Source organism: Glycine soja, chromosome 17 (genome assembly GCF_004193775.1).
Source record: "Glycine soja cultivar W05 chromosome 17, ASM419377v2, whole genome shotgun sequence".
Lineage (NCBI taxonomy): Eukaryota > Viridiplantae > Streptophyta > Magnoliopsida > Fabales > Fabaceae > Glycine > Glycine soja.
This window is the reverse complement of record NC_041018.1, coordinates 13,700,352-13,772,440: the sequence shown is the minus strand read 5'-3', so window position 1 is coordinate 13,772,440 and position 72,089 is coordinate 13,700,352. Positions and strand designations below refer to the sequence as shown.

The following is a 72,089-nucleotide window of genomic DNA, read 5'->3' as shown; positions in this document are numbered from 1 at the left end:
TAAGTGGAATTAGAATATAGAATCTATGTATTTCTATTACACATGTCATCTTTATGGATATTTTTTTTTGTCTAATATTTAATATTTTCTAACATTTAAAAAATGATACCAAATATAAATAAATATTATTAATATATTTTTATTACATTTTATCATATATTATCTATAACACATGTTGTTAAAATCTTTAGTGGCATGTATTATATACCATATCTATAACACATGTTTTTAAAATTTTTAGTGGCATGTATTATATACCATATATGATAAAATATCGTAAAAACATTTTAATAACAATTATTTGTATTTGGAGATAATTTTTATGTTGTTAAAAGTTTTTAATAATATTTTTATTGAGTATTAGATGGAAAATTATTAGTAAAAGTTAGGTGTGTAATAGTATTTTCTTGTTTAATATGATTTAAGTTTTTTATATATCAAATTATGAGGTCATTATTAATTTTTTATACTTTATTAGGTATAAAAAAGTTAAGGAGAAAAAATGGTTCTTAGTTTGAAGTATAGTATCCGACAAAAAAAATAAAATTGTACAACACTTTAAATTTATGAATTATTAAATATAATGTGAAACTATATCACACTTTGAAATTGCTGATTATTAAACAATCTATTTTATTCCTATATTTGTAAGCAATTTATTTTATGTAATATGCACTTGTATGTACTCAGACATATGTCTTATACTTCGACATGACGACATGGCACGATTTCCACGAAAGGGTACTTGTAAACTGATGAGGAATAGGTATAAAGCTGTAACCTTCTCTGACGCTTCATATATATATATATATATATATAAACACTTCAATCTAAGTAAATTGAACATCAAAGTTCCTTTCATAGGCATCTATCACACATTAAAATAAGGAGATTGGAAATCATACCAATACTAAACAAAGAGAACAAATAGCCTACTTGACTAATAGATTTGGTAAGAACAAAACCTATAGGAGCATAATTGTGAAAAACGAAATTACCAACTTACCATATATTTCTTTAAATAAAACAAAAAAAAAGTTTGTGTAATTATTACTGAAACTTATAAGCTTCTCACATTATATATAACTTAATTGATATATAAAGTGGCTCTTATATGAACAAAACTCTCCCAATAAGGATTAATATGGTACTTAAATGAGATAGAGTACAATTCTTAATCTTACTTAAAAATTAAAATCCAAATTCTCCTTTCCACTTTATTCATTCTTTATATCTCTAGTACATCACTCGTCTGCTATCCATTTTATTCGCATTCTTAAGTTATTTATTAATAATAATATCTCCATTTTCCTTTTAAAATAAATTATTTTTAAAATTAATTAGTTTTAAATTTTTATGTATTTTTTTTCAATTCAAATATTTACTACTTATATTCTTAAATCTATCCTTTACAATTTTCAAATTTACTATTTTTGTTTAAAGAAAGACATGGGACTTTTGGGAACAGCGTTTCTCATTCAAAAAATCATGGAATGCTTCTTGCGCATAGGAGCAGCTTGTTAATCAAATCTGCTGTTTAATTTGAAGGTCTCTCTTTTATAAGCTTTTTAAAATGGATAGGAAAATTTGAATTTGAATTTTTTATTTATTTTCTATCTGAATTATTGTTTCGTTTTTTTATATAGTTTTTATATTTATTTTGAATTCTATATACAAAATTTTACTTTATTAAAAATATTTGTGTGTTATGTGACATATTTATTATTTTTTTTGTTAATTATGAGATTTTGTTTAACCATGTGAAATATACTGATTTTAATTTTATTGGTAACTAATTTTCGTCAAAAAAATTAATTGATCAATCATATTTTTCAGAATCTTCATTTTTAATATGGTTTCTTTCTTTTACAATACTCAAATATAAAATCTTAACAAAGGGATTAATTATTTAACTTGGTTTTTTTCAAGAGGTAATAGAAGGTTCCACAACTAGAAAAATGGCTTTTTACGACGGTTAATAAGTGCTTTTAACGACGGTTGTAAACCGTCGTTGTATATAACGTCGTTGAAACGCAATTGCTTTTTATGACGGTTATTATAACAACCGTCTTTGAAAGTGAAAAATTTTCAAAGACGGTTATTACATAATAACCGCCTTTGAATGTTACATCTCCTCGAGATTCAAAGACGGTTATTATGTAATAACCGCCTTTGAATGTTACATCTAGTCGACATTCAAAGACGGTTATTACATAATAACCGTCTTTGAATGTTACGTCTGGTCGACATTCAAAGACTGTTATTACATAATAACCGTCTTTGAATGTTACGTCTGGTCGACATTCAAAGACTGTTATTACATAATAACCGCCTTTGAATGTTACGTCTGGTCGACATTCAAAGACGGTTATTATGTAATAACCGCCTTTGAATGTTACGTCTGGTCGACATTCAAAGACGGTTATTATGTAATAACCGCCTTTGAATGTTACATCTCCTCGAGATTCAAAGACAGTTATTATGTAATAACCGCCTTTGAATGTTACATATTCAAAGACGGTTATTATGTAATAACCGTCTTTGAATCTCGAGGAGATGTAACATTCAAAGGCGGTTATTACATAATAACCGTCTTTGAATGTCGACCAGATGTAACATTCAAAGACGGTTATTATGTAATAACCGCCTTTGAATGCAGTGTCTGATTTGACATTTGAATTCAAGGTATTTATTCCCTGGCAGAGGCTATGACTGAGAGTCTGAGACAACAAATTATAGAATTCCAGGAAACAGTTACTAGTAAGTAATAGCATGGAGTCTATCTTAATTTTAGCATTTGTAAAAACACACCATCACCAGACAAAATTAGGAAGCTCTGAAATAATGGAATATCCTATCAAACCAAACTACCAAAGGTATCCCAACATGAAAATTAGCAAATATGGCATCCATTTGAAGACAGACACAAACAAATAGATTGAAACACAAGTAAACCTGTTTTGAATTCACTTCTTGGTCCTCTTTGGGCTTGTCACTCATCACTTTCAACTGCAACTGCAACAAAGCCCTTTGCCTGTCTTCCTGCAATATATTCCAAAGAATAAATATAATAATAAAAATTATGACAAGAAATTAATTTATCATATCAGGGTATTCCATACTTTGGATTTTTGAAGATGCAACTCCTCTTCCAGCTTCTGACACTCATCTTCAAGTTCACACCTCAATGCTTTGATCTCTAGACCACATAGTCATAGAGAATTTCGTACCATGTCATTAACAAACTATCCAAAAAGCTCAAGCTGCTAGGTAACGATACATGAATGACTTTATATTGCATCTCTAACAAATACTAATCAGATAGTAACTTTATTTAAAAAAATGGTTTTTTCAATTAATTAGAACATTAAGTAATTAAAAATATAACTAAAGACAAATCAGAACACTTATGATCCCATGTAATAGAATGCAATGATAGAATATTTCTAAGCAGCCAATAATTTCAAATTCAAGACTTTTTCTATGCTTACGAGCAACGTGTGTTCATCTTCAATGCGCATCAACTGCTGCCTTTGTTCTTCTTTGCATTCTTCAATTTTTTGGCCACACTTTGCCTCAATTTCTGCAATGGCTTTGTCAGCCTATAAAGGTTCAAATTAATTAGAAACATGTTGATGGAAATTACATTCTACAAATACCAGGAAATCATATCGAACCTTTTCTTTTTCCTTGTTCACAATTTCCATATTCTCCAACTCATACTTCCTCTTAATATGATTAATAGCCTGTTTAGAATCAATTGCCAACGGCCCATTCTCTATCAAATAAAAAATACCAATAAAGAAATTTCTTACTGATATACAATTTTTTAATAGAAATGATCAATTTCCTTACCTGTAAATTCTGGTCTTGTATATCGATCAATTTCCTTAGTTGATCTGTGAACTACTTTAATACCAAAATGAATTAAACTATTAAAAACTGAATTATTTTATAAAAAACTAAACCTAAACTGTTTTAAGTTTTATTAATCAAACTGCTATTAAACATAGTTCAGTGCACTAGAACTAAACTGTTAATAATAGAAGCTTAGCTTTCAATTAAGCAGTGCCTGTTACCAACAACACTATATAATTTATGGTGGCTCTTAATAAGATCTGTGAATCTTTCATAAATTTCATCATAGAAGCTCTTGGCAATTTATTACTTAGACTTAAACATTAAATAACCGAAATTGATACTTGAATAATAATTTATGGTGGGGTTTGATGCAAATAATTTAAAGCCAAGATGGGAGATGACAAAATAACAGAAAATAGTTGCAGAACCCAAATTGGAATGTGTTGCAGGAACCTTCAGCAATGCCGTCAACAGAAAATTTGCAGCAGAGATCAGTTTAGCAAAAAAAATAAAAAATTCTTAAACATGTATCAGTTCTGTTCAGTTTTTTTAATAAAGAACCAATTCACTGAACTTGCAATAGTTCAGTTCTGTTCAGAATGAAAAATAAATGGTTCACTTTGGTTCTTAATAACCATGTTTTAATTCAGTTGAGTTGAGTTCAGTTTTAACTCTTGAACCAAACTATTAACCATCCTCTCTATTCTGTTTCCTTCTCTCTTCCCCTCTTTCTTTCTGTCTTTCTCTTTCCCACCTAAATTCTATATCATAATGCTTATAACTGTATAATTTTTGTAAGGAGCGTAAATATGCAAACCTGTGGATCCAGACGTGTTGTTTCCTACTAACACCTCCTCCCACTTTGAGTAAAGTGTGCTTTCAGGTACTATGAATTGGACCTAATACACCTTGCTACCAGTGGTCACCCCTGAAACAGTGTAGAAGAAGAGAGAAAAGAAGAATGAGGGGAAAGAAGGTCACCAACATGAGACTTTTTATGAAAATCTTCTCTTCTCTCACGGTTTGACAAGAGTCATCACTGCTATGGGAGCAATATTCAGAAAAAGCAAAAGAATAAATGTTTGTTTGTGATTTTCCTAACGAAAAGTATTTTTTTTCTGAAATCATTTGATTTTCTCAAATGAGCAATATCAAAATGGGAAAGCGGGTGTTAACATGGATTGATTATTGTAAAAACTCAGCAAATATACATCCAATTAGTTTCGCTCAATTAATTTCATACCAACAAAAATCTAGCAACATAGCTATGATGTAGACCTCACCCAATATTTTTAACCCAATCGCAATCAACATCAACAAAGGAAGAGGTAAAAAAATGTGAGTAAAGGTAAAAAAAAAAAACTTAGCCAAAGCACAGGCTTCAAATTCCTGAAATGAGAAATTTAGAGTACTTACCTCGTAAGTTATGGTGGGTAGCGACGAAAGCCCTCCAACGACGTCCAAAGTTGCGGGTTTTGATTCGTAAGAGTAAGGAAAACCAAAAAAGGGGTAGAGAAGAGATGAAGAGAGAGGGAGAAGGTGAGAAATGGAAAGGAGAAAAGGAAGTGAGAAATCTGAGGGAAAGGGAGGGAGAGGGGCTAGGGTTCAGTAACGAAGAGGGGAAGGCCTTAGAATGCCACCGCGTCATTACCTAGGTTTTAACGGGCTTTGTTTTTTTTTTTAACCCAACTACGACGGTTTTACACTAAAACCCGGCGTAAATTTTATATAATATAACATTCTAAGGCGGTTTTTAATAACCGCCTTAGAATGTATGTCGTAAAATGTAATTTTTTTCAAAATAATTGCAAAAATGCCACCGCGTCACTATTTAAATCGGTTATCTAAATAACCGTCGTAGCACAGGTGATGTAAAAGGCAATATTTGTAGTAGTGTTCGTAAAATAAACGCCGTGTAGTTAGTGGTTCAAGCAATTTTAGTTATAAATGTTAATTATGGAGCAAGGAAAGTCGGTCAAAGACATGATTGGCTAGCATGAATGTTGAATGGCCCATGTGAGCACGTTGATAACTTTGTTTATGCAATTGGGGACGAAAAATATCCACCATACATTATGTGGGAATTGCCAGTGATTATCGACCGTCCTGGAACAGCAAACAAAAATATCAATCGTTTTTATAGACTAAATGTTATTTTTAAATTTAATGTATCAAAACAGCATCTTATGATCCATGAAAAAAAAATGATCTTAAATCCTTACGGTTTATATATCTATTTTAACTCCTCACCACTGGACTAATCTAGTGAAAATTAATCATTTATTAACATGTAACGCTATATATTGTATAAGAGAATTCATTAAATAAAAGAATAACATATTTATTACTTTTTCCCAAAAAAACATATTTATTACTTAATAATATAAAAAAGTTTTAATATCACTTTTAACTTTTAGTTCATTAAATTTTAATTTAATTACATTTTGATACATTAAAATTAAAAATTTCATTTTAATTCTTAATGTTTTTAAAAGTTTTATTTTAATAATTTTCAGTTTTTCGCTTAAAATGATTAACTCTATTAATGTTTGGAATTTTAAAATAATTAATTTAACATAAGAGGTTATGTTGTTTTATAATTTTTAAAATAAAATAAATATAAGAACAATTTTTAATTGTTATTATGTTAAATTAATTATTTTTAAAATTTAAAACACTAATAAAATTAAATTCTTTAAATAGAAAATAAAAAAATATAATAAAAAGAAACTTCAAAAATAAAAATAATCAAAATAAAACATTTAAACATAATGTTCCAAAATAAAATTAAAATAAAACTCAAAAGACGAAAAGTTACATTAAATTAACCTATAAAATAATAATTTGTTAACTAATGAATAAAAGAATTAACATAGCATATTATACAGAGATTTAAAATTATTCTTTATAAACATAGGGAATGATGCAAATAATTAATAATGCATGCGAATAAAGCCATGGCGGTCCATTCCCGCTGCCACTAGTTCTAGTAGACAATAACTTGCAAGTCCCCTCTGAATACGACAGGACACACAACAGAGGCGGCTATTCTTGCTTCCTTTGTTTATTTTTTAAAAGTAATATGACTCAACTCATATTGAATTGAATCTCAACCTGAGTCACTTTGAGTAGAGCACGACTTAAGCCCACATATATAACTATAATTGCTGTGACAGCTTCAATAAAGACAAATTTGGAGCGATTTTCATAACCTATAAAACACTATAATTTATTGCTAATTCATCCAACTCATTATTCTTTTGACCACAAAATAATACTACTATAATTTATTGGCTCGCTCATGTCACTACTTACCGACATTTGTTATATGCATAAATTTTATTTATCCGCCGACGGTCACGACAAAATCCACGTTTGAATTTCTTCTATCAAGATTCAATTCATTCCCCGGCTGCCTCATCTTCAAGTCGTTGGTCTTATTTGAAATTCAACCCAACACGCTTTAATCGTTGCCCACATACTCCTCATTGTCATAAAAATCTATAAATACAACACACGATCGAGTAAGTTTATACTAACTACTAGCTACTCTCTTGGTCATATCACATATTTATATAACCATCTTCATACTCATTACCACCTTGTGATCACAATATTTTATTTATGTTCACTACACTCTTATCATCATAACTAGAAAATTAAACAGAAAAGCAGAAGCACTTTTTTCATCATGGAAGCCTATTCTGGTTCTTATTCCTCATCATCCAACTCTTCATACTTGACCCAAAACAACCGTGAGGACTCAAAAGGGTATCACATGAAACAACAAATTTACCCTCTTCAAAATCACAGTTCTTCGTGGCTCCGTTCCGTGAGAAAGACACCAGCAAAGCCGTGGAAGAAGCACCATGTGGCACCGATGCCACCAACACCAGTGAAAGTGTACAAAGTGGATGCTATAAACTTTCGTGAAGTTGTTCAGCAACTCACAGGTGCACCCAAGCACAAGCCTCAGCAGCTTCTCCAAATCAACATCGCACGTGCTGAATCTTCTGATGCTCCCCTTGATGTGCCACCAAAGCAAAACCAATCAAGTGGAGACACGTGCAATAAATGGTACCAGGAGTTTCTCTTGGGAATGAATTCTCCGGGGACTAATAATAATAATAATGATGGAGCAATGACACCGGGTTTTCTAGGAATGAATTTGCTCTCACCAAATTCTTATAGTAATTATTTCTGTTTCTTTCCTCCTTTGAGCCCAAGTGGTGTCACAAGTTTGGAACCGGGGAAGGTTCTCTAGGTCTAGGCCTTTTACAAGATTCTAGCTATATGCTATATTGATATGTATTTCTGTTCTATTATCTACTTTCTTTCTTTTTCGTTTGTTACTGTTATTACAGTTGAATTATCCATCTAGCTAGCTTAAACCTTCAACTTTTTTGGGGTAGTCAAATGGCAACAAAAACAAGTTGTTAACTAACTGTTGCTACAAAATTCTATTGTCCCTTTAATGTAAACTTGTCCAACCACGCACAAGTGACCGATCTAGGATCAAGTTAGGAGGATAATTTATTTAAAAATAAAAAATAATTAATATTATGGAAAGAGTAAAACATTAGGAACAAAAAAGTCAAATATATAAAATTAGGGGAAAAATTTACACACTCAACATATCTATACGTATCTATCTTGATTATCTATATTTCTCTTATGTTTCATGCTAAATGTTTTGTCTTATTTGCCGTTGCAATCGCTAGCTGTACGTACCTTCGAATTTCACAGCAAAGTTAAGACGTCGTTATCTTGTTCTGATTTTGCTTGTACTAGTGTTTACGGTGCGGCTAAAAATTATCATGAACGATTTTGACTTCCAAACTTATCTTAATTAAAAGTGAATTTATAATAACGTGATTTACGTTGGACTTCCACACACATTTTCCAGTACTTATATTGATATTGTAGATTTAGAACAACACTCTACTATCCACCTCTTCCATTTCAATGAGAATCCTATCTTTTGCTTAATGCAATCTAGATGTTCTCTCTCCACAAAATAATAATTTTTTCAAAATCTACCTTACACATCACAACTTCCTTACTTTTCTATTATATCTCATTCAACAATTCATTTGTTACACTTTTTAGAATCAGCAGTGGATCTATAATCCTAAATTAAGGATGCAATATATATTGCATTCAATAGGAAAGAAGATAATTATAGATAAAATATGAATAAAATACATTTTCAATTGATCTATCCACTCAATAATATAGTATTAATATGGATAAAATATATTTTCAATTGTGCGTGTACTTTCGATAAAAATTTGTTTTTAATTCTTAAACTTTAATTTTGATCAATTTAATCTCTGAACATTACAAAAGTAATAATATTCATTCAGGGGCAGACCCACGTAGGAAGGAAGGGCACCCTATTTTTTAAAATTTTAAAAAATAATAGATTAGTATTATATCTAATTTGAAATCGAATATTATATTTTTTTAAAAAAAATTATTTTGTAATTAGTTTTTGTCTCTGAACATTATTTTTTAAATTATAAAATCAATAATATTTTTTTTTAAGAAATCTTATCTCAATATATCTTATCAATTTAGTTATTATATAATCAATTTTTATCTCTTAACTTTTTTAAATTACAAAATTAATGGTAATGTTATTTTTTCTAAGAAACTTGATCTAATATTATATTTCATTAAATTTTATTTATTATATGATTAATATTTAATTGTTAATCTATTTTCTAGCAACATAAGGAGTTATTGTTTTTCAAATCTTACATAAACAAGAATTGATGATAAAAAAAAATCTGATATAAACAAGTATGATTAGATTGATCGAAGATTGTTATAATTTCTAAAATATGAAAATGCACAATCAATCCTTGTTGTAGTCAATACTGTGAATATCAATTGACAAAGACCGAAAGCCACTGCACCACACTAAAGGAATATATTTTTAATTTTTCATATTTTATATTTAATGTTTTAGTAATAAGACTACACTTCATAATAAGATAGAAGATAAATTATTTTATCAAATGTTTGTTAGTATACATTGAAAAGAAAATCTTTGAAAAATTAGTAATTATTAATTATTTTTGTAACATAAAGGAAAAGATGTTATGTATTTTATTGTGATAAGACGTTAAGTGGTTTGATAAATTATTAATGTGATTTAACACATTGGAACATCAAATTATAAATATTTTATATAAAAATTAATCAAATATAATTATTGGATAGATTTTATTTATTTATTTACCCCTAGCTTTGAATTAAAAACAAAAATATATATTTGTTCTGACCAATGGATTTCACTAGGTATAAACATCAATATTATTATCGTTAAAAGGATTGATAAATGATAAATATTTGAATAAACAGTGGCTATAGTATACTTAAATAAATATTCTCAATAGTGATATAATATCTTTCAATTATTATTTTTACTTTAGAATTAAAGTGCTAAATAATTTTTTTGTTTTTAAAATATTAAATATATATTCATTTAAAAAAATATATAATGAAAAGATATAGCGTATCTCTATTCAAAATTAGATTTACTATCTTAATTAATTAATTAATAATAAATAATTTGATGCCAATGGATAATTAGTGATCATATCTATGACGTCCTATGTTATCTCTCTCTTTCTAAACAAGAGTGTGTGACCAACACAACCAAGCCAAAACAAGATTTCAATAATGAGAAAGATGAGTCACTCTTCCATCAATGAAGACTTCAAAGGCTTAGACGTTCACCAAGAATCTCAATATGCAAAGATTTATCGCCAGGCGACAGAAGATGCAACTTTTCTTAAGAAATTTATGTGTGAAACAAGACAATGATGTTATTGTTCCTTCTCAATCTGCGTCGGTGCGTCATCAAGAATATGCATTGTACAGGTTAAAATACCTTGTAATGTATAGTCCTTCAGAGAGAAGAATGAAGACAAGAAGTTCATAGGGAAGAAAATAAACAAGTTGTTCATCGGAATGAACTTAAAGAAGAACACAAAATCTACTGAACCCACATCCAACAAGGACAAGGCATCATTAGCTCCTGGTTTTCTTGAGAGTATGTGTTCTTAGGATCCTTCGGTTTCTTCGCAAGTTAGGGAAATTTCTTTGATCTATCTAATTTCTTGAATGTCATGTCTAAGATTTTTCGTTACTTGATTGGTTTTTCATTAATTTTAAATTTTCATATTTTTATTACTTCAGTTCCTTCAGTATTCTTTTTTATTATTATTATTATTTTATGGGTTAGGGTATTCTTTTCACAGGTTTGGCTACCTGATTTTTTTTTACAGACAATGAATTCTTATAGTTGATATCTTCTAGGCCATTCAATTCATACCAAGAAGAATATTTTCTTTTCGAGGAACAATGGCGTAGCCGTTGATTATATCCACGGAGTATAATGAACTGTTATATAATTCATTTCTCAAGATTCACGAAGTTTGTTTCATATCATGATATGGTAGTTTATCTTTTATTACTGTTGGAGGAAGAGGAAAATATAAAAAAGAAAATTTCTGTTAATTTTACACACTGACTTCTACACTATAAATTATACTCATTTTGAGAGGAATTACTTTGTACTAATACCAAAAAATATCTTGTGTAGGGCTTTGACAGAAAAAATTGTCCTATTCTGATTGTTATTTTGCAATATTAATATAGTACGATTAAAAATTTTCTTGGTATATCCTTAATCATTTATTATGTATACGAGAAAAAAAATAGAAATACACGAGAAAATGTAAGTAATATGAAAGCTGAAATATATATTAAAAAATTACATAACAATATAAAATATTAATTATATTTCATTCATACTCTAGTAACTTAAGATCGAGCTTGGTAGTTAGGATATGATATGTTTAGATTATATATATATATATATATATATATGAAAATAAGATAAAAATATGAAAGAATCAAACGAAGATAAACTAAAAATCTATTTAATATATGTATTTCAAATAACCTATGAAAATAAGATAATATTGTCATATTTTTTACATATTTATTCATGTGTCAAATTATATTTTGTTTTTTTTATTAAATTGTTATCGATTTACATATTTAAGAATTAAAAAAATCATTTAAATATATTTATATATATACACACGTGTTAATTAAATTTTTAGTTCCTCAATTATTTTATATCCTAATTTTTACTTCCTTAAAATTTATTTGACAATTTTTAGTCTTTCATTAATTTTTTTTATTAATATTTTTAGTCTTTCAATTTTTTTTCTTCCCGTCCTTTATTTATTTATATTACTTAAAGTTCAAAATATATAAAAATAGACAAAAATAACAAATAATTTTGAGTAATAAAGATAGATGAGGGACTAAAAATGAAAAAAAATTACTAATAGAAAATTATTGAAGAACAAAAAATTATCAAAAAAAAAATTTGAAAGACAAAAATTGAAATCTAAAAAAGTTGACGCGCTAAACACTTATATTATATATATATATATATACGAATATCATCTCACACATCAAGTGGTATGTGATTTTAAGGCGAGAATAATTAAAGCTTATGAGATCTAATGGGACGAAAATTATTGGAAAGGCACTCAAGCTGAGACCATAGCATGGTTCCGATAGATGATAACCTTGGCCTAACCTTTGTGCTAATCTTGGTTTCATGCATGATTTTAATGGTTGATAAATGATAAATATTTGAACAAACAGTGTCTATTGTATAGTTAAGATAAAATCTCAACGGTCATATAATATCTTTCTGTTGAGTTTTTATACTTTAGAATTAAAGTGCTAAATATTTTATTTTTTAATATATTAATTATATATTCATTATGAAAGTAAAAAAAGAAAATATTATGATAAGATATAACGTTACTCTATTCAAAATTAGAGTTACTATCCTAATTAATCAATAATGAATGATTTGATGTCAATGGATAATTATTGATCTTATCTATTCCTGACTCTTTATCTATAATCTCTCTATATATAAGAGTGTGGTGTGTGACCAACACAACAAAGCCAAAACAAGATTTAAATATTCAGAAACATGATCGACTCTTGCATTGATGAAGACTTCAAAGGCTTAGATGTTAACCAAGAATCTCAATATGCACAGCTTCATCGACAGGCGACAGAAGATGCAGCTTTCTTGAGAAACCTATGCATGAAACAAGACAATGCTGTTAATGTTCCTTCTCCATCTTCATTGATGCATCATCAAGAATATGCATTCTACAGGCAAAAATATCTCATAATGTATAACCCCTTCAGAGGAAAAAAGGAAGACAAGAAGTTTACCAGGGAGAAAATAAAAAAGTTGTTCATTGTGAACTTAAAGAAGAAGAACGCAAAAACTACTCAACCTAATTAGATCCAACAAGGATAAGACATCATTAGCTGTTGGTTTTCTTGAGTACGTGTTCTTAAGATCCTTCCTTTTATTTATGTCAGGAAAATCTCTTTGATCTATCTAATTTCTTGACTATCATGTCTCAAGATTTTTCATTACTTTTGATTTCTTCTTAACTTGTCATTTTGTTTTTTACTTCAATTCCTTGGGTATTCTTTTTTCTTTTGGTTTCTTTAAGATGGGTTAGGGTTTCTCGAAAAGAAAATATACCAAGATGTATTTTCTTTTCAAGAAATTAACAATGAAATTAACGTCAACACGATGGCCGTAATTCTTTTCTCAGGTCCACGGAGTATAATTAATTGTTAATTATATAATTCATTCAAGATTCACGAAGTTTTTTTTCGTCTTATGTATCGTAGTTTATTCTTTTATTAATGGTGGAGGAAGAGGAAAATATAAAAAGAAAATTTCTATCAATTTTAAACCCCGACTTCTCGACACTATAAATTATAATGCATATTCAATTCAAAGTAGGACACTATGTTTCTGGTAAGACGTCCAACTTGTTTGACGTGACTTTTTAACCCAAAAAAACATATTTATCCAAATAATATTTATTCAAATAATACAAGTGAAAAAATATTTATATAAATAATATAAATTACTATTCATGTTGAGAAATCAATTTCTAAAGAACTAATTATTTTTTATGTCTTTGTTTAGAAATTGGTTCAGTGTTTTTCTAAGAACCCATTCCATAACATTTTTTTAAAAAAAATAACTGGTTTTTTTATTTGTTTTAATTTGCATTAATTTTTTTATTTTACTAATTTATATATATATATATATATATATATATTAATTTGTAAAAAATATAATTTATCTAGAATAGTATTTTTAAAAAATAATTAATCTTTGAATAAAATCAAATTTATCTCATAGAATATTTTATAGTTTTTATGTTAGCAATGAGACCTTACACACTATTCATGGAGTGATTGGAGTCATAGTCATTCAATCAATTATTACACCAAAAGAACTTTTAAATTAAGAAATAGAAATAAATAATATTTTTTTAAAATAGATATATAGTCACAATACATGAAATGTATGTTAAGGTGAGCTGTTGTTCAATCTTTTTATTTTAAAAATATAAAAGTAATGGAATAATAGATATTGGTATTTTCAACTAAATAATTTTTAAATCAACTTTATTTCATTTTAGTAAAATATTTTAAAATAAATATATTTCGTAAGTGTTTCTAATGCTTATAAAAAAATTGTTATGATTTATCATCTCATTATGTCATGTTAAATATTTTATTTCATTTCATTCATGTCTTTCTTTATCTTCTAAACATATGATTATAAATCTATAGGAGATTTCCATTTTCTTGTTGTTATCACAAATTCAACAAGTTCTCAAATTATGAAGTATTTTCACTTTTAAAAAATATTTCAATAATACAAAAATAAAATTATTTTCAGTTTAAACAATTTAAAGATAATTAAAAAGGAAAAGAAATAAATATTAAAAAATTAGAAAAAAAAAACATAAAAAAAACATAAAAAAATAATTATGAAATTGGTTCTTGGAAAACTAATCTCATAACATTGTTTTGTTAAAAAAAAAAACATGTTATGAATTTGATTCCTTGATAATCGATTATATATTGTGTGTAAAGAAATAATTACTATTATCGTGAAAAATCGATTTTTGAGATTTTTCACCCTAATTAGTAAATTATATCATTTATGTAAATATTTTTTCACTTGTATTATTTTAATAAATTTTTATTTTATTCATATTATTTACGTAAAAAAAGTCTGTTTGACGTCTTAAGAGAAAAATATTATTCTATTTTGATTGTTATTTTGTAATATAATGGAGTATTATTAAATTATATCCTTAATCATTTATTATGAAGTGAGAAAATGTAATCAGTATAAAAGATGAAAGATATATTAAAATATTGAGTTTTAATAACTATTATCACGAATCTTTTGGTTAAGAAATTAAAAGAGAAAATGTTTTGTTAAAAATCTTACAAAAATCTATTTTAAAATTATAGGAAAATACATTTTTCGAAATTCAATAAAAAAAAATTCATTTCGTTTTCTTAACCCGTGTATAGAATTTATCTAAAAATTTACATAGTAATTTTTCATGAAATATAAATTATTAATTGTATTTCTTTCGTATAGAACCTTAAAATCGAATTTTTTTTAGTAGTTAAGATATGATATGATAATATAATATATGAGAACAAGATAAAAACCTGTGAGGATTAGAACAAGATAACTAATTTAATATTTGATATGTATTTCAAATAACAGACTGGATAATGATGAGATAAATGTATAGAACGATTCAGCTAGGTGTAGAAACGTAAAATACCTCTCTGCAAGAACTTCGTGTAATACTGTTATTAATATTGCACCATCATCATGTAATATCAATGGTATCTTATAACTTACATTAGTATCATCTCACATTAAGTGGTACGGATTTTAGGCGATCAAGACTATTATCTCCTTTTCCTATTTTTTTCCTAAAATAATTGATATGTTAAAATTTTTGTTTGAATATAATTCAATTTTTTAATTCATATATCTAAAACTGTTTAAAAAAAATTATATTATCTTATCTTTAAGATTTGTTATATTTTAAATATATTATTTATAAATTAGGGATTTATTTTGTGAGAGAAAACTTGTAAATTTATTCAAATTGTCTCAAAACTTGTTATAAGGTTGTCGACCTAAGAATATAAATATGAGGATTTGAACCACGTTAACAAATTGTGTGGATTAAATTTATGTCTTTTATTTATTTTATTTGTAGTGTTGCCTCCTTAAATTGTATGGTGTGTTTTTCATCATTGAACAATAAAGAAACATGTATGTTTTTCTCCAAGATCATCCAAATACTCAAGAAGAGCAAATATGGAGGCATACCAAAGTCTAATTAATGCATTTTTTAAATATATTCTTATTTAATATCCGCTAATAATAATATAAAAAATATCCACTATTGGTGTAAGTGTCAAAGATTAAGATATTAAATAAAGATATTTTATTCTAAATATGTACAGTCCTTATTTCTCGAGGAACTGTGGATTAAAGCATATGAGACCTAATGGGACGGAAATTATTGGAAAGGCACTTAATCTGAGACCATAGCATGCTTCCAGTAGAAAACCTTGGTCTAACGTCTCTGCTACTCTTGGTTTCCTGCATGGTTTTACTGGTTGATAAGGATTTAGGGACCCTGTAGGGCGAATTGTTATTTGCAACTACAGACCCACCAATTTGTCTTCTCACCAACTCTGCTATATTTGGGTTCACTTCTTGACCTGAAGAATTTGCAACATGGAATGATCCTACGGCCATCTCATCACCCTCTACTCCTATCTGAACCTTGGTTATGGATAGTCCATTCTCACGAATCACACGTGTCACCTTTGATAGTAGTCCCGTTGTGTTTTCAGCGCGAATGTCTACCTTCAATCCCTGCTCCAATGCATGCAAGATTATTATACTTTACTACTTTCATTACGGTTATGTTTTGTCAAGAAAAATAGTGATCATATATGATCATGAACCAATCTTATGCAAAATAAGTAAACAAATAAACGAAATTAAACCTTGGTAGGGAGGCTCATGGGACATACATGTGAGACTCTGCGTTCTATGGCTGCGATTAAACATAGGCTGAGTTTTTCCTTCTCGTTTTCATTGTCCAAATTTGAACTGCCTTTGGGTCTTAGGAAGTACTCCTGCGTCAAACGTCCACTAAAATTAATATCACCTCCAAGACAGTGAAATTCTATACATATTCTTTCTCTACCGTATGAATAATTAATGCGTAGCACAAAATTACATTATAATTCCTCTCTTTAGAGATAAGATGAATCATTGGGTGAGTGTGTTAAAACTTTAAAAAAAACTTAGAAATAAGTATTTTTTAAGTAAATAGAATTTGCTTCTTAAAAAAACTTTAAAACTATTTATTTTATATAAAAATAGTTTAGACAAATACATCAAAAAATTAAAAAATGCTTATTTTATTTATAAAAAAAACACTTAATCAAACTAGCCCATTGCACTATATAAAAAAATGTTAACCATAGAGGCTTGAGCAGTGATAAATACTCAACAATACCTATTATATATATATAAAAAAAAATCTTTCCATTACATCATATTACTTATCATACTTATAGTTATACTCCTTGAAGTTTTTGAAATTACATACTATTCCTTTGCCCTTTTGAATATAGTGTGGTAACAAACAATTAAAGATATTATTATAATATATAATGATTTAAAGTTAAAATATGTCTTTTATCTTTATAAATATCAAAATGTTTAAAGTCTGTCTCTCAAATTTTGAGTATGTTTAGTCAAAATTTTGCAACAACATATTAATGTAAAGATAGAAAAAAAGATCTTAATCAAGCTGTTATTTCCCGCCAAATTCATTTTGAACTCTAATAGATTTGTAACTGCTTTTGTGTTAGTTTCTGGATCTATTCTCAATCTGTATATAAGTTCCTTTTGCTCAATGAATAAGACAGAAGCTTGTTTTGATCTCTTGCTCAATTTCTTTGCTTTCTTGTTCATAAGTTTTTCCTCTTTTCTTCTCTAGCAATAGCCTCTGCTTTTCTTTATCTCGATAGCTACTGCACCTAATGTGCAGATCTGTGCGTGGTGATTTTCTAGTTCAAGCTTGATTTGCGACATGGTATCAGAGCTCTTCAAAGAGCTCTACTGCGCAATCAAGAGAAGTTTCCAAAGCAATTTATCCTTTCTTCACCTCTGTTTTGAGTTTCATCTGGCTTTGATCTTCGATTATGACAATGAGTGAAAGAGATACACACATCCCAGCCATAGACAGCTTCCTTTACTTGCATCCAAGCGAGAATCCCGCGGTTTTGCTTGTATCTCCAGTTCTTTATTCCACAAATTATCACTCATGGATAAGATCAATGATGACTGCTTTGAGTGCCAAAAATAAACTTACGTTTGTTGATGGAAGAGCAGCTTTTCCTATCTCCAGTTCTTTATTCCACAAATTATCTCTCAGTTACAAAATATTTTACAAAACTACGCATAACATGGGATGAGTTAGAGAATTTTAGGCCTGATCCTACATGTACATGTAGTTCACGATGCACTTGTATAGCACTTAAAACTGTAGCACAGAGAAAACAAGAGGATCGGGCAATTCAGTTTCTTAGAGGTTTGAATGAGCAATTTGGAAATGTAAGATCACATGTACTTCTCATGGATCCACTTCCAGAGATTTCTAGAATTTTTTCCTATGTTGCACAGCAGGAGAGGCAGCTTGGAAATAGTTTGATAAATGTTAACAGCATAGAAATGAAACCCAGCCTGTTCAGCAAAACTGGTTTGCAATTATTGTGGAAGGACTGGACATACTGAAAGTGTATGTTATAAAAAACATGGCATGCCTTCGGGTAGTAATGAGAGGAACAAGATGAATAGCTTTAGAAATAATAAGATATGCACTTACTGTGGGAAAACAGGCCATACAGTTGAGGTTTACTATAAGAAACATGGATTTCCACCAGGTTTTAAGTTTTCTAATTCAAGGAGCAGTGCAAATAGCTTGGTGACAAGAGATGAAGCAATCACCAATGATCAAACACAACAAATTAAGCCCAAAGAAATTCGATTTTCACCTGAGCAATACAAAGCTCTACTTGCCTTAATCCAGCAACCAAGTGAAGGGAATTCAGACAGTATGTCTAGCAGTTCAAAACAGATTGCCTCTTGTTCAGTTGATACAACACCAGTCCATGGTAAGCACCCATTCTTTGTGAATAACACATGCACACACTGCACTTGGGTCTTAGATTCAGGTGCAACAGACCATGTGTCGGCATCTCTTAGTTCTTTTAAATCATATACAAAATTGAATCCTCCAATCCTAGTTAAGTTTCCCAATGGTCACCATGTGTCAGCTACACATTCGGGTGATGTATGCATTTCTGACTCAATAGTTTTGTTTTCAGTTCTATATGTTCCAGCTTTTTCTTTTAACTTGATCTCAATATCTAAGTTGGTTTCTACAAACCATTGCAAGCTTATTTTCTCCTCTGATTCATGTTTAATGCATGTTTAATGCAGGATGCACTCACTCAAGCCAAGATTGGTATAGTTGAAATGAGAAATGGATTATACTATCTCACTCCAACCAGACCAGCCACTTGTAGTATTGAAACAGAAATTGTTCATCCAAATTGTACCATCATACCAATAGATCTATGGCATTCTAGATTAGGACACCTGTCTTTTGAAAGATTACAGAAAATGCAAGGCACTTATCCCTTTCTAAAATTCAATAAAGATTTAGTTTGCAATGCATGTCATTATGCTAAGCATAAAAGGCTTCCTTTTTTAAATAGCAGTACATATGCATCATGTAGTTTTGAAGTTTTACACATAGATATTTGGGGACCATGTGCAAAAACATCAATGCTAGGACATAGGTATTTTCTAACAGTGGTTGATGATCACACACGATTCACTTGGACATTTTTTATGCATACCAAAGTTGAGGCTAGAAAACATATTCAGGATTTCATTATTTTAGTTCATAATCAATTTGATAGTAAAGTTAAAGTTATAAGAACTGATAATGGGGATGAATTTCTTATAATTGATTTTTATAGCTCAAAAGGTATTGTGCATCAAACCACATGTGTTGAAACACCTGAGCAAAACGGAATTGTAGAAAGAAAGCACCAATATTTATTGAATGTAACAAGGGCCCTTCTATTTCAAGCAGATTTGCCTCATAGTTTCTGGTCATTTGCTTTGACTCATGCAACTCATTTAATTAATTGCATACCTACTCCCTTTTTGAAAGATGCATCTCCATATGAAATACTTTTTGGAAAACCATGTGATATATCAAATCTTAAAGTTTTTGGATGCCTATGTTACATTTCCACACTGTCAGCCAATAGGAAGAAGCTGGACCCAAAAGGCCATCCATGTGTGTTTCTAGGCTTTCAACCAAATACAAAAGGATTTTTAGTTTACAATATGCACACAAATGATTTAACAACATCCAGAAATGTGGTTTTCTATGAAAATCATTTTCCTTTGCATCATACAACCCAAGAAATTGAAACACAGCCAATACCACCCATAATTTCTCCTATGCCATTCCAGTCTGAACAATATTCATTTGATACACCTGCTTTTAACCCCTCAAATACCTCTATGTCATCTGAACCAGTACTACGGAGGTCAACAAGAGATAGGAAAACCCCCACATTCCTTACTGATTACCACACATTTCTCAATTCAACTAATACACTCAATCTAATATCAGCTTCAGTGATGCATCCAGGCAAGAGTTCTGTAACTCATCCTCTTGATTCAGTTTTGTCCTATTCTAGATTGTCTCCATCCCACAAACATTTTGCCTTATCCATCTCCACAACTGTTGAACCAAAGACATACACTGAAGCATCTCAGCATGATTGCTGGCTTAAGGCAATGAAAGCTGAGTTAGAAGCTCTCCAATAGAATAATACATGGACTCTGACAGAATTACCACATAACAAGAAAGCAATAGGCTGCAGGTGGGTTTACAAGGTTAAATATCATGCAGATGGATCCATTGAGAGGTACAAGGCCCGATTAGTAGCTAAAGGATATACACAAATGGAGGGGCTAGATTTCTTGGACACATTTTCTCCAGTTGCCAAACTTACTACTGTCAGGTTGGTTTTGGCCTTAGCTGCCATAAATGGCTGGCATCTTAGGCAATTAGATGTAAATAATGTCTTTCTTCATGGGGAATTGAATGAGGATGTTTATATGCAATTGCCACCAGGAATGGTAGTCCCTCATTCCAATCAAGTATGTCGATTAAACAGATCACTTTATGGCCTTAAGCAAGCTAGTAGACAGTGGTTTCATATATTGTCTACCCTTCTTCTGAATAATGGGTTTACTCAAGCATCATCAGACCATTCCTTGTTCTTTTCCTTCAATAATGAGAGTTTTACAGCAATCCTAGTCTATGTAGATGACATAGTTCTAACTGGGAATGACATTAAAAGAATCAATCAGATCACTTCATTACTAGATGTTGTTTTCAAGATTAAAGATCTAGGTAATTTGAAGTTCTTCCTTGGAATTGAAGTGGCTCGATCTCCTCAAGGCATCCACTTATGCCAGAGAAAGTATACTCTAGATATTCTTTCTTATTCTGGTATGTTAGCTTGTCGTCCAGCTGCTACACCAATGGATTGTACTACTCATCTTCAAAGCCAAGGTGACCCCCTGCCAGCTACAGCTGCTTCTTCCTATCGAAGATTAATTGGCAGACTTATATACTTAACTAATACCAGGCCAGACATTTCCTATGTTGTCCAGCAACTTAGTCAATTCATGAATGTCCCAACCATAGATCACCAGAAGGCTGCCTCGTGGGTTTTGCGATATCTGAAAGGATCAGCAGGACAGGGCCTATTCTACCCAGCTTCAGGATCCATTCATATTCAAGCCTTTAGCGACTCTGATTGGGCTGGATGTCGTGATACCAGGCGCTCCATTACTGGTTACTCAATTTTTCTTGGAAATTCTCTCATTTCATGGAAATCTAATAAACAATCGACTGTTTCCCGTAGCTCATCTGAGGCAGAGTATCGAGCACTAGCAGCAACTACTTGTGAGATCCAATGGCTCACTTATCTGCTCCTGGAGTTTCGCATTTCATTTAATCAACCAGCAAACCTCTTCTGTGATAATAATTCAGCAATCCAAATTGCTTCCAACCAAGTATTCCATGAGAGAACTAAGCACATGGAATTGGATTGTCACATTGTTAGGGAGAAATGTTTGAGTGGTCTTCTAAAATTGTTACCAGTCCGGTCCTCTATGCAGCTAGCCGATGCATTTACCAAAGCCTTGCAGCCAGCTTCATTCAAATTCATGATTTCCAAGCTGGGAATGATGAACATCTATTCCCAGCTTGAGGGGGGCTCTTAATCAAGCTATCATTTCCAGCCAAATTCATTTTGAACTCTAACATATTTGTAACAAACTTTGTAATTGCTTTTGTGTTAGTTTCTGGATCTATTCTCAATCTGTATATAAGTTCTTTTTGCTCAATGAATAAGACAAAAACTTGTTTTGATCATCTTGCTCAATTTATTTGCTTTCTTGTTCATAAGCTTTTCCTCTTTTCTTCTCGAGCAATAGCCTCTGCTTTTCTTTATCTCGATAACTACTGCACCTAATGTGCAGATCTGTGTGTGGTGATTTTCTAGTTCAACCTTGATTTGTGACAAAAGAAAGAAGAAAAATATCATATACAATGAGAGGTAAAGGTGACAAAATAAATTGGGTTAGTAGGATTAATCCAAACTTGACTGATGAAATATAAGACTTGAATTGAAATTTTTTAACCCAAATTAGATGTGAAATTTTTATTTCGATCCAATAATAATTCAATGTTTGTTAAGCTCACAAAAATCAATCTTTTATAAGACTTAGTTTCATTTTATATAGGCCCGAATTAAATCTGATTACTTTTGTTCAACTCGTTATAACCTGCAACCGCGTTGGACTGGATAGTACATTTTGCCAACTATATATTAAGAGGTGTCGGTATAACTCTAAACTCAAACCAATATTTGAGACTATGTAAAAAATCCAAGTACCTGGTCAGCCATGGAGCCATTGGAGCTAATAGCCGCATGAAACACCTCGTACTGCATGTCGGTGAGCACGCACACAGTATCAAAGAAAAGTTTAGGGCGATCCCTGCTCCTCACGTTCACCACCCAGTACCCCTTCACTTCGTATCTTCCCACGGACACGTTTGTCCCCTCACACCCCTTCTCTCCGTGGCACGCACGCAACCTCTCGTAGTCCCCGTCGGCGTACATCATCTGGTGGAGCCGCCGCTCGGTCTGGTTGCGCCCGCCGCCGAAGCTCCTCAGCCTCAACCTCACTCTATCGTCTTCCCCGTTCTTCCCATCACGGGCCTTCACTACGTTCTGGAGCTGGGCCTGGACCTGGGCCAGACGTTCTGCGTTAATGGGCCCGAGTTTGTTTGCGTCCTCGAGGTGGATTATGCAGGCCACCCTGTCATTGTGGGTCCAGGCCGTGGCAGAGGTGACGTTGAAGCCCAGGCCCAATAGAACCGCTGATATCTCCGAGAACATGCCATGCTTGTCCGTTGTGGTCAACTCTATTGCTAAGTTCACCACTCGTGGTGGTTCGTTGCAGCTTGTTAGCTCTATGTCACTTGAAATTTCTTTGTTGCTGCTTCTAGACTCGCACAGTGCCTACAAAATTTCCAGAGCTATAAAATTGAATTGATGATTAAAGGGAGAAGGAGGAAGAGAAAAGCCTGAGTTTGAATCTCTCCTGTTAATATTCTAAAACTATTCGCAACTTAACATTTTTCAATAAAAAAAAAGATATAAAACTAATAATTAATATTTTTCGATTAAATTTTTTTAATAAAAAATAAATAAAATCTCATACTTTTAGGTTTTAGGTTTTAAGTTTAAGTTTTGAGATCGGTGTGAGGAATATAGAAAAGACAGAGAGACTACCTGTTGAATGTAATGAACGAGCCCTACGTCCGTAAGCTTGTTTCCATCCTGGTCCGTCACGTGGAACACTGCAACGTGGAGTCAACAGTGACCCATCGAGAAGCTAGTTACTTGCAAATTCACTTAATCTTATAGATTATTGTTAACTGTTGAGAAATAATTAGTTCGGGTTGTTTCGTTAATCTTTTCCAAGTGTTTATAATAACATTAAATTAAAATATCAATTTAATCTTTCAATTAAACACTAGTCAATTTGACTTTTTATTTTATGAGAGCAAATTCAATAACATTACAGTCTTCACTAATTTGATTTCTATCATTAGTATACTTAAATTAATTAAATTGCGTCATATATACACTAATTTCATGTAATAGTTATCGAAAGTTAAAGGTTAAATTTGTTCAATTATTTGTAATATTAACAATTCAGCTGGCGTATGGTGAAATCAAATTACTTTTGTAGTCTGCATAAAAAAAAACCACTTCTGTAGTTGTTAAAGATTATTATTATTATTATTATTATTATTATTATTATTATTATTGTTATATAAAAAAGAGGTTTCTTCCTTGTTTGAAATTTCAAGGAACACAAACAAAGAAAGTAAAAATGATGATATAACTTTTGGTTTTGGTACTTACAATTTTTCTTATAATATCGTGTGGTAATTGATGGTTTACTCCTAATGTATTTACCCATGTTTTTTTTAGCTTTCTGATACTTTATTTCTTTCAAATAATAGAATTGCAAAAACATTTCTTTAAAAAAATTGCAAAAACGTATTTCTAATAGTACCTCAGTTCAAATTAGGAAAAGATTAAAGGTTGTGTAGGATTATGGCATGCAATTAAATTACAAATGAAAGTCTAGACTGTATATTAAGGGATACTGACCATCCATTAGCCATCCACCGTCGGAAGAAATGTATGATTTGGAAATGACGAGATCAAGATCTGTCAACACCTGGACCATCTCCAATAATATCCCATGCCTGTTGGCGCTATCAATCTGTAATTTATACCATCGAACAACTTAATAAAATTAATATACTTAAAACTAAAATTTAATATATTTAACATGCTTAATAAATGATCAAATTTTATTATAGATTCTTAATAAAAAAAATTTGTTGATTTGAATCTTGATGGATTAAAACTGTTGTTTTAAATCTGTGTCAATTAAGTGATAAAATAATATCATTATCATAACCATTAATAATGTTGAAAAATTTAATTTATAAGGTAACATATCATTTAATTGATGATAAAGAATTTCAAATAAAAATTTTAATATATCAATGACTCAAAATAATAAATTTTTTTATTAAAAACTTAAAATAAAATTCGATGATTTTTTCAGTCTCCTTGAAAATATTTATGCTTATAAATAAATTCAAAGCTTTTTTTATTTGGTAATTGTTTTCACCTCTTCATTGTTTACTATTCTATTAGTATTTGGCTTCTAGAAAAAAATAATGATTGATTCAATTGTCTGGGATCGAGCAAGAGTTATTTTTTAACATATGTAAAAATAATTTACTGTTTGTAATGGCGGTTAGGGCAAGCACAAGCTGGTACCACAATTTTATTTGCTTTTGGCTTCTCGATCATAATGAAAAGTCAAATAGTTAAGCTCTTACTATAGTGCATTCTAATATATATTGGCTTAGGTTGAGAGATATATATTTCCATATTGGATATGTATCTATCTATTTAACGAACGTGTACTGTTTTCTTCCAAATCTCCTAATGCTCAGTGATTTATCATTATCATGCATAAAGAGCTACAAGGACTGGTTTAAAATTTGTGGGCGAAAACGGTGGACTCCACACAATTAAGAAAGTTCAACTATAATGAATAATAAGCCTAACTCATATGACTGATATGTAATTTCCTTTATTATATACAATTTGGAATGTAGCTACACAATTAAATATAACGTACCTTCACCACTGTGCATTCTCTGCTGGAATCGTTGTCTATACAAACCCTGCTCGTATAGAACAAGAAACACATCAAGTTGAATTTGATGAATTCATTAATCTTTTATATAATCTATATCATGAGCCAAATGAAATAATTAAAAATCAGTAAGTGTTATTTTTCTTTAATAGATAATTATTAAACTAGAGAATAATGAAATATTCACACGAGGAAATGGTTTAATCAGTACCTGGGTGGATAGATTCTTTCTATGAGCGATTCAATCTCCCCGTGGATGTGAGGCTCGTAAATTATCTCCATCTTAATTGCTTCACGAACAAGGCCTCAATTAGAGTTTTCAATTCGTTAAATTTTGTTTATTTCGACGATTTATCGTGGAGTTGTGCATGTATCTACATAGATTCCCAGGCTGTAGTTAGAAACATTCAAACTCTAAAACGCACGGTGAAGAAAGTGCGTCCATTTAAAAACAGCATAAGGGCCAACGAGGCGATAATGGAGCGCTGTCTTTCTTGTTTTCTAAGTGATGACATACAGAAACCCATAACACAAGAAAATGATTGATATATAATCATTAGGGTTGGCACCTTGCCGTCTTAGAAATTCCCTTTTGACTTCAAATATCAATAAATAATTACTTTATTCATATGCAAGTAATTAAAAAGAGCAAGAAAATAAACCAATCGCTTATGAATATAAGAATTAACAACTTTAAAGTTATAAGATTAAAGTTGTAATCGAAAGAAAAAGAGAAAAATAAAAATTATTGGTTCGAATCTGTTTCACTAACAAAAATTAACATATAACATTACATTTATGAATAAAATAGAATGAATATAAGAACCTTAAAAAGCCGCATTAGTTTAAACGAATTCTTAAGAAATATTACCTGATGATAAAGTCTTACGGTTCATTGGCACAGCAAATGTAAAAAAATTCACGGTGATGCATGGAGATGGAGTAGAGTTTTCTATTGGTGAAAGCATTGTTAATCGAAGAAACTAGGAAGAGGGTGCCAAATCTATGTTAAGCAGCTTCTTACGTGTACATTCCGAAAAAGATGTGTGCACATATGTATTTACTATTTAGTACAATAATATGGAGCCGAAACATATGGGGAGGGAGAATCGAGAATGTATGAGCTATTCTCACGCACACACTACAAAACATGAGTCTATGTTTGGCCAATGATATATGGAAAACCCACAAGAAAAATACTGCACGACTTTGGCATTTATCATGTTTTTCTCTTATGCTCACATAGCATCATCTTCATATTATATATATAGAAAGATTATTGTACTTACTAAAACTTAGAACTTACACATGTCAGGGTGAATATGATTAAGGTGAGGTTTGAGATTTTGTACATTCAACTAGAGTGATCTTTTTTTAGAGGAGAAGAAGGATTTGTAAAATAAATAACAATTTTTTTTTCTCAAATTACACCTTCTCTCTTCTATCTTTTTTTAAACGTTTTTCGAAAATTTCTTAATATATACCATTTTTATGCTACATTGAGAATCGTGATCACGGGCTTTTATTTAATTAATTTGTATGTTTAAATTTTTATTTTAATTTAAATTATTAAAATAATATAAATATTATATTATATAAATATATTTTTAATTGATTTCAAAAATAATTTTTTATTAAAATAATTTTAATAAGAAAATAATATTCTTAAATATAATTACTTATCTTGTATTATTTAATTTATATAAGATATTTTTAGGTGAACATTTTTTTTAATCTGAATTTTGTCTCATAATATATTTGCATTAATAAAACGATTAAAACTTTTAATATTATTAAAATAATATTTTTTTATCAAAAAATTAAAAAAAATTTAATATTATTAAAATAATATTTTGTTATTAAAAGTTAAAAGGAAATAGAAAAAATGTGAAATTTACTGGCAACATGACCATAACAAAAATAATTGTCCCTCATCTTAAGTTTTTCCTTACACAAGTATAATTGTTTAAGTATTTTATTTATAATGTATTATAATGTTCTTCTATAAATAAATTGTTAAATAAAAATTATTATTATTTTTTAAAAAATTTAATGACACAAACAAATAAATTATATTTAGTAACATAATAATATTAAAATTTTTAATTTTTTACTAAAACAAATATATTATTAGACAAAATTTGAATTTAAAAAAATTTTCACCTACAACATGTCTTATATAAATTAAATAATACAAGATAAGTAATTATATTTAATATTATTATTTTCTTATTAAAAAATTATTTTTAAAATCAATTAAAAATATATTTATATAATATAATATTTGTATTATTTTAATAATTTAAATTAAATTAAAAATCTAAACATACAAATTAATTTTTTGAAAAAAAAAGTCCTTACGAAGGTGGGGTGTCCAAACCCGACTTCCCAGATGTATATTAAGAAATTTTCCAGAAACATGTGCAGTTTGGGAAAAGATAGGAAAAAAAATATGTAGTTTGAAAAAAAAATCACAAATGATTATAATGTTTAAGTATGTGAGTTAGGAGAATAAGTGAAAATACATGAGTTTGTGAGAGCATGTGTGTGCATTTATTAACATGTCATTAGAGTATGAGGGACCTGTTACTTATAATATGAAGAGGGAGTTGCTGAAGGTCCTTATTGATAGGAACTGCTACGGTGACGTAACAATTCTTGCAAATAGTTACTGACTTATAGATAATAACCAGTAGATAAAAATGACTTATAGATAATGTTACAGATAACTTAAATATAATTACTAATAAATAATTGTATTATTTATAATGTGTAACTTTGAATATCTGTCAAGAGATGAGAAGATGACAATATTCAGAAGATTATAAATAAACTGGGTGTTATCATATGTGCTCTTTTATGTCAAGATTGATGTGGAGAATTGACATATCATATCATGTATATTTTGTGGACTTTGACACTACAATTATTATATCCAAATGCAATTCTAATTAGTCCCCTACCACTTTTGTTGGATTTCGGTGACTAATTTAAGATTGTTATCTTTCTCACACCTCAGCCAAATTTCCAGAGCGCACGTTGCCGATGTGCCGCGTGACATTTGTTGTAAAACCTGGCAGTCTTGGTAAAGATGTGGTTGAGAATATGTGAATGTGTAGCATCTTGATCTTGCTTGCTTTGTCTTAACGAAGGTTTATGATTATGCTGACTTGACTGTGGTGAAGGCTCGTCCACTTTGGCTTTTGCACCCAGTCAGTGACTCAGCCACACGCCACAAACACACATGGCCACGTTCTATTTGGGATTGGAGATCGCAACCCCAATCTAGAAAACTTATAATGAATTTTTTTCCAATAAATATACCTTCACTTTCTCTTTCCTGTTTTTTCCCATCTACACTACTTATTCTTAATATACATTATTTGAGATTTTCTCTTTTTTTATATTTTTTTAAATTTAAAATATTATAAAATATAAATATTATATTATATAATTTTTTAATTGATTTTAAAATTACTTATTTATTAAATTAAATTTTATAATTTTTTTTAGGTGAGATTTTGAATGGGACGTGAGGCCAATTTCTTTCATATCGTGTTCAAAATTATTGTTTTAACTTTAGATAAAAAGTAATCATTTTGTTCTCATCGTTTTCTCTCCGAGCGGGTCTGATTTAAAGAATGAAAAATAGAAAAGATAAAAATAAAACATAAATTTTGAATTAAAGTAAAATATAAAATATGTGGATCCTAAAAAAATGTAAATTGAATTTTTTTTCCAATATAATTTTTCTCTTCAAAAAGAAAATACACCCCCAATGTAAGTTTGCCGCTCTGATGACCTGTCACATTACGGAATTTATCTTGTGTTTTTAGTTAGATATTTCAAAAGGCTCATATATCTTTCATTACTTATTTAATATGAATTAATGTCATTTTAATTGATATTATTATGTATTTTAATAGAATTAATTTGCAATATTTCCTATTAATTACTTCAAACTTTTATATGGAAGAAGATTTACCGAGTCATCATTTGCATATCCTCTTTCGAGCCTTCCTCTTCCCACGTGAATTCTTGAGTTAGCCTAAAAAACAAGATTTGTCAATTCTGTTGTCCCATAATTATTTTTGGGAAGAGTATGTTATATTGGGAGACTTGTACATCAAGCGGATAAGTTTTTTAAGACAATGTAAATTTACATGTTTTATTATTTTTATTTGGAGCTTGATGTGTATGGAGAAATCATTGTTAGAAGGAGACAACTCATATACCATTACCAATGTTTGCTCAGAAGAGTTAAAAAAAATTTAGTAATCAACTGAGATACTTTTTTGCAATCACATGCGCAGCAAAAAAACATCATTTTTAAAATTTTATTATATATATTGTGTACTATAAAAGAATTGTTTAAATAATATAAATCTAGCAAGTTTAATGTATTCAACCATAATTATTAGCACATTTGTTAAGTGAACTTCACTTGAAAAATTTACAGCTGTTGATCAAAATTCTAACTTGACAATTGTCATTGATTTGATTTAATGAAGTGGAGGATTAATGATTTTATATTTTTTTCTTACCGATAATTAGTTTTAAGAAACATATTTCAGGTTTATTGAAATCTTAAAAGTGTTATACATATATAAATACTATAATAGAAACATTGAATATTAAATTACACTTATTCTCAACTTTATTTATTTTTAAAGTTAGTTATATTAAAATATATTTCATGACTAATAATAATTAAAAGAAATGAATTTGTAAATATGTAGATAAACTTTAAAGAATTTATAATATTTTATTTTAGTTAATGATAAAAGATATAAATTATTAATATAAATAATAATTTATGATAAAATATCTTTGACCATATAATTACTGTTTTAATGTAATAATCAAAAATAGAAATTAATAAATAATTTACTATGTATAGATATCAGCATATTTTGTTTTTTTAATTTAATTTTATTCGAATATTAAATAGTATCATAGATGTTATAACATGTGTGTGTATATATATTAGAACCTATTTTAAATTTTATTTAATTTTTAACATATATTTCATACAAATAATAATTAAAAATAATAGTTTTATAAATACGTAATTAAATTTAAAATAATTTATAATATCTTATTTTACTTAGTATATAATTTTTTGTTCTTATGAATTCAAATTTTAATAATAATAATAATAGAATTCTTTCATAACAATAAAGTATGAGATATTATGATTTTTTATTTATAAATTCAAATAATAAAGAATACTATATATTCATTACGTATAAGAAATATAAATTAGTCGTAAAATACGCAATAGTGAGTTATAACTATTAATAACTTTGCCTTTTTTAATTCATTTACAATGAGAAAAAATTAGTAACATATGAAACTTAGCATATAATAATATTAAAAAAAATTAGTAACACATAAATAATAATTCTTATAATTAAATTATAAGATATAAATTTGAATCATATACTTATTCTTATATATAAGTAATAATAACAATTATAGATAAATCTCATTACAATGATAGTAATCTCATATACCATAATTCTTGTAAACAAAAAATAATAAAATAATTAATTAATTTAAATAATTTAACTTTTTTAATCGAAACACAAAGTAAAATAGGAAGATAGAATATGCATTATAAATGTAAAATATTTGTACATTAACATCTAATGAAATATAAGCACTTATCAGAGGTATTATTTTACTTTCAAATTGACCGACATGATAATGATAAAAAGAAGATTAATTAGATATCAAATAAAAAATTACAAATAATTTCAGGTTATAAAAAAAAATATAACCATTTAATCACATCAAATTAATCATAAAAAAAATTTATTTTAAATTACAATAACTTTTTAAAAAAAGTTTACTCTGCACCATAAAAAAAGTTTCACTCATCTATGTCAAAACATCAATTCCCTCAATCCCTCACTACTACAGAAGCTGGATTCTACATTGATTAAATAACACATATAATTAACAACTGTCGTTGTAGCAAATGACATAAGAAGGTATTGCACATTTCACGATGGTTGCCTAGAACCGTCTTAGAAAGTATTTAATTCTATGACGATCCTTATCACGTGACTGTCATAGAATATATTGTATTTTAAGATGGTCCTTGATACACGACCGTCATGGAATACAATATATTCTACGACGGTCTTCTCAAATAGAATGCAATATTTTTTTTGATTTTTTTTTAATTGGAGTTTTTTTTTTGTTTGATATTTACAATAGTTCAAATCATGTTTTTCTTATATGAAACTCATAATAATTTGGAAAGTGTATACCATTTTTCTGGTGGAAATAAATTGTTATATAAACACATAATAATTTTTAATGCTGAAAAAAGAAAATAAGTATATCATCACTGCAGTATTTGTTACGCAACATATTTTGGGATTTAATTAGCTTAATTGTCTCCCAAATAAGCATCTTTTTTGAAATTTGGAGTACCATCAGCCTGAAAATACAAAATTTAAAATACAAAAATTAATCCATTTTTATCAAAAGTTATTATCAAATTCCAGAATGCAAATGTATCAAAATTAAAATAACAAAGATATAGCTACGATCTGGATTAAATTTTCAACCTAAATAAAGATGTGCCATATTATTCTTCATTAAATTTTCAATGTAATAAATTATTCTTTGGCAACCCAACGAATGTGAAAAATCATACTGTTGCAATTTTCATGCAACTTAAATTGAAATTCAATAACTATAGCAGTACAAGTTAAAAGGTTATTAACCACAATTATTTCAATAACGTATACTAATTTTTATATACATTTCCCATCACTTAAACTAAACATAAAATACATATCATATAAGTCTAAAATGTTCTCTATATGAAAAAGTGAATAAAAATGGCTACATGAAACCAAAAATAAATCAATATAAGGCTCTTGCAGATTATGTATGACTAACCTGGGGTATAAAACTTGGGAAACTTTTTTTGATGATTTGTTGATTGAGACTTTGTTTCTGATGATTTGTTGGAAAATGTAAAGTCCCCATCCTTGCAGACTGGTATATATTGTGGCTTTGGAAGGCTATAAAGGTGACCCAGAACCATGCATATACTTCATCAATCCCAGAGTTCTCCCCATCAAATGCCATCCACCACGGTGGGTTCTCAGGAATGGGTACTTGGAACCTGCTCTTAAATCGAACACACAATGTAGTCCTCAAACTACATGAGAAAAGAGAGTTGAGGACGCATAAAGCCATGAATCAGAAAGCATCAGGTGAATACAAAACCACAGCCAAAAATACTAGTGCATTGCAGTTGGGCAAGTGATACTAAATAGTAAACAAATTTTTTACCGCACTACAAATTATGCTAGGTTCCAATGTTTGTCATACAAGATTATAAGAAGCATCATGTGTTTGCTAATAATTATGAGATCAATAGTTCCAACAGCTTAATAAGGTATGATACCCTTCAAAACATATGCTCATTTGATACAACTACAACATGAATAAAACATGGCATACAGTATGAACATGCACAAAAATACCAACAAGCAGCATAAAAAAGAAATAATATCATTTGCTCTTGAACTTATCATTAGCCAGATTCCAAGCTTGTTGCCTTAATTCTGGAGGTGTTTTGGAGGTAGCAAGGTAATTAGATATGAACTTATGAGGATGTTCAACATGACAAATGAATCTCATTTCTTTCAAAATATGTCTTTATGTTATGCTCAACTCCATTTTCAAATCAACATTTTTATGTTCATGAACAAAGAAAATAGAAAACATTAAAATAACTTAGATTTGAAACAAGAGTCATAGCATGAAACTACTACAACTATATGCATTTAGTGCTCAAATCACGATATACTATCACAAAAAATGTGGAAGCTATTTGTAGTTGATTCCACTTTTAAGCAAGTCTGAACTTGAGATGTGGCAACAAACATGAAAGTAGTATGTTTGGGTACTATAGGCAAAGAAAGGTGAGAATGAGAAGCTTCTGACCTTGGAATACAAGTCTAAATGCTCCATGGGAAAACTCTCCCTCCTGCATTCCATCCTGTGACAAAAAATTAATTACTTGTCTAGCATTTCTATGGTTTTCCTCCAGTTTTGAAGCCTACCACACAACTTGTAGCAACTTTCTACAAAGAGATGTTGTTAGCATAGTAATTCACGAAACGCAAAGAGAGAAAGAAGAGAAAATAATATATCACAACATAATAATGACCTTGACATTGAACCGTGCAAATGACTTCTTACAATAGAAACGATGAAATAAAACCTGCCCAGTAGCCATGACAGCTTGTGGCCTGTCACATAATTAAGGTAACAACAATTTGGCCCAAACATGGTAATTTAAAATGAAAATGATCACAATCAGAAGGATACAATCTAAGAAAAATTCCACTTTCTTGGATGAGATCACAACCATACATTCTAAGGGTGGTCTCAGTGGCTTCATCTATGCCATCTTTTTTAGAAGGTGAATTTGCTAGTTGCTCATCTGTGAGGTAGAACATGTCAATTGTTGTGTAGATCATCCCTTTAGCCTTTACCCTAACATAAGAGGGCACAGTTTTGGTCATGAAATTTGAAAACTCTGTTGCCAAAACTTAAAAGTGAATCAAGAGATTAACAGGATGGGAGCATTACACGATTACAGTAATGTTTTTAAAACTGGACCGGTTGTTAGACGAGTGCCCAGTTGACCATGGCCAATTGGTGATAAAAACTAGTATATACTTTTAAACAACTAGCATGCAAAATTAGATAAAAATATGAACTACACATAAAAACAAGTCCAAAACTAACACAATATTTTGAACTTGTACCACATCATCATCTCCCACAATATATTCAATATTCTGAACTAACTCGTTGTGATTGATTCATAATTGAATTGTTAATAAACAAGAAAATTCTACTAAATTTGTCGAGCATATGGAGTTATGTCAAACTATCCACAACTTGTTGCCGATAGTCTAAGCCAATCAGATGAAACATTGGGCATTCCACTGGATTCTCATAAGCAAGAAGGGACATAAAACCCTAAATCAAAGGCAACTTTATGTTTACTTCAACCTTAAAAGCACACTCATGTATCAATAAATTGTTAGCAAAAGGTAAACATACTTCTATTTTTTCCATATATTTCTGCTCCTTCACACTAAAAAGACTCAACTTGGTATGAGCAAACTCCAAAGCTTATGCCCTGTCAATAACATGAGATTCTATAAAAGCAAGAACTTTGTAACATGCTCTCTTGGAAGTAAAATTAATCTCATCTTAACATTCCTTAGAGCAAACAAGGTCTACAAAATGAAGGCTTAGAAGATCAAACAACAAATCGTTATTGTTCTCCAAAATATCTTGTGTCGGTTGCCCTTTGAGCTCAATAGCCTTAAGTACATTTCCCTCTAATGTATGGTGGAAGATTCCTAAAGATGAATGGAATTTATCCATCAAGGAGGCCTTACTACCTATAATATGCTCCAATTACAAACAGTTTAGATTTATGAAGCAATCCCCAGCATCCTCTACAAGTAGAGAGGAGCGGAGAAATATTAAAAAGTCAAGAGAATGCAACAAGATATGTTAATTCAAAGGTATGCAAGAAAACAATATATTTGACAAAACTCAGACAACATTGTCAAAAATCGATAAATGTTTCAAGTGGCATTAAGAGCAAAAATTGATTCAACACCCTTCAATTTGAGGTCCGGTAATCCAATGCTCAAGTTTATATGATACAAATCTCTCAACAATGACAACCAAGCAGGGTTTGAAGTACACAAGCAAATAAAATATGACATTCACAAGCAACCAAAGGTCTTCAATCCACCTTTTAAACTGAAATACAACAATAAAAACCTACTTTTTCTTTTTTCCATGTTCTCCAAATGATCTGCAGGCTGCTTCATCCCAGTGCAAGAAATAAATGACTTTGATGACTCTTTGTAGCAATTATGTATAAGGTATGACAAAATGATGTTGTTCGCATCTTTTTCATTTATAGCCTATACAGAAATTAGCACCAAAAGTTATAGACAAGAGAAATAATAAAAGTATATAACCCAAAATTCATAATTGTCCACACACAAAAACCAATAAAGCACCTAATAGTAACCACATATACAACAGTTCTGTTAGATGTAGCAATGCTGCATGAGCTCAAATTCAGTTTTTTTTCTCTAAGAAAAAACAAGTTAAAAAAACACAGCTAAGAAGGAACTGCTTAAAACAAGTATCGGCAACAAGTTATTAGACTATTATTGGCAGTAACCAAATGAGCGGTTATGTCGAGCTTATGGAGTAAGTAATCGTCTGAAAGCATTTCTACCATCCTCGTCCAGAGCAGGATGACCAGGAAATGTTTGAGGCAGATCCTGCGCAAACAAGCAATAATAAAGGACTACTAAGAAGAAACTTGTTTAAAGAGTCATACCAATAATATCACTGTATTTAGAACAATAAGGGTCAAATATCAAAAGTAAATAGCTTTTCATAGATGATAATGATAACATACAAGCTCCTTAGATTAGGGGGCAAAGTAAATGGAATAGGTCCTTCAATTGAAACAGAAAGCTTCATGAGCTTTCTAGCAAAAATACTACCGGTCAAGGGGACCATAAACTCCATCCTGAGGAAGCAGCTCAATTAACTTATCTCTCCTTTTTGGATCAGCACCCTGAATTGATAAAAGTAGAAAACACAATAGTTCTATACATGAAGATTAAACAACAATGTGAAATGTCATTGCTTACTAGTTCCTCTAGTCAGTTCATTCATGGTCTACATTGGTCTAAGTCCAAAGCAGCAGAGTTATAACCATTCAATAGCTGCATAAATTTGGTTATAGAGACAACAAACCATGAACTAATGTAATGTTGATATAAAAAATCGGCAAAAAAAATGCAATGGAAACATTATCATTGTCAACATGAAAATGAAGGTTACAATATAAGTAATACTAACGCAAATGTAAATGACTGCTAAAATTATTCCAAACTCATCATAATTGTTTGTAATGAAATGATTGTACAATGAAAATGTTTAGTTTCAAAGAAACATGTTTGTATGTTATCTAAATTTTTCTAACTTTGAAGTTCTTAATCTGGAGAAAATATCCCGCCTATTTGTTGCAGTGTTGTCATGGACTCTTTGCTGAGCAGTGTTCCATCACAAAACCACTGGAAATACATTCATATCAAATGACTTATGTACATAAACACATTGGAATTAGTGAGCTGAAACGATAGTAACAACTAAAATATGTTATAGTAAACATACCCTATTCTATTCATTCTTCAAACCGTCGCTGACTATGCACTAGATCCAATGCATGACATAATATCCACACTCGTAGCCTCTGGTTTGAACATGACTCTACATGTAATATGTTCACTTAAGGTAGTTATTTCAAACAAACACACATCAGTAATTGGAGATCGCTATATTAATTTAATATAATGACATACCTTTGGTACAATCCACCGAGGCACAGGTTGCTATGCCTTTCCTTCAAAAGTAATGCTTAATGTTTTCATTGCACTATTTTAAAAATGACATTAACGTATATAATGAAATAATCATTGTTAGTATATCGTACAATTGCAAAGTATCAATTGACTTATAATGTTATAACTAACCTGTTCACTATAGTCTTGATGTTAACATCAGGCTTGTTATGCAAAGAACAAAACCAAACAACAATATTGTCCCGTGGACATAGAACAACAAGTTGCCAATGTGCCCTGAAGACGAAAAACATTAGTTAGGCAACAATAGTTCACATAATATCCACATTGTACAACATGAATTCAACTTACTGATTTAGGTAAGGTCCCAAGTACACTTCTCGTTGTGATTTCTTGACCCATGTTTCAATGTAATGTTGATAATCTTCACGTTTGTTCTTTGCATTGTGAATACACTGAGGTTCAAGGAAACCATATAGTGATCCATAACCTATGCTTGTTTCAAACATTTAACAAATTTTGTTAATGGTATAATTTAACCAACTTACATCTACAGTTAACAAATGGAACACCTAATAAACCAAATTAACTTACATCAGCCACAACTATAGTATGGATATGTTCAAACACTTGTCACCTAAAATAATCTCACTAACATCTGCGTGTGTGATGAAAAAGTCATCTTTGACATTAGCTATCCCAAATTTCGCCCCATCCCACACCAACTCAATTGGCTTTTGGTAAATTTCAAACAAGTTCTTGACCAACTCTCCCAATGGATCAACTGCAACCACTACATTGTCCATCTCAGCAGATTTAACCGGTATGGGCAGACGTTTTTTTGGATCCTACATGGTTAACAAAAAATAAGGAATTACGCTAACAAACAATGAGTGAGGTGATTAAAATTACTATTCATAGACAAAACTAAATACCTCATCAGATATGGGTTTCACAAGATGTGTTGGCCACCCCACGAAAGTGCCAACAGCCTCCCTGACAAACTTAATTTCTGATGTCGGGAAAGGGACGTGAGCATCACCGTGGTAAACTTTGACAACACTCACCCTAACCACATCATCTGCATAAGGGACGTTGTGTATGGTGGCCGAAGTGTCATACACTTTTCTCAATGCCACTAGTTGAGTAGACTGCTTAGCTACTACATACAGGCCCATGGAATTAGTGTGCAGATCAAAAGTATCTTTACCTAATGGATTTGTGTTAGGTTCTGCATAACTCCCCTTCGTGCTTACCCTTGGAGCTAATACTTGTATATCTAGTGGCTGAAGTGGGGGTGGGTGTTGTGATGCAATTTGGGATAACTCCAATTTGATGGCTTATTTCAACTCTTGTTTAATTGTCTCCAAAGTGCATTGGTTTTCCTCTTCTACCTTCCTCCTCCACGATTCTTCTTGAATCTTGTTTTCTTCTTCAACTTCTTTCCTCCATTCTTCCTTTAAGTTATCGATGATTTCAGCCAATTGTTGTTGCATGATCGATATAGAGGAAGTGGTGGAGCCACGTGAGGCCTGACCAAACTACTGGCTGATTGTCACACCTGTCCCCACCACCCAGACACGACCTGGATGCTCTGGTCAGCCAATTGTCATGTTCAATATATCCTCATGACTACAAGGAACAAAGCTGCCCTATGTGGCCTGCTCTTCTAAAGAGTCCTGTTAACAACACAACATCAATTCACAAGGCAACAAAGATTTTTATTATATAGTTAATTAGTTCCCACTGTCAAACACCGAGGTAATTACTCACAATTTTGTCAGATATTTCTTGGGCGGCTGTAGAGGTCATTTGGCTATATCGCTTTGTGCAGGCTATCTTCCACTTCACATGTCTAGAAATGGGGGACAGTGAGTCCACACTCACTGACGAATTTTCAGTAAATTTTGCTTGGTGTTCTCGTGTCTTCCTTTTTTCGTCCATCAATTTTTTTTCAAGCAGGTTGTAACCTCCACGAGACAACAAGTGTAGACAGTCATTGTATTTTTTAATCTCCTAGGCCTTTTTTCATATTCCCATACAAAAAATGGCACATTTTGAAGGATTAGAAAAAACAAATATGTTAACAAATTCACAAGCTGCATAGAGAACTAGGTAGTAAAATAAACCTGCCAATTAGGGGTTTGGTGGCTTTTTGCAAATTCGGCCCAAGTTGCTACATCAATACCATACTTAACAGAAGGATCATCTTTTGCTTGACCTTCATTGTTAGAATAAACATATTTTTTTGTCAGGGAGGACTTAAATTGCCTCCATCGAGTAACGACCGTTGACATCACCTTCTGTTTCGCATTGTCACCCTCGGGGATGTTAAATTTACCCTCCAAAACAAAATTTTTAAGTAACAATTAATGACATATAATATTTTGTTAAATTATTAAATGAAATATATACAAATGTCAACTTAAATAAGGACTTACCAAAATGTCACCCCATATGAGATTCTTTAAAGTTTCTGGTACAACATTCCAATTGGAGTGGACAATAGGAATTTTCTCTCGTGCTACAACTCCCAGATATCTATGAAACTTCTCTTTATGAGGGCCTAACCCTGTCCCAGTGGCTGGATTGACATTAACTTGGGTCGTAGCTGATCCAAACTTCAGACAGTCAACCTTTTTAGCCGAGTGGATTGTCTAGTCCTCTTAGACGGACCATCCGAAGGAATATCTAAATATGGAGGGGAGGTTGGGGGTGTCGTCATGAGTGTACACAATTGAAACAAATAAAATTAACACAACACGTCAGTTATATAAACATAAATGTCATCATCATCATAAATGTGAACATGCCAGTAATATAAACAGAAATGTCAATTATATAAACAAATAAAATCTACATTAAGTTGAAAATATTAAAATACATAAATGTATTACAATTATGCGATATGTGATATACATTAATTACTGGTAAAAACATAAGCAGCTACATATGAATATTCTCCCATAAACCTTCATCATGATCAATTCGATTTGCATGTACAACATCATCCTAATCTTCACCATTTATGAAGGGCATTTGTTGATAAAAACATGGCATCTCGCTCACATCAATTGATGAACCACCAATATGGTTACTGATAGAAATTTTTCTCCCCTGTAGAACCACTGACTATCTCGAGTCGCACAGATCTTCGACATAAAACATTTGTCTAGCTTGCACTGCCATGATGAATGGGTCGTATTGTAACCACCCTTGTGCAGGTCTACTAAAGTAAATCCCAGTTTGTCTTGGCGTACTCCGGTATTTCCATTAACCCATTGACACTTGAACACATGCACTCTAAATTCACCGTAATCAAGCTCCCAGATATCTTCAATGACTCCATAGTAAGGCATGAACGCGTGAATCAGATTATTATCAGAAACACTACAAAAGTAATCTGACTGATCGTCAACACTAACCCCACTGTTCTACATGGTACTTTTTGCATCTTGAGACTTTGTGTAGAAAGAATAGCCATTGATATCATATCTTTGCCAGGTGGGAACATTTAGATTTAAACCAACAATTAACAATCTTAGTGTCTTCGAAACACTATCATCAACAAAGATTGTGTGTCTAAACTAGTTAATGAAAGTTCTATTGTGTTCTTGCAACAACCTCATCTTGTTAATTTTTGGGTGCGTATCTAAGACATGTTTTTTGTGACAATCTATGTCCTGGATGACCTCTGCTGTGTTGTTTAGTACATATAAATGAGCATGTGATAGTTGTTGCCGATCCATCGTTACAACATTAAATCCTCGTGTACCCCTACCTTAAGTCGTGGAGTCATGACGACTTTGAGGAACCCTGACTGGTGATGCATTATTTATATACTCTGAGCAAAATTCAATTGCTTCTTCAGCAACGTATCTTTCAACAATGCTTGCTTCTAGTCAATATTGATTCTTTGTATATCCTTTCAATACCTTCATGTAGCGCTCAACCGGATACATCTAGTGTAAATAAACAGGCCCACACAACCGAATCTCACGAACTAGATGAACAATTAAGTGAATCATGATGTCAAAAAATAAGGGGGGGGGGAATACATCTCCAATTCACATAAGATAATCAAAGTTTCATTCTCCAAATTATCCAATTTTTGTGGGTCAATAATCTTGCTACAAATAACATTAAAGAAAAACACAAGCGAGTGATGGCAACCCTAACTTTTTCAGGCAAGATCCCACGAGCGGCCCCTGACAAAAGTTGTTGTATTAATACGTGACAATCATGAGATTTAAGACCAACCAATTTCAAATCCTTAATTGACACAAGGCTCTTGATATTTGAAGAGTATCCTTGTGAACCTTTCACATTTTTAGACAATGACAAAAACTTTTTTTCTCTGGCATTGACATTGTGTGACATGCTGGGGGCAAATACGTTCGATCACCTTGTGAAACTGGATGTAGCTAATGTCGTATACCCATGAGAACCAAATCTTGACGATATTTCAAACCATACTTTGGCTTACCCTTAATGTTAAGAAGGGTTCCAATCAAACTATCACACACATTTTTCTCCACATGCATAACGTCCAGACAATGTCAAACATCTAGATCGCACCAATAAGGGACATCAAAGAATATGTACCTTTTCTTCCAAATGTTCTTCGTAGACGCATCCTTTTTTTGTGTCTTACTAAACATAGTTACAATGTCTTTCACCCAGTCATAAACATCATGTCCACCTAATGGTTGAGGCACAGTTTCAATCTCATTATCTCCATTAAATGCTTTCTTTAGTCGCCGATATGGGTGATTAGGTCTCAAAAATATTTTGTGCCTTGTATATATTGTCTTCTTCCCATGTGTTAGTTGAATGCAACAAGTATTTTTTTTCACAAATAGGACATGTGTGGTGTCCTTTGACACTATATCCGCTTAAATTCCCATAAGTCGGAAAGTCATTAACGGTGCAAAATATCATTGCATGTAACCTGAAGGTGTCTTGAACATATGCATCATAAACATCAACCCTGTCTACCCACAGTTTTCTCAAGTCTTCAATCAACGGACTCAGATAAACATCAATATCATTTCCTGACTGTTTTGGACCCGCTATCATCATAGAAAACATTAGGTATTTTCACTTCATGCACAACGAAGGAGGAAGGTTGTAAATTATTAACAAAACCGTCCATAACTATGATTGGTGGTCAAGTTAACAAAAGGATTCATTCCATCTGAAGCATGACCAAGCCTTAGGTTTCTTGGATCCTGTCCAAATTGTGGATACAATCGATCAATTGTCTTTCATTATGGAGAATCAGCGGGATGTCAGAGCAACCCATCCATTATTCTTCCATCTGCATGCCACCTTAAATTTTTTGCATCATATGCGCTAGCAAAACATCTCTTAAACCTTGGTATTATTGGCAAATACCAACAAACCTTTGTTGGACGACTGTTGCTTGTGGATGCACCATCACTGCATTCCATGTCATTGACTTTGTAGCATGATACCCCACATGTCGAGCAGTTACGCATTTCCACAAACTCATTTTTGTATAGAATACATTCATTAGCACATGCATGGATTTTTTGGTACTCCATACCGACGAGACATAATATCTTCTTTGCCTCGTAGTGACTCTTCGGTAAAATGTTATCTTCAGGAAGCATATTCTTCAATAACACAAGCAACTTAGTGAAGCTTTGGTCACTCCACCCAAATATGGCCTTTAAGTTCACCAAACCTAGCACAACTAATAACCGAGTGAAGGTTGTGCACCCCACATACAATGGCTTCTTCGAATCTGTTTCTAAATTTTCATAATAATGCACATGAGCATCCTGAAAACCCTATTGGCCAAGATCACATATCATGTCTTCCATCTGATCTTCGGTTTGTACATTAATCGGGTCAGGTTGAGAGGTTGTTGGAACGTGTGGCAATTCACCATGCCATATCCAATTTGTGTAACTCAGACTAAACCCGTCACATATAAGATGTGATCTAATGTCATTCAACGACTGATGTCTCCCATTCACACATTTAACACATGGGCAAAAATATTTTGCAGCTAAAGCAGGTGCATTTCATTTAGCAAATTGCAAAAAATCTTCAACCCCCTTTTCATAAACTTCGCTTATGCGAGGTACTTTAATCCAACTTCTCTTATCCTCTTCTGTCCTTCTCAATAACAAACTATAAACATCCATAACAATAAAACAATAATAAACATAAGGCACACCTGGACAAAAACAAAAAGAAAACATCAAAAGGCAATAAACTCACCTGATATATTTTTCTAGTAGTGATATTATTGTCACGAGTTAATTTGATGTCCAAGAAACATTCATAGTTTGCAGGATCAAGGTCAACCTTCAAGAAACAAAAAAGAAAGAATAAAATTATTTTCTTGGAGTTGCAAAATGCTAAGCTTTCTCTTACTTCCATGGAGATAAAACTGAAAAAGGAAGCTACCACTACCAGTGTCGGTACAGTTTTCATAGGCTACCTCTACGCAGCACACAGCTATACCTTCTTCCTATCACTCAATTTGCCTTCCAACCAATCAAACACGTCTTCACAATCCAAATCAAGTTTCTTCTGCTACATTGTTATCCCCCTTCAACATTATTTATATCAACAAATGATAGCAAATCTGAGCACCCAGTTAAGAGAAAAAGAAAAGGAACAAAAATGAGTAAAGAAGAGAGTACTACAACACTAAAACTGATAAAAAAAAATTAAAATAGTCAGATAAGATTTTAACACTACTAGAAAGAAAATCTGCACGCAACTAGCTAGTTGGAATTAAGAATCTAAATATATAAGCACAATTGTCCGCATTGCATTTTGTTTGAAAATTCGTATAATATTTACACGAACACATACTCAACAACCTTAACAGAAGATCTAGGATTTTTTTCTTTTTCCTATAATTGCGAGGGAAAAGAAAAAAAGAAAATGAGTTGTGTGTAGAGGCTAATCTAGTGATGATAGTAATAGAAGTCAGGGATCCCTGAAGCAGCCCAAAGTTTATCATTGAAGGCAGCTTGCATATGGTGGGGTATGGAGGGTGTTCGACATAGGGTGCACATTCTCATATCGTACCCCATCCAATGGTCCAGACACCTTTTGTGGAATATGTGGCGGTAGTTCGTCAACCATCTGATCTCGTCCTCTCCCTCAAACTCATACAGGCACACTGCGCAACTCTCTACTGCCTCCACCGCCATCTCCATCTCTGAGAACTTCACCACCGGCAGGATTTCCCTCATCAGCACCACCGACACCGCCCTCTTCGGCCTTGTAATGTTGGATTCAAAGAAATCCTGAAAGCCCATGTAGCACAAGAGGATTGTGATAAGTCTCATGATGAACCCCAATACCGATAGCACCTGTAGAAACACATTGGCCATCACCAATTCCATAGATGGAGGTGTTAAATAGATGGGAACTTGGGAGGTGTGGAAATACCAATAATGGGTGTAGATCCGCTCCCCGACGATGGCGCTGGCGTGCATCCACTTCTCATGGACCTCCGTCAGACCAGTGGCATGAAACCCTCTCCCATTGGCTAGTGGCGGGATCGAGGACCTCTACCCAGTTGGCGGAGTGGGACCAGGTGTCAGCGACGCAGCTGCCGAGGACATAGATCTTACCGTGGAGGACTTCCGCGGTGGCAAATTCACGGCCAACGTGCATGGAGGAACCCTGGAGCCAACGGTTGAAGTGGCAGTCGAGGAGCCAGACGTTGGGGGAGGGGACGTCGTGGATGGAGCCGCCGAGGACGTAGATGGTGTAGCCGAGGACGGCGTAGGCGGAGTCGATGGCGAGGGAGGGGATCGGGGGAAGGGGAGTGAGGAGGGGGTTATTAGGGTTTATGCGGTGGAGCGTGAAGCATTGGAGGAGAGAGGAGTCGCGTTAGAGTGAAAGGGGAAACCTAAAGGGGGAGTAAAGAGGGAGAGGGGAAGTCTAAGAGTTAGAGGACGAGTGGAGAGAGAAATGGAATTTTAAAAATAATGGAAAATATTCTAGATCGGTTTTTACAAAACATTCTTAGAATGATAGTCTTCTAAGGCAGTTTTATAAAAATGTCCTACAATAACAGTTTTCTAAGGCGGATTTCATAAAACTGTCGTAAAACTTTTGCATTTATTTACGAAAATACCATCGTGTATTCTTTCTAAGTTGGTTATTCATCGACTAATGTAAAATCAATGTCGTAAAAAACCATTTTTATAGTAGTGTCTTAATTTTGTGGCAAACTTCGCACAAACAAAAGCACTTTTTTTTTCTTTAAGAAAAAAAAACAATTTTAGTTTGATCACCTCTAACGAAGATGCTAGGATAGGACCACCCTTTGAGGTCATTTTTTATACTTAGAATAAGCTAAGCTCATTGAGAGTAAGGTCTCTAACACCATTGCAATGAATCTAGCTAGCTTATACCCCCTATCTACACATGCCAATTCTATGTTCTCTACTTATTTTCCATGATGATATATTAAACTAATTAAAGTTTAGTGACCATACTTAGATAATTTTTCATGTAGAGTATCCAAATTCCAAAGTATATATGGCATGCAAACAAATAAGACAAAGTGTGAAAGGAAAACGGAAAGAGAACAAAATTCTACGTTGCCCAAAAAGGAAAAGTAAATCATTGTTGAGCAGAGCATTCGAACTAAAAGAAAATTGAAGTTAAAACTCAAATTAATACTACATAGGATTCCAACAAAAAGAAAAGCCATTTTTTTACATAGTTTGGCAAGATTCCATAAACTGGGATACCCAATATGCTAATTTGTAATACTGTGTGACACTGATATCTTTTTTGGATGTTCCTATTTTTTTTATATTTATTCTTCATTGAGTAATGGCTATTCCTATTTCTTTTTATTTATTCTTCATTGAGTAAAGGTCCCTACTGTGAATAATATGATGGAGGTAAATAACAGAGAAATTTATACCAATGGACTAGAGGTGTCAAAATGGGTTAGTTGGCCCACATGGTTGACCCATCACAGGTTAAGATTTAAATGGATCGAATCAGTCCAGTTTACTTTTAAATGAACCACAAAAATGTCAATATGGCCCAGCCTACCATGGGTTGGTGGTTAACTCACAAAATTTTTATAATAAAAAAATCCCAAAATAAAATTTTAAAAAATTAAAAACATTTTTTTCTATTTTTTTAAGTGACATTTTTTCAAACAGACATTCAAATGATTTAAATAAAAATACAAATAATATACAAATGTTTTAAATAACCATTTAAGCATCTAATATAATCATGAAAATAGTCATTCAAATCAAATATCTCAATTCTCAAATACATAAAATACCTTTCAAAAGTCTTAAATCCAAACGTTAGTCTTAATCATAGTTTAACAACATTAAATACCAAATTGTCAAGACAAAATACACAATCTATTATTAATTTATTAGTTATTACTTAGGTGGGTTTCATAGGACAACCCGGTTCAAATCCACCCAATTTGTGAGTTAAGTGAGTTGGGTTTGTTTTCTCTCAATACTATAAAACTTGTATTTTTTTTTTTTTTTGCCCAACCCGGTCCGGACCCTTGGGGAGTCAGGTTGGCTCACCAAGTTTGGGCTCATTTTGGCACCCCTACAATGGACCATGAGCAACCATGAGTTTGATACCACATCTCACTTATATAGTGTTCAATCTTCTTATTCCTATGCATAAACTCATCCCTGCAGGAAGACTTTCAATATAAGGAATTTCTATGTCCATGAACAATCACATAAGTGAACTTGATACTACACCTTAATCCAAAACCTTACGGCTCAGACTTACAAGTCTTATCCTTAATTATATGGTGTCTAATATTCTCATTCTTACCTGATGTAAGACTTCATCTCATACTTGTCTTTCAACACTCTTCGTTTTTTCCCCTTGTAGTTTGATTTGGATTGCAACAGATTTAAATCATGTCTTTCATATGTTCATTGCTTTGGAGGTTGGAGAGAAATCGGAGAAAACTTATGGATAACATGAAAGTGTCCTGTAATTAGCACTAATATCAATAATTAAGATTAGTAATGAATTGAACCAAGTCAAATATAGTTCAAGATTGAACTCAATAATTGATTCTCTAAATTTGATTCACAAATTAAATGAGTTAAACTTGAGTTATGTATAATTTTAGTAGATTAACTTATGAACCAATTTTTTTAATTAATTTCATATTATTTTTTATGAAATAAATAAAAATAAAACATTTATAATTTTAATCAAATTTAGTTATTTACAAGTTTGAATTGAATTGAGATTGAGTCAAAAAAATATATTTATATTAAACTTGAGTTAAATTTTGAAGTGACTTCGTGATTATAGTTAAGATAAATTAAATCTGATTAAATTTAACTTATTTTTAATCATATGAATAATATTCATTAATTTTAGAAATTAAAGTCGTTTTCCTATTATAAAAATAATTATTTCAATTAATTAAATAAAATACATGAATTATTATAATTTTTTATTTGTTCATAATTTTTATAGATAAAAAATAATATATGCCGACCTTTTACGGGAAAGCATCTGGGCCCATGAATGCAACTTTGATTATCTACTTTACCTTTTGTATGGAGTTCTCAAAAAGTATAATTATTGCTCATGTCAATTGGAGTTTTCAATGTTATCGTAATCAAGTCTTCCAAGGACCTTGGGGGATCAATTTTACATAGTGAGACAACCTATGACATTAGGAGAAGTCCATTTGTTGTTATTGATGAAAATGTCACAACATAAAAGAGCATCTCCAAGTAGTTTCTTAAAAAATTTCTTTAAGTGAAGAAATTAAATTTTATAAATTTTTTCTATTAAAGTAAATTTACGTGATAGAAAAAAAAATTTAAAAAATAATATTGATTAGTATTAAAAAATAATATTTATCTAAGATATAATAACACTATAATTAAATCATAATTAACTGAAAATAAAAAAAATATAAAGTGTGAGTTTCTTAAAGTTTTTTAAAATTTTTTATCATTGAAACAAAATTATGTATGAATTCTTAAAATAACATGATACTGGAAACTACAAAAAATACCGTAAAAATTATAAAAAATAACTTAAAAAACCTACTTAAAAAATTTCTATTAAAAATACTCTAAACATCCGGGGAAAGTTACGTTCGAAACCACATATATATCATGGTCTGAAATATTTTTAGTTTTCAAAATACAACTATACAAGTTAGCTCGGATAACGGGTGAAAAGTGCTGCAAGACAAAATATAATGTGGAATTGAGGGAAAGATTCAGCTAGATGAAAAAAAAATAGAAAGCATCTCTCAAGTCTCAACTATCTTTGATTTTTGGTTTTCAAAATACTTTTTAGCAATAGTGTGAAATTGGTTTTAATAACAGTTTTTAAAACCAAAAAGTCAGAAGAGAATATAAAATGCCCAAAATATATCCTTTTATATTATTTTACACTTATTAATTAATCTTATTAAATACTTTCAATTCGACGAACTAGTTTATAAACTTTTAGGTTTTTAGATATTATTTTTTAGCTTATAAGTTTTTGCCTAACTAATAAATTTTCAACTTATTTATAAACTAATTTCATCAAGCATATCCTAAAGTAATAAAAAAAATATCTAGAATCTCATTTTAATATTTATATTCTAGGCATTCTAATGCTTCTATTTATATAGACATTTAAGACTATTAATTTTCTTAAGCCTTCACTCTTCCCACTCTTTTTCATATTCACTTTCATTTAAATATTTTTTTTGTCTTTAAAATTCAAATACGCTCATGATATTCATATGATGTATCCCCTCGGGATTTTTTAATATCAACTCAACAGTTTAATAAATTGTAATTGAATATTAGAAACTAATTTTTTAGTGGGCATCAAATAGAAGGTAAAAATGCGATGTTAACTACATAGGAAAATTATAAGATACCAAAAGATTTATTAGTTGATTGACCAATATGTTAATATGTTAGTTGTTGTAAATATCATGAAATCTAAGTTTGATTATTATAGATTTATAATAAAAATGTGATTGCAACTACGTACGAAAAGTATAAGATACCAAAGAGTTTATTAGTTGATTGAGCAATATAGGTGGTGGTAAATATTACGAAGTTTGATTATTATAATTTATAATAAAAATGTGATTGTAACTACATATAGAAAAAGTATAAGATATCTAGGGATTTATTAGGTAATTGAACATGAATTATTATAAATATTTTAGTATCATTATTTTAGATTTATAAATAAATAAATAAGAAAAATTATAAGTTAATTAAATCAAGTGAAGGTTACCGTCGTAGTCTTTAAAATTGAATTGAATTACGGTTGACTCCAAAAAATTAAATCATTTTAAAACGGTGAGAACTTAGTCCAAAATTAGTGAAAACTAATACCAAAAATCGATTTGAACTGTTATTTTTAAAATATACATTTTTTTAAAAAAATATAATCTAAATATTTTTATACAAATAAAAAAAATCTTGATAATTTACAATTTTTAAAATATAAGGATTACAAATATGTAAAAATTATTTTATCAATTCTTATTAATTATTTCTTATAAAACTTATAATTTTTTTATTTTATATTAATTTATTATTAATTATATCTTGATTTCTTATACTTTTATATAGTATTAATTTTCATTTTCTCTTTTATATTCTAGATAGAACTTTCTAGTTAATGGACATTATTGTATTTTATTAATTTAAACCTTTGTATTAAGGTATATTTAATTTAGACTTTTTTATATATTGAATGTTAAGGACCTATAAAATGTTTTACTTTAGTTTGGTATTATAAAGTTTTGATATTATATTTATTTAATATTATCTTATGTATTACTTAATTAATAGTTGAAACTTGTTTCAAGCATGAATTCCTAAACGCCAGTCATCCGATTTTTTTTTATAATTGAATGGTTGTGATTCCTTCTCCTTTTTTTCTCTTTTTATTTACCCTCTAATTCTTCTCTTCTCGTTCTCTACTGATGTTGCCTCAGACTCCATCATCTCCATCTTTGTTGACAATGAACCCTTCATCAAGTTCGACCAACAAACACAAAAGTAAGTATTGAAAAACCAAAACACTTATTATGGCATTTAGAGGAATGAAATCAAGATTCAAAGTGAATGAATGAGACCAAGAATTTCAAACAAAATCAATTCAAGAATCAAGAAGGGTAATCAAAGAAACAAATGTAAAAAAAAAAAGGCAATCAAGAAGTGAATGAAAGTGAAGATCCAAAAATTACAAAACCTAATGAAGTAATGAAAAACCCAAATCGGGAACAAAAAAAAACACAATACACAACGAAGGTGAAAGGAAGGAATCTTCATCGCCACCAACCCTCGACTTCTGTGTTCGCATTCAAAGGCAAACTCCATCTGTCGCATTGCTATTCTCGCCAACAGCCATATTTTCTATTGTTTGCAGATTTATAACTCATCTTCCCACATGAGGTTGCACACAGTAATAAAAATTATCTCTTACAAACTCATCTTCACATATGAGATTGCACACAATAATGAAAGTGACGTCTCACCCTCCAAAGCAGGTGATTGTCTTTGGTTTCATGTCACCGCAATGGTTGTTCCAATGGCTCCGATGATTGTGCTTGCAGCAAACAATGGAGAAAAAGTAGGAGAAAAGAGTGGGAATAAAAAGGAACATAAAGGAAAAGTGAGGGAGAAAACACATTTAAAGGGACACAGGACACAGGCTAGAGGTTGTCATGAACCTTTAATATTTTGATCGGTTCAGTAGTTTTAAAAACCCTGGTTACAGTCAATTCTATGGACAGGTATGAGCAATTAACCAATATATGAGAATATATTCTCTTTATTCTTCATTGGTTATAATATTATGTATTACTATGCCTATAAATCGATTGTACAACATCGTGAATTTGAAGCGAATAAAGGAACCTAATTCGCATAGACTTGGAGCCAATAAGCATTTTGATCCTTCCACTTTGGTAGAAGGGTCGAGGCATTATAATCCAAGGTGCTTGTATTGTATTCATACCATACAGCCACGCACAAATTGCACAAATATCCCAAAGGGCATGGCAAATAAATTAACAAAAGAATATAGAATGGGGCTTAAAAAATAGGCCCAATTCATGCCTGATTGGAGCTAGTTCCTTTCAGCTCCACTGGTATGGACCAAAATAAAAAGTTGCACTTGTTTCTCTGACAGAAGATAAATCTTCAATGCAGCTACGGAGTTACCCTTATTCTTTTCCACCTCCTCTTTGTGGATGTTAATTGGAATACAGTCCATTTACATCAATATGCGTAAAACAGCAAGACCAACAGCAGAGATCGAAACAAGTGTTCCTATGCAGTATTTTATGACATCATATTTGGCTGCTTCCAGTTGTGCTCTTAAAGAATGGATCTCCTGAATATGAATTATAGCAAAGGGTGTTTAAAATGCAAATAGCCAAGTTTCCATGGGATGAAATAACAACTTCTAAATGTCACATAAGGCTTGTTTCATAAACTTATCCAGAAGCACTTCAAGGGAAAAAAATAATAAGTAAAAAATGAAATAAGTTTGTACATGAGCTAAAATTCAATTATGCATAAGCTAATTTGTAGAAGTTCTCACATATAGTATCTCTAAAACATCGAGAATTCTACAAATTAGCTTATGAGCTTACGAAGAAACTCATTTTATTTTTTTTTTCTTGTTTTCTTCTCCGCTTTTGGATGAGCTTACCCAGACAGATCCATAATTGCTTACTCTATCAAGTTTGTTTGTCAGGTTGTTAGTTTCAGCATTCTGATTAGACAATTCCTCCCTTATTCTCCTGCATTTGTAGTGACTTATCAGCAGGAACAGATAAAAAAAGAGAGTCTAACAAAAGTTCTATAATCATTGACAATCCGCATATTAATTCTTAACTCTTACCCCCTTTCAAGGTTCAAATCTAATCGCTGCCCAGCAGTGACTTTATCTATCTCATGCCTGCATCACAAAACATGTGATTGCACCATAAAAATCGCAACAGAACAAATGAATACATCTATAGTAGTTGATCAAGGCCAATTGTTGAAACTGATAAAGCATACCTCAGCTCACTACGCATCTTCTCTATATCATTCCTAAGCTTCTCAGTCTCATGTTGTAAGAGAGAAAAATGGTGTCCCTGAATTACAAGTTTTTCAGCATATTACAGCATCACGCAAACAAAACCAACCTCATCAATATCAACATAACAAATTGAGGTAAATAAAATTACAAGGATAAAGAGCAAGTGAAATTAAGACCAAGAAATAAAAACAAAGCAGTTCCTAATGTAAAATTGATATCCTCTCAGCATAAATGTCTCAACATAATTGCAACAGAAAGAATCGTACATACTATGTATGTATTTGGCACCCCATGAATTACTACCCAATCATTTGAATTACTCACCTAACTCCTAAGCAAATGTTGAGGGACATGCAAAAGACATTCTCCACATATCTATTACGTATTAACAAGTATATTTAAGGTGTAGGTGCAGGAGTTGGACCTTTCCATTTGGGGGAAAAACTAGGGACCAATAAGGTTTTCTGTTTTCACTTGTAATCACAAAAATCCCACATTTCCATTTGAAAACAATGTTTTCATTGTTTCCTATACAAATATTTTGTAAACAAGAAATAAAGTTAAAACAAGGAAGCATTTTTATAATTAAAAGTGAAATCAAAAAATGAAAAAGAGAATATTTTCGCAAACCATTCAGTTTCTAAATTAATCTTATGCTTCCCCATTATTAAACAAGAGAAACCTTGAGGATTGCAATTGTTTCCCCAAGACATCCTACCATTGTTGTCAAACTCTTAATTGAACTTGTGGACTCTTAAGAGTTTACGATTCTAAGTAGAGAAAACATTTTTGGATAAACTCATGTAAACTTGCATAAACTCTTTAAGTGAAGTATCGAGTCAATGAGTTTCCCATCGCCAGTCACTTTCCAGGCACTGCCACCGGCCACCGTCAGAGCTCAAGTGACCTCTCTGGCCGACAAACCCACCATCAGGAGCACCCACAAACAATCCACCCAATGTCATCGATGGCACCACCATCGGACACCAGGCGCGCCCTCACGCGGATATCCTAGGCTCACCAAACAGTATCAACGCCAAAAGTTTTACCAGCACGTCCGACCGACACCTACCCCAAAAGTTAGGGGTCATTTCATGTTGATTTGGCGGTTCTCCTTTGTTTTCCTTTTCCGTGCAGCCCTTCTTCGGGGTGAATAGTACCGCACAGCTGCTCTGTCCTTGTTTGGCAGACTCCCAACGCCTTTTCGTTGACCCTTAACTTTGACCACTGTCGCCCATCCCGAAGACCGTCACACTAGTCTTCTCTTCCTCTGCCTCAAGGTGTCCCCAATGGACCTTTCTGCTTTTTCATGGGTGAATCGTGCCTATCATCATTGCCGAAGACCACCACGACGTCCATGTGCGCAACCAACTCAAAACACAGCCGCAAGCGACCCCACACAGGGCCCTAGTGCGTGAAGTTCATGCACACGACGGGTGACGCATCTCCGGTGAGCGTCACATTGGTCTTCATTGTCGCTGTTCGGGTTTACCACATTTGTAACAAGCTTGGTTCATATCACACATATGCTCCAGCTTGAGAAGGAGTATGAGATTACGTGAGATTATGTCTATTATTACTGATATCGTATTTAATATTAGAATATCCTACTTCCTATTAATCACTAATTGATTGATCTTGTAATCAATATTGATTCCCTTTACCATATTATAAATAGCATGAGGTGTGGTCTATAGCGACACACAACATTACACAGTACATCAAATATAATTTTTCCCCATAATGACCCCATAGTTACAGTGTTCTATGCTACTCATGCATTGGTTTTGAAGCAAACATAAATGTACCATTTTACAAGGGCTCAAATGATTTCAAGAAATTAGCTCTTTTTTCAAATATTTTCACTTTAGAAACTTATATTTTCGTGAACTTATGTATGATGTGATCATTAAATAGTTTGATGTACTATCAACATTATTGTGGTTCGGTACTTTGCTTTATTATGGAGTTGAAATGGTGAATGTGTTCAGAGTATTATGCTATGCATATATGTCATTAATAGGTTTTTCAATATTATTTTTATTCATATTAAGTAAACTGTTATCTATTTACTAGTTGAGTATACAGAAGCTCAACCAATTTAAGTAGAATCTCAAGTTTGCCAAACTTTCATCCTACCATCACTAGAAATACATGATAATTTCAAGATAACATAGAGCCCATTTAATTTAAAGATCTTCGAAATTATTTCAACCAAATGCAGTTCAATAAACAAACGTTTAAACATCAGATATAACCATTTTAATTAACCACCGTAGAAAATTAGTATATTGCAATTATTTCTGCCTCTAAATTAAAATTTGTGATTGTTTTCTTCCTTTTCCTTCTCCACGCTATCTGGTTTTACAAACATCATATGTTACAAGCTTCCTCAGAGGTTTGAACATGTCATTGACTATCTTATGCAGCACAAAGTTAACAACTAAAATAAATATAACATAATTATGAAATGTGACAACAAAAGTTGAAGAGTTATCAGATCATGAGTTTCTACTAAATCTCATAATTGAATTGTTTCAAGAAATCCGACACTGAATAATTCATCATGGTCACACCAAAGTACATTATGGTATGGATGCTAGAGACAACAGAGAAGATCATCTACAAGAGATGCATTGTGTAGAAAGAAGGGGAAGAAAAGAAAAGAAAGAGAAATGCCAGCCTCAAAAGATATGGAGAAAAACAGTGAAGAAACATGTGATCAGCTTAAACTTATGTCTTCATTCTAATTACTTTCAGTTTCAGAGAACATGATCAAACAACGCCATTAGCATCTTCTATTGCCGCATTAGATTTAGAACAAAGACATTCAACATGAAGAAACAACACTGATCAGCTTAAACTTGCGTCTTCATTCTAATTACTTTCAGTTTCATAGAACATGATCAAACAATGTTATTAGCATCTTCTATTGCTGCATTAGAACAAAGACAACAACGGGCACATTTCATTCACCTAAAAATGGAAAAGCAGGATGCACAATTCACTAAAACATTCTGTCAATAAGCAAATGTAAAAGATACTTTTCATCCTAAATGACTGTAATTCATGGAAGCCATATTTATGACAGTAAAATAGAATGCCTACTGCCTGCACTGATTATAAGCAACACACAAATCTTTCATTCAGCCCTAGCATGTTCACTACCAGTACCAAGCCCTATGACATCCACATGCACCAAAATCATAAACCTCAAACTCGACACATAACATAACATCCACATGACTACGGAATACCTGTGAGCTCTGCACCTCCGCTTTAAACTTAGACAGGTTGGATTCTTGCATCATTTCAATCTTAACGAGAAAATTGGCCATAGCAGCTCACATTAGTACAAAATATTAGGGGCAAAAACGTGAAGGCGGATTTTAAATCCACAGAACCAGAACCACAAAACAAAGATTGTATTTGGCACTAAAAGGGTCTTACTTTCTGCATCTCACCATTTGATACCAACGACTGAGACACATTTTCGAGACTGTCATTCAAAACCTCAGTTATGGCAGCGGTTATCGCCTCGGCTTGCTTTGAGGGCACTCCTTCGCCTTCCAGTCTCCTAACCTATACACACCAAAAATCAAACAAACAAATCACTCACCCTTCTTCAGAATTGCAAATAAAAGCAAAATCCAAACAAATAAGAGTCAAAGCAAATAAGTAACAAATAGGAAAGGAACATGTATGTAAATTATTATCATTATTATAATTACAAGGGCCAAGGTGTCAACGAGGAACAGGTGTTTGCCGTTGGATTTCACCACTTGGGAAAAGTGTCTGGTCCCCGAAACAGGAAATGAATCAAGAATTGCTCTTTGGAACGAGTGTTTGCCGTTGGATTTCACCACTTGGGAAAAGTGTCTGGTCCCCGAAACAGGAAATGGATCGAGAATTGCTCTTTGGAACGACGACGACACTTCCAATTTCGAAGCCCCGAAACCTGGAATTGAAGATAACTGCCACACCCGCCTCCGAACTGCGGCCATTTTCGGATTCCAAGAACAAAACCCTCAGGCGCTTCGAATGATCAAAGCAACCTTCGCAGCAAGTCAACTACAAATCGAACAAACAACGACAACCGACGATTTATTATTATATCCGCACGAAGAGAGCGCAGAAGTTTGTTTTTGTTTCAGCGTAAACAAAAAGGAATGATGGGAATGAAAATGGGGAAATTGAAAAGAGAAAAAGGAAAAAATTGATTGGCATGGGGAAGTATGAAAATGGACGGTTGTACCTTAAGCAATGGCCAATTGGAGGAGAGAGAAGGTGCTCTACGTCGTTAGGCGGTGGTGGTGACGTTGTGATGAGTCATCAAGTCTGACGAGTTCGTAAACAAAGGTGGTGGCGTGGTGTTGTTCCTAACAAAGGGGAAAGAAAAGAGACGGTGCAAGCAAAAATGCACTGAAATTATATTAATTATAGGAAAAATAAAAAATGAAAAGGAAAATGTTTTTATTAGAATGCCAAAAAAATATACAATCCAATGATTTTAAAATACATTTTCTGCTTTTCAATCAAATCTTGACAAATACAAAAGAGTGTTACAAGAACGAAGTTAAAATTGAAATATTTTTATTAAAATACTTAAAATAATATTGTGGATACTTTTTAAGTTCTCTTTTAATTTTATATTAAATATTTCTCATTTTAATTTATTGATCTAAAAAAATCATCCTTAATTTGTAATAAGTATTATATTCAATCAATACTGATTAACACTTAATTTTGTAATAATATTGTGGTTATTTATGCATGCATCAAGAATAAAATGAACACAATTGCATGATTTTCTTTCTTAATCTTTTGCCTTATGCATGCTTTGAAATCTATTCAATCAATTATATATGTTAATTAATTTTAATTTATCAGTAAAATATTTCACCTTTGTTATATATAAAAAACAATACAAAAATATTCGCTACATTTTTAATGAATTTAAAGTGTGTTTGAAATCATGGTGAAAAAATTATATTCATTGCAAATTTGACCTTACAAAAAATTTAATTACTGTTATGCAAAATTGACTGTCTCAAAATCTCGGTGTGACTAGAATTGATAAAAATAGAATCGATAAAAAGTATGCTAGAGTTAAAAAAAATTACACTAAATTCTATAACAAATTTGCTTTCAATATAAAACATTGAAGCATTTAAAAAAAATTGATTTGTAGATAGGAGAGTAGGTAAAGGAATAGAAGAGACCCTAGACAGGAGTATCAAACCAGTATATATAAATAAAAGAGAGAAAACAACATAACAAAACACATGAGAAGACTATACCAAAACCACCATGGGGAATCAGAGGATCCTAAAACAAGGCAGCAGATTCCTATTTCTAACAAAATCTCTCCTAACAAAAGAAATCTGTGATGTTCCCACAAAATTGGCACACTTGTCGGGGTAAGTATTTCCTTCCCTATACAAGTGAGAAAAAACAAAAATCATATCTTTACAAAGAGTTAATTATTAGTTTCTCCATCGTCCAGGAAGGCTCCAAGGGACAATCAAAGGATCGTTGAAAGCGTCAATTACCAATTGAGAGTCTATTTCCAACCAAAGGTTATGCCAATCCCTTTGGTGAGCCCTTTCAATGGCTCTAATATAGCAACGAATAACTCAGCAACAAGAGTGTTTCATGGAGTTAGCCATATTACCCTTCTTGAAGCAGCTAGTCGTCAGTGCAAAGGCTGAGATGATGAGGCCAACAGCAAAGTGAAACGAAATAATGATTTGCTTAAACCACTTCTGGTTTCTAGCAAATCAGATAAAAGAAATGAATAACAGCTGCGGTGACTACGTCCTTCAGCTGGGATCCTTGTAATTTCTTTATCACCCACAAGTTGTTTTCAACAAATTGCAAATTTAAGGAACATCTCAGCAACATGGATTGGAGCCAATTCCATATGTTGGTGGCAAAAGAGCACGTAAGGAAAAGCTGATATGAAGATTCTTCATTTCTACCTCAGAGGCTGCAAACAGAAACAAGGTGACTACCTCTATGCTTAAGGTTTTCATCAGTTGATAGCCAGTTATAAAGCAAACGCCAAAGCAAGATTGAAGCCAAAACTAGGGGTGTTCACATGTCCACCTGTCATACAAATCGACCCTATTATAGTCGGATTTCTAGAGTGTTTGGTTGAATTCAATTTGAACATAAATGGATTGGATAATGGATTTTATTTTTTTAACTCAACCCAACCTGATCCAACTCATATCTCATACAATTTAATTTGTTATATATATAAAATATATTAATAATTTTTAACTCACATAATTTATTAAATTACTAAATTAAACCACTTATATTTTTTTAAGTTATTATTTTTATCTTTATCTTGATTTTGTTTGTTTTCACATGCTAATATCGTATTTTATTTCAAACATAAAAATATGGTACTAGTATTGAAATCATTAATTATATTAGTCAAATATTTTCATAATTTAGTCTCTTTTGAGTGTATTTAATCATTATATATTTACAAAATTTTAGACAAATAAATTATTGTTCTAAACAAAATTATTTTTTTAGAAAATAAAAAAACATTTAAAGAAATATTTAGACCAAATTAACCCAACTCAATTCAATTTGTTTATAATCGAATTAGGTTGTGTCGAATTAATTTGGGTCTATAAAAAAAATTACACAAATCCGAATCAAACATTGCTATGTGCACCAATGAAATTGCTGATACACCCAATAATTTCATGATTTTCCCATTTTACCCTTCCGTAAAAGGGATCCATATGAGACTTACGGATTAGCTGATCCGTATGAAGCTAAATTCGTAAGTGTTCTTTCTTTAATTTTTTTTCAAAAATATGTTTTACGAATTAATTTAAAATTAATGGAATTTGTGAATTTTAGGTTATTAACACAACACTCTAACTAACTAAGTTAATAGTCCAATTATGTTATAAAATAAATAATGTTGTTATATATAATATTAAAAAATTTTAATGTATATTTAATGCACATGTAAATTTAAATAATAAATTTTGTGATAATTAATTTTGATTTAACTAATATGAATTATTTAATTTGTATATTTTTTTATAAATACAAAATTTAACTATTAAAAAAATAATTTATTAAAAAAAAACACTTACGGATCACGTAATTCATATGAGTTTAATCCGTACGATTTAAATTCATACGAATTATGTGATCCATAAGTATTTTTTTATTTTTAATAAATTAATTTTTTTTAATAGTAAATATTTTTTTATTTATAAAAAATATATAGATTAAATAATTCGTATGAGTTATATCAAAATTAATTATCACAAAATTTATTATTTAAATTTACATGTGCATTAAATATACATTGAAATTTTTAGTGTTATATATAACAAAATTATTTATTTTATAACATAATTGGATTATTAATTCAGTTGGTTAAAACGCCGTACTAATAACCTGAAAGTCACACCTCTGTATAAAGCTTATGGATTAACTTATTAGTATCTCATTATGGAAGGATAAAATGAGAAAATCACGAAATTATTGGTGTACCAACAATTTCGTCCGGTACGTAGCAATGCCCATCCAAGCCATCTGTAAAATTTTGATGGATTTAATAATAATTTAGCCAAACCCCTACCCATATGCACCCCAGGAAAAACCACTTGGGACCATATGAGGGTAGCCCACAGACGGATTCTATTGGAACTCTATAAAAATTGTAAGCTTCTTTCAAGGAAAGAATTCCATTCTCAGCAGGACCCCATATAGTAATGTCCGAAACAAGATTGGGAGTTATAGGAACTTTTTGAATTTCAGAGAGCAGATTAAGAATTCGGAAAGTAAGCATAGAAGGAATATTCCAAGAGTTCCTTTGTCTAAAATCATAAACAGAGGCAATAAGGCTCTTCCAGACCTCCTCTTGTAGATGAAGGGCCTCAACAATGGAGGTTTCAAGGCACCAGATATCATTCAAGTTAATTTGATGGTGGGAGCCAATAATCCAACCCATACTGGCTTCCACCAAATGTTCAGAAAAGATTTATTCAAGCAATATTCTCTTTACTTGAAAATCAATATTAACCATATAAATTTTATTTAAAATCAATTTTACAAATGCACTTCTAAACACATAATTTAAGAAAAATGCTAACAATTACAAGTTCAAAACAGTTTTCATAAAAATGCCCAAAGTTTGTTTTTCGTTAAATCTTATTTAAGAAAAACAAATATTGGTACACATCATCACTTTATACATTCATGCTGTTTTCTATCGTGACAAATAGCACTGCTCTAAATTTAACTAGACTCATGTCTGTTGTAGTACAACATATATATTTTTTACATTATTTTTATAACAATATATTTCATACATAATATCAGAATACGGTCAAACTTTAAAGCAGAAGAAATGTAAACAGAGAAACAGAGCGGCTCCATAAAAGGTTCACTGTGTGCAAGAAATGTTGTTATATACAGGATAGTATGTATCCAATTGAAGCTGGTCTAAGATCTTTTGTGTGGCCCACGGATTAGACGAATGGCCTTCAATGCAATGCAAAAACAAACACCCATTTTATTAAACATTAATATTCATAATTTATGAATGATATCATTGAAAATAAGATTGCGACTTGGAAAAATAGTGTTATACATTGGCAAAGAGGATGAAGAAACATCTTACATTTTGGATCCCGGGAATATCGACAGGTTGGATTCCAGCTAATCCTTTAGTGAGTAGACGGCTCAAAATTGTAAAAAATATAATGATAAATAATAATTTTTACTTTCTGTCTATTAAAAACAATACTTTAAAATTGAATCATTTTACATTTTATTAAGAAAATCCCAAATGATAACACAACTCTACAAAAGTTACCTAAACATACGTATAATAAGTAGGAAAATTCTGTATGATATGACTGTAAACACCTTATATATCCCTGTCACCCGCTTTCTCTCCAACAAAAGAACAGGGCAAACCCCACATAATCATATAGTAATTTTGTGTTAGGTGAGACAAATGGCAACTACCACACACGAAAACGGTTTAATGTTAAAAATTGATGACAACCCACGAAAGATTATGTAGTGTACATACAAAAACTTGCATATAATTTCATGTTATTCGTTTCTTTTATCAACCTTTTGCAAGCATTAATCGATCCTAAGGCTATGGTAGTGCGAGCAAACTTTAAGTATCTACAACTCTGCAGAAATTTTACCATTATGTTTTCATATACCTGGCCCGGAAGGCAACTCCAAGCATCCAGTCATTCCTTGAATAAGCATTAACAAATCTTCCTGCTACCATCTACAGAATGCCAGGATGTTCGAAAAGATTCATTTTCATTAAAAAGATGAGGAAATTCTATCAGGAGAAAAATTAAATCCTCCGCTAACCTTTCTAGCTGCTTCCCCGTTCTCATCCTTGATTGGGATGGGTGCTCCAAGAAGCACAACTTTTTCTACTAGTTCAGCTGTCAATAATAAGCAGGGCAGACATTAAAAGTAATATGGTAACCTCACTCAACGGATAAACATGGAAAGAGTATGCAAGGACATTAAATTAATGCATCCATCACTACAGTTAAAAACATAAAAGAGCAGAAAAACAAAAAAGGATAAGATTTAATATGGAGTCAAATAATCTAAACACATCAAGGACAAACAAAGGAAAAAAAGAGGAAACTGGAAATACCTACCACCGTTTTCAGTTTTAGCCAAATACTGTAGACACTTGAAAATAACTCTTGCCCCAAGTGAGTAACCTATGAGTGTCTCAGGCCTGAAATTCAGAGACCAACAATAATACATCATCTACAATTTTCTAGGAGCCAGAGTAAAAGAAACTCTGGAATTAGTCAAATACCTATTTCCCTGGTATCCTCTTAACAATACTTCAGCAAGCAACTTACCAGCTTTGTTTGATCTGAAAATCAAGATTAACTCAGCAAGTAGATAAGAGTAAACAAAGAAAGAAAACTGCTCATAACAAATTTTTCATGGAGATGGTGAAGCTATCACATTAACAACCCTTTTTATCAATAAGAAAAAGAAAAAAATAATACTCCTTGGAATGCCAAATCCAAACCACCTTGACATCAGCTTGCAGCTTTGTATATTAATAAACTTGAATATCAATGATCAATTAAATCAATACTCTTAGAAATAACTTTTACAATTACCAAATTAAAACATAATCAAAACATGATAAAAAAAAACAATGCAATCTTCAAATAATAAATTTTAGGATTCTTAGTGGTGAAAAGTGAGGCGAATTCTAATCTAATAATAATAATAATAATATGATCAATATAGATGGGATCGATTTGGATATCCATCCATTAAATTCATGGACAACTTAGATTTTCTGTATAAAAAAAATAACAATCTAAGATACTAAAGTAGATTAGTTTTATGACAAGAGAATTCCCTCAGAAAATGAAATTAATTCAAATTAGTCCCATGCAGTTGTTAAATACCCAGACTAATAATTCAAGTCAGAGTAATTCACTAATTCTACAGTTCAGCAAAAATATTTGAACCTTGTACTGAAAATTTGAACACTGATATTATATGTCTGATGTGTTGTTTTAAAAATTCACCTAATACACCTATTTATAATAACATTCTAGGATCAAGCACTATAGTAGTGCAACTAGTACAAGCTTATCCCAATAACACTCTCAACATAGTATGAATCCTACACTATAAGAATCCTAATTACTGATATTCTAACCATTTAACACCTTGAAGTGCATACATGATATTAAGTAACAAAAGCAAGCAGAAGCTTCTTCCCCACTACCAAGCAAATGTTCTATTCTAGACAGAATAAGGAGATATAATACACCTGTTAATAGCTATTGTCCATTTACTGTTTATAAAGTCAGTTGCTGCAAGTAACGCAGCTTGCCAAGCCAAAGCAGTTAAGAGTGAGCTCAAAACAGTCATCATTGCCCCTCGTTTCATCAGCTCCATCGCAAGTCCTGATGCAAGTCACAGCAATACTAACGTCATTCACAGCACTAATAATAAACTAATAACTTGGTTTTATAAGCACCCTAAAACCTAAACCAATTACTTGAAGTAAGCCAATCTTGAATTGCAGTGCTCACAGCAATCAGATTCTTAGACTCCCACTGCAGTGCATACCTAACTTTTGGCAAGACCAAATGAAAGGTCATTTTTTGGGCAGGGATCATTACCATCAATCATATGAATAATAACATCACAGTTTCTAAAGTCAAGATAAAATGAACTAAAATAAAGCTGATTTCAATGTAATTTTCTATCAACATATTGCATCAACATCAAAAATTCCAAGGTGAAAGTGAAACCTCCTTCCTTGACCAATGACACTCATTATTTAAGGAAAATATTCACTATTGTACCTCTCCAAGTTGTAATTCTGTCCTTCCCATGGCCTTATAAAATCTTCCTTTTCAAAGACAAATCTAGAGGCTAAGATCTCAACCCCTACCTAGTCTCTGCAAGCAAGCAATGTCACAAGAAAACAGGGATGTGAAAGGTATCAAAACCTACGCCTTGGTTATGGTTTTCTCCTATAGCCTTGAATTCAAACTCATCAACACCCCTAACTCTCTCCTAGCCATTTTGCTTCCAGTAAATCCAGCTCCAGCAGCTGGCAGAAGTAGAACAAAGAGATACACAAAAAATTTCATCATTTAAAAAAGGAAAATAACTGATATAAAAAAAAAAGTAGAAATAACTGCAAGATCAAGAAGGCAATTGTCCAACAGATGCAACTTTTATCACAATAACAGATAAGAACCAGCATGTACTGTGAAGAAATCAAATGTATGTCGTCACAAATCAGGATATCAGATATTAATGGGCCTGCATCACTCCTCCACTTAGTAAACTGTTACTTCCTAAAGTAAACACAAACTTTCTTGTAACCTTTAACTTATCAACAACGAACATCACTCTCTTAAAAAAAAACATCAAACAACAGCAAGCAACAGTTGGGTGGCCGCAACATGACGATGACGGTTGGTGGCAGGAAGACGATGGAGGCGTGCACTAGTGGCAGGTATGAAAATTTATTTCCGGAGATCACATTCTTAGAAATATTATTCCCTGAACATTTTTGTTTGACACTAGTAAATTTAAAAAAAAATTAAAATTTATTAATTAAAAAATAAAAGTAAAAATATGTGAGAGAATGATATGGGAGAATGGTAATTATTATATAAAATAACTTTCATTTCCACAGGAAATCCTATACCCCCACCATTCTCCATGCCAATAAGTAGCAAAATAATTGTGAAAAATCAAAATGGAAATGCGTCTACGTTGTATAAAATAAGTTTTTTCGTTGTAGTATATGGCGATGAAAAAGAAATCAAAATGGAAGTGTGGTCCAATTATGTCTTCTATTTGTATGGGTTTGCCCTAGTGGATCATGTGGACCTAAGTTTCTTTGTTCAGTCTAGAACAACAAAGATCATAATTGCTAATTTCCACTGAAGGAGCTGCAATTGGAAGAAGTGGATCTTCGACTAGCTGGTGTTGGGTTTGCTTTGTACAGAGCGGATTGGGAATTCCAGCCAATTGTTTACGAGCATAGTCGTTGCTATTTATCTTGATAAGATCATGGACATAAATACGTTTGATGAATTCTTTTCGGGGTTAGTTAATCTTAATTAGCCCAAAACATGAAACTCGAGTAGCATGCATGTTGGTTTCTGTTTGTAATGGTGCTGAGGAGACTCTTGTCAACATATCCTATCAAGTGTTGACAAGTTCGAATAGTGTTGAACTTCTCCTTTGTCTATTGAAGAAAGTGTTCGGAATTAACATAACAAATTGTCTGCTATTTATGTGAACTCAAATAGATACTAAATGAAAATAAAATAAAATGAGTAGAAAAATAACACTCAAAATTTTATGGTAAAAAACCCTCAGTGTAAATAAGGAAAAACTACAAGACCTAATCCAGCAAAATATATTCACTATTAAAAATAGGATTATAATGGTCCTCTCATGATACAAGAGGACCTCTCAATCCCACTCAACATCAAAGGTTACAGTTATGTGTGTTACTTCCCTTTAATCTCTTTGCTTGGTTATTTTCACTATTTTGTATTCTCAGTCCCCCTTCTTCTCTTTCTCCTTCCTACAGGCCTAATATTTCGTATCATACACCCATCTCTCTGTCAATGTAAGTATTCAATCAATGAACTCTTAGATATCTTACATAGTATTTGTTTCCCCTTACTGTTATATACTTTAAGAATTATACCATATAACTTAGCCTAGTTAAGTTATGCAATTTTCATTGTATCAAAAAATTTAAGTAGCCATAAATATTAACCTTCCTGCATACATATATTGAATCTTTAGAGCTTAAGCAGACTTTCCGTTTACTGTTATTTTTTTGTCTTAACCCTCCATTGAAAAGGGGCCCTAACTGTTAGTTGTGTTAGTTAGATATATTAGTTAATACCAGTCAATACCATTAGTTTCTTTCTTGAAAGAAACTTGTATATAATGCAAGGATCAATTGCTCAGGACTCAGTTTTTTATTAATTCAATTTTTGAATTCGCTTAAGTCTAATCTTTAATCATTTTGGTATATTAACAAGTTTTACAATGAGTAGAGAGGGCCTAACACAACCTTCCTCATTCAGGAGGACAAGACTCTGTTGTTATCTCATCTTCAATCCCAAATGCTTCAGTTTCAATATGGTACCAATCATTAGATCAGCATACCTGTTTTCCAGAACAAATTAGTAGAAAAGCCAGCATTCATTATCCAACAGTATCAAGGGGCTTAAGGGTGAAGGGAGAATGGAGAGGGGAGAGAGAGAGGTCACAGGTTCGAATCTCTCCCATTGATATTTCTAACAAAAACTAACAAATGTTTGCCAGTATAGAGGTCACAGGGATCAAATTACATACCTGGTTCATATATATAGATTAAAATCGATGTAATTTAAGCATTTCCAACCGTATCATTTGTTTGAGAGTGTAATCAGTGGAACCCAACCTTGAACCGAATTGTTTGTGAAGCATTGTTATAAACACGATATTTCGGTGTATTGTTGATTCCATCATTTCTATTGAGCAAGTGTACATGCTCATTGCTTAGGTAGAGTTATATTTTAGTCTTAGTACATAAAACCTATGCTTCATGACATAACTTACTATCAAGGTAGATTACTTACGCCTAGATTTCCTAGTACGTAGTATCGTAATAGGCACCACGGAATAGACAGATAAACAAGAAACACAACAGCAAAAATTGGAATTCCTTGTATGAATTTTATTGAATCCAAGGAATCAGTGTATAGATAGATAAATCCGGTTACTAATTCAAGTTACAAAATTTGTACATGCAGGTCAAGGAACAATCTGTTTTACTGAATTATAACAAAATTTTAGATTGATGGCAAGTGCAATAATGTTAATGCTTGTAAATTGTAGGCAACAAATCGGTTGTACAGTGAATTTTCTACAAATCTAGCTCGATTTAAAAGACAGGGGAAGAGAACCAAAACTAACCCCCTATACTAGAACAGTAAAGACTTCACTCTGCTTCAAAAACCATTGCTAGCAAAAGCTAGTGCAGTGACCCGTCCAAGATTAAATTCAAATGTGGTCTTTCAATTCTCGTCTAAAAAGTCCAAAGAAAAAGAGAAAAAATATGATGATTGTGTTGTGAACTAAGTTGAGGTAGAGTCATTCTCCTTAGAAGCAGCAGCTGCCTCTTCCTGTTGCTTCTTTTTCCAATACTCATCAAGTGGGGGTCCAAATATTGCCTTCCCAGAAACAACACCAATGCTGCATAGCCATACAAAAGTCTTGCTACATAACTAAGACCAATCTAATTCAAAATCTTCAAACAGATTTTAATTTGATTGGGTTACATGCTAATATCCCAACAAAACATTTTGCTTATAAGTTTTAGTAATCCCAAATTTGAAGAAAGAGCAAATATAATATATGATAGATAAAATAAAAATCATCGCGGCACATAGTTAACAAGATGAATCAATTAATTATATATAACAGTAATTAAATTAGAGCATGTATTTCAAGAGCAAAATTGGGTTCTATAGGGGGAAGAGAAAAGGAAAACTCACATGACTGCTCCGATGACCATAGGAAAGGAAAGAAACCTGCGACGCCCGAACATATTCGCAGGCGAGGTCTGTCTCAAATCTGAAGAAGGCAAGGCAACCGAGTGGATATGTTAGTTAAGGTATATGAGGTCCATTAGCCTCAACCCACAAAGTTAATGGATGCTAGAAGCCCATAGAACGTTTCGGCCAAAGCCCATACGACTATAATAGTTGATCCAGTGAGTGCTACATTCTACCTTCTTCTCTACTGTTTTGTTTAGAAAAAAAAATTAAAAATATATATTTATAAAAGGTGGGTGATAAAATATCTAATTAAGTCTTTATAATAATTATCTTAAAAATCATACTAATGATAAAAAAAATTGTTTATCACGACATTAGTATGAAGTATCTACCATTGAAATCAATGATTAATTTTCGTCAAAGATCGTGTGAACGCACACAATGCGAGTATTCTCTCCCAACATGATGTATTATTCCATACTCAAGGATAGAATTTAAATCATAAGCAGCTTTGTTAAGAGACACAAATCGTTACCACTTGTATCAACCTTGTAATTGAATAACAATGTAAAATTATTTTACAACCGTGTAAAATTATATTACTCTATAGTACATGACAATTAAACTCTTTTAATTTTCAATTTTCGGCTAATCCAAACATTAAAATAATATTAAAAATTTCAATTTTCACCAATAACTTAAACTCCTACTAACATGTAATATTTAGTATTTGTGTTATTTATGAGTAGAAAAATATATTTGTATGAAATATAATATGCTACTAGTATTGTTGAATACTTTTCAGCGTAAATAATCAAATTCATCCTCAAAAGTGTGATGTGGTAAGAAATTGGTCCCTAAAAGATGAAAATTATAAATTTAGTAATGTACAAAAAGTGAGACATATTAGTCATGCTATTAAATTCGTAAGATCATTTTATCATTAAATTGTAATGTTTAAAGATAAATTTGATAATAAGTTATATTCTTTAAGATCAATTTGATATTAGGTTGAAAATTTAAGGGACCAATTTGTCATTTAATTGTCTGCAAAACTAATTTTTTCACTTTTTACATATTAAGAGACTAAATTTGAATTTTTCATCTTTTAAGAATCAATTTGTCAATGTCTTACACTTTGGAGGACAAATTTAACTATTTATCCTACTTTTTATACTTTAAATATTTACATATTAAGGATCTTTATTTGTTGTTGCTTTAAGTGCAAACTTTTGCAATTAAGATCTACATACTAAAAGTATCTTCAATGCTTGTTGCTTAACGAGTTGCTTATTTTTAGACATCGTTGCTTAATTTTTTTACCATTGGAGGTGATTTACGTGTCATATTAGATTTGCTTATATAATCAACTGTTGGTAATGAGTAAAAAAAATATTTTCTTGTCATTTTTGAATCATTTAAGGGGGAATAATTTAAGAGTTGCTTACAACTATATCATTGGTAACAAATATATATGAATTGCTTAACTACAATGTAGCATTGTGGAAACCGATTAACATAAGATAAATCACTCAAAATAATTTACTTAAATATCATCCATTAAAAATGCTTTAACATACACACAATTAGATAGCTACTTCCTTAATTTTAGGACATAATATCTTGGAAGATATCAATCAATTTATCTAGCATGTAACTCTCAGATCCATTCATCCTTAAATTTTTTTTTTCTAACCATGAATTGATACAAAATAATCATCGTCGAAAATGATAATTAATTTTCATTAGGAACTCTGAATGCACATAAGGTAAATATTTTCTTCCAACATAATTTTTTTCATATCTAAAGCTAACCAAAATTAAAATTCTGACCCACTTAATTAAAAACTCCCAACATAATTTTTTTCATATATAAGGACTAATCAAAATTCAAATTCTGACCCACTTAATTAAAAAACATAAATGATTACTTCTTAAGTCAACTTTAGATCATCCATCCTTAAAATATATATATAATCCTTCGTCAATGGTTGCCTTGTGATTTTCCTTTGCATCATTTTCGAAGGACAGAGGAAAAGGCTATAGAAGATCAGATTTATATTCTTGTATCATCATATCAACCTTGACTCGAAGCAAAGTTGACAATGAGGACAAGAGACAATCGCTCTTAGAACCCAACTTTAAAATTTTCAAAGTTCAAGCTACTAGTTGAAAAACATTAGCTAAATTTGACACAAGGCACTCAATACTTCAAGTTTAGATTCGATTGTGGAAAAACATGTTCAAATATCATCTTTTTATTTAAATAGGTAAATTTAAGTTTAACATTAAGAGTTTAATGGACATGCACTAATAAAATAAAATATTTTTTTATTATCGATCAATCATAATTTATTATTAATATAAGTTTTATAATCATTAATTAATTATCATAAAAATCAATAAAATTTATTATAAATGATAGATTCTAATTGTAAAACTTCCATGTATAACCCATTTTCTCTAAGATTAACTTGTTTAAAATGTGATGTATGAATTTGATTTATTTTATTCTCTATAATTGGATTTTTATTATTTTTATATTGAATTTATTTTTTAAGAATATAAATTTATATTTTGTAGACATTTTTATATTAAAAAAAGGAAAAAGAAAAGAATATAAGTGGTGTCAATAAAGATTACTTAAGAGAATATAAAAGAAAGATATTTTTTTACAGTAAGAAACTTATAATTGGTTTTCATTTTTTAAGATGGTGGATAAGCATTCATTTAAAATATAATTCTTATTGAAAAAATTTAAAATATATGCATCGATAGTACAAAAAATTTTACATTATCAACTAATAAAAATCATATTAGTGATATTTTTTTAAAAATCAACAATTTTTTTTAAAGATCATATTAGTGATGATATATAACATCTTTTTGATTAGTTGGCCATGTAAAATCTATTACCACTAACAATACATGCACTATTTAGCGTCCCAAAAAAATGCATGTACTATTTACTCATAAAATTAAAATGCTCCAAATAAATAAGAATTTAATTAAAATATACTAACAATTTAAATTTTTTTTACATTAATCATCATCAAATCATAATTTTTTTTATGTATGATATTGTTTTTTTACTTTTTATAACATGTACTTTAAAAGTCATTTTAAGATGGCTTTTATTGGATTTACATTGTAAAAAATTGTATAGTAATAATATATGAAAATTAAACTCTATAAATAAAATTACGTATGTTAAAATAATATATACATGAGTTATTCTTCTTATTCATACTTGACTCATTTAAATAATTCATTTGATTTCAAATTTAAACTTATTTAAAATTAGTTATTTTCTGTTTCATTGCTTATCAATTTTTCTATCTCACATTTTTTTAATCTCATCATAGCATTTATCACATCAATTATTACTTTCTTTCATCCTTTATTTTTTTTTTCTTTCTATCTCTTCCATTTTACCATATGCAGTTCAGAAGTGGAATATATGTTTAACATTTTTTTCATAAATTTAATCAAACATTTAACGAGTTGAATTTAAATAAATTATGAATATATAACTAATTTATTTACACATTAATTAAGTCTCAACCACTAAAACTAGAATAGAAAACATAAACAAAAGCATAAAGGGATAATTCAGATTATTAACAAGAACGGCACACTAAAAAATCAACGAACATAGAAGCGTAAACGCAAAGAAATTTAAAAACTCAGGATTTATTTTTCTTCAAAATATGCACAAGACATCTGCACCTCTGATAATATATTTTACAGGTGAAGAAAGCTATTAAAGGTTGATTTAAAATTAAATACCGTATGTTTTAATGCCTACCAATATAGCTATGGATTTATTCAGCCATGTAATCATAACTTTAGAATCGTAGATGACCATTAATTAAGGAGAACCAATAATTGCTAGTGTGATATGAAGGATAACACTTGGTTTGGTTGTCAAGAAGAGATTACTGTTTAAGGGATTTTTTTTCCAAAAATAGTGTCGGTTTTATCATATTATTTTAATTCAAATATTATTTACCAATTCAATTTCATTTCTTTTTATTTCAAACAACCAAATCCACACTAAAAGAACGGGTTACGGATGAAAAAATAAGATTAAAATATATTTTTAATCTTTTAATATTTTGATTATATTCATTTTGGTTATTTATTTTTTAAAATAATTTAATTTAATCTTTTGTATTCTTAAAAAGAGACAAATTCATTCTTTTAAAATAATGATCATTTTTTACATGATTTTAAACTTTTTTTTATTAATTTGAGACTTAAAACTTATTTTATTAGATTTAACCACATCACTGAAACTTTGGAGTTTGAAGTTCAACTTATACTTAAATAAAATAATATAAAACATATAATAAAAATCACGAAAAAATGAATCTGGATCATTAGAACTGAAATAGAATTTATATTATATTTTTAATTTTTTGTTTGTGTGTTGGATTCACTTTTTACACATGTTTATGATCCTTTATAATTCAAACATTAGTTATGTTTTATAATTTTTATATACATGAAATGAGATAAGTTTTACATCGTAAATGAGTGAAAAAAATCATGTCTCAAAATAAAAAATAATTATTTTTTAGAATAATCATTTTAACTCACTTAAAAATATTAAATTAAATATTTTAAAATATAAAATGTTAGAATTTTCTATTTCAATAATTAATGTGAACT

At 31.0% G+C, this 72,089-nt stretch overlaps 5 protein-coding genes, 1 long non-coding RNA gene and 1 pseudogene across 9 annotated transcripts; 1 reads left to right on the top strand and 6 right to left on the bottom strand.

Moving 5' to 3' along the window:
• Positions 1 to 2,941: 2,941 nt before the first annotated feature.
• LOC114392147 lies at positions 2,942 to 3,780 on the bottom strand. The gene is made up of 4 exons (XR_003662252.1): positions 3,678 to 3,780; positions 3,492 to 3,602; positions 3,123 to 3,199; positions 2,942 to 3,042 (listed from the first exon to the last, which is right to left on the bottom strand). It is a non-coding gene; the product is annotated as an uncharacterized LOC114392147 (long non-coding RNA).
• A 3,604-nt stretch (positions 3,781 to 7,384) lies between these two features.
• LOC114392737 lies at positions 7,385 to 8,305 on the top strand. Its single transcript, XM_028353966.1, has one exon. The coding sequence runs from the start codon at positions 7,553 to 7,555 to the stop codon at positions 8,123 to 8,125; it is 573 nt and encodes a 190-aa protein (XP_028209767.1). The 5' UTR covers positions 7,385 to 7,552; the 3' UTR covers positions 8,126 to 8,305.
• A 7,864-nt stretch (positions 8,306 to 16,169) lies between these two features.
• On the bottom strand, positions 16,170 to 26,162 carry LOC114393095 (ACT domain-containing protein ACR1-like). 2 transcript variants are annotated; one of them, XM_028354354.1, is made up of 7 exons: positions 25,989 to 26,162; positions 25,760 to 25,805; positions 24,709 to 24,823; positions 23,818 to 23,885; positions 22,915 to 23,544; positions 16,879 to 16,983; positions 16,170 to 16,717 (listed from the first exon to the last, which is right to left on the bottom strand). In XM_028354354.1, exons 1-7 carry the CDS (start codon positions 26,057 to 26,059, stop codon positions 16,325 to 16,327), a joined length of 1,428 nt encoding a protein of 475 aa, XP_028210155.1. In that variant the 5' UTR covers positions 26,060 to 26,162; the 3' UTR covers positions 16,170 to 16,324. The 2 variants fall into 2 exon arrangements, with proteins under 2 accessions (XP_028210155.1, XP_028210154.1); XM_028354353.1 differs by having other exon boundaries at positions 16,852 to 16,983; positions 25,989 to 26,161.
• Positions 26,163 to 32,690: 6,528 nt separating this feature from the next.
• On the bottom strand, positions 32,691 to 34,290 carry LOC114391462 (annotated as a pseudogene).
• A 9,887-nt stretch (positions 34,291 to 44,177) lies between these two features.
• Positions 44,178 to 44,609, bottom strand: LOC114391461 (probable E3 ubiquitin-protein ligase RHA1A). Its single transcript, XM_028352473.1, has one exon. The coding sequence runs from the start codon at positions 44,607 to 44,609 to the stop codon at positions 44,178 to 44,180; it is 432 nt and encodes a 143-aa protein (XP_028208274.1).
• A 6,413-nt stretch (positions 44,610 to 51,022) lies between these two features.
• LOC114393634 (protein FMP32, mitochondrial-like) lies at positions 51,023 to 56,734 on the bottom strand. Of its 3 annotated transcripts, XM_028355003.1 has the most exons (9): positions 56,573 to 56,734; positions 56,181 to 56,388; positions 56,049 to 56,096; positions 55,768 to 55,899; positions 55,575 to 55,634; positions 52,296 to 52,372; positions 52,135 to 52,191; positions 51,943 to 52,033; positions 51,023 to 51,621 (listed from the first exon to the last, which is right to left on the bottom strand). In XM_028355003.1, the coding sequence occupies exons 2-9, from the start codon at positions 56,319 to 56,321 to the stop codon at positions 51,502 to 51,504; spliced, it is 726 nt and encodes a 241-aa protein (XP_028210804.1). In that variant the 5' UTR covers positions 56,322 to 56,388; positions 56,573 to 56,734; the 3' UTR covers positions 51,023 to 51,501. The 3 variants fall into 3 exon arrangements, with proteins under 3 accessions (XP_028210804.1, XP_028210801.1, XP_028210803.1); XM_028355000.1 differs by having other exon boundaries at positions 56,049 to 56,388; positions 56,573 to 56,732; XM_028355002.1 differs by having other exon boundaries at positions 51,967 to 52,033; positions 56,049 to 56,388; positions 56,573 to 56,731.
• Positions 56,735 to 60,471: 3,737 nt separating this feature from the next.
• LOC114391460 (transmembrane and coiled-coil domain-containing protein 4-like) lies at positions 60,472 to 66,079 on the bottom strand. The gene is made up of 11 exons (XM_028352472.1): positions 66,040 to 66,079; positions 63,897 to 63,946; positions 63,696 to 63,784; positions 63,386 to 63,456; positions 63,155 to 63,290; positions 62,171 to 62,230; positions 62,004 to 62,086; positions 61,702 to 61,778; positions 61,542 to 61,612; positions 60,983 to 61,043; positions 60,472 to 60,843 (listed from the first exon to the last, which is right to left on the bottom strand). Exons 1-11 carry the CDS (start codon positions 66,077 to 66,079, stop codon positions 60,805 to 60,807), a joined length of 777 nt encoding a protein of 258 aa, XP_028208273.1. The 3' UTR covers positions 60,472 to 60,804.
• Between the last annotated feature and the right edge of the window lie 6,010 nt (positions 66,080 to 72,089).

What these genes read in the sequence shown, in the direction of transcription:
- LOC114393095 (XM_028354353.1), bottom strand. Translation starts at nt 26,059, where the DNA reads ATGGAGATAATTTACGAGCCTCACATCCACGGGGAGATTGAATCGCTC. An exon ending in CGGTGGATGGCTAATGGATG is followed by an intron (nt 23,886 to 24,708) that starts GTCAGTATCCCT and finishes TCCACGTTGCAG; the next exon opens with TGTTCCACGTGACGGACCAG. An exon ending in ATGGCTCCATGGCTGACCAG is followed by an intron (nt 16,984 to 22,914) that starts GTACTTGGATTT and finishes CGTTTGACGCAG; the next exon opens with GAGTACTTCCTAAGACCCAA.
- LOC114393634 (XM_028355000.1), bottom strand. Translation starts at nt 56,321, where the DNA reads ATGGCCGCAGTTCGGAGGCGGGTGTGGCAGTTATCTTCAATTCCAGGT. An exon ending in CAAATGGTGAGATGCAGAAA is followed by an intron (nt 55,635 to 55,767) that starts GTAAGACCCTTT and finishes TTTCTCGTTAAG; the next exon opens with ATTGAAATGATGCAAGAATC. An exon ending in CGGAGGTGCAGAGCTCACAG is followed by an intron (nt 52,373 to 55,574) that starts GTATTCCGTAGT and finishes CTTGTAATTCAG; the next exon opens with GGACACCATTTTTCTCTCTT.
- LOC114392737 (XM_028353966.1), top strand. Translation starts at nt 7,553, where the DNA reads ATGGAAGCCTATTCTGGTTCTTATTCCTCATCATCCAACTCTTCATAC.
- LOC114391461 (XM_028352473.1), bottom strand. Translation starts at nt 44,609, where the DNA reads ATGGCCAATGTGTTTCTACAGGTGCTATCGGTATTGGGGTTCATCATG.
- LOC114391460 (XM_028352472.1), bottom strand. Translation starts at nt 66,079, where the DNA reads ATGAATGCTGGCTTTTCTACTAATTTGTTCTGGAAAACAG. An exon ending in TGGCTAGGAGAGAGTTAGGG is followed by an intron (nt 63,785 to 63,896) that starts GTGTTGATGAGT and finishes TGCAGAGACTAG; the next exon opens with GTAGGGGTTGAGATCTTAGC. An exon ending in ATATTCCCGGGATCCAAAAT is followed by an intron (nt 60,844 to 60,982) that starts GTAAGATGTTTC and finishes ATTGCATTGAAG; the next exon opens with GCCATTCGTCTAATCCGTGG.